At 32.5% G+C, this 72089-nt stretch overlaps 2 protein-coding genes and 2 pseudogenes across 4 annotated transcripts; 2 read left to right on the top strand and 2 right to left on the bottom strand.

Moving 5' to 3' along the window:
• The first annotated feature begins 1977 nt into the window (after positions 1 to 1977).
• On the top strand, positions 1978 to 6144 carry LOC150035752 (uncharacterized; annotated as a pseudogene).
• A 25147-nt stretch (positions 6145 to 31291) lies between these two features.
• On the bottom strand, positions 31292 to 34226 carry LOC150035751 (uncharacterized; annotated as a pseudogene).
• Positions 34227 to 40564: 6338 nt separating this feature from the next.
• GME (GDP-D-mannose 3',5'-epimerase) lies at positions 40565 to 44077 on the top strand. Of its 3 annotated transcripts, none has more exons than XM_039034422.2 (7): positions 40565 to 40825; positions 41293 to 41703; positions 41984 to 42077; positions 42167 to 42296; positions 42380 to 42512; positions 43197 to 43404; positions 43525 to 44077. In XM_039034422.2, the coding sequence occupies exons 1-7, from the start codon at positions 40809 to 40811 to the stop codon at positions 43678 to 43680; spliced, it is 1149 nt and encodes a 382-aa protein (XP_038890350.1). In that variant the 5' UTR covers positions 40565 to 40808; the 3' UTR covers positions 43681 to 44077. The 3 variants fall into 3 exon arrangements, with proteins under 3 accessions (XP_038890350.1, XP_038890351.1, XP_038890352.1); XM_039034423.2 differs by having other exon boundaries at positions 40806 to 41183; XM_039034424.2 differs by lacking the exon at positions 40565 to 40825 and adding an exon at positions 40838 to 41057.
• A 17803-nt stretch (positions 44078 to 61880) lies between these two features.
• On the bottom strand, positions 61881 to 66141 carry LOC120080587 (calcium-binding EF hand family protein). Its single transcript, XM_039035305.2, has 4 exons — positions 65662 to 66141; positions 64231 to 64425; positions 63382 to 63563; positions 61881 to 62474 (listed from the first exon to the last, which is right to left on the bottom strand). Exons 1-4 carry the CDS (start codon positions 65948 to 65950, stop codon positions 62148 to 62150), a joined length of 993 nt encoding a protein of 330 aa, XP_038891233.1. The 5' UTR covers positions 65951 to 66141; the 3' UTR covers positions 61881 to 62147.
• Positions 66142 to 72089: the final 5948 nt, after the last annotated feature.

The following is a 72089-nucleotide window of genomic DNA, read 5'->3' as shown; positions in this document are numbered from 1 at the left end:
TTTTTCAATATGCACTTTTATATTTTTAAAATTTTCTTACCTACGAAACAAATTATAATTTTACATTAATATAAATTTTGTTTAAGATATTCATTTAGTTTTATTTTAATATTTTTACAACCACGACATTTACATGATAATATAATTGAGTTAGATTGGAGTCTGCATCATTTAAAATTTAAAACAAATGACTTGAGTATTCATTTAGTTTCATTTTAATATTTTTACAACCACGACATTTACATGATAATATAATTGAGTTAGATTTGAGTATGCATCATTTAAAATTTAAAACAAATGACTTGAGTGAGAAATAATATTGTAAATCAAATTTTAGCAAAATATGAATGATAGAAATAATTATATTATCAATATTAATTTTACATCGGACTTATGTGTATTCGATAGTTTAAATATTTGATAATTATTTTTTATATTTTAATGCATGTTATATGTCTTTTTATTTTATATAATTAGATTATTTAAATTACTATAACCTATAGAAAAAATATAAGAAAAAAACGAGAAACAAGAAATAGTTATCAAACAACTTTATATTCTTGTTTCTTTTTTCCAAAAAACAAGAAACAAGAATAGTTATCAAATATATTCCTGTTTCTTGTTCTAAAAAAAGAGGAAAGAAGAAACAAGAAATAGATAATGAGAAAAGAAACAAGAAACAGATAATGAGAAACAAGAAACAAGAATGTTATCAAACGGACCCTAATGACAATGGGCTAGCCCAATGGTCAAGTCAACAATAACAAGTAAAAATTGGATATTGTAAGTAAGACTTAGAAATCTTCTAGACTTCCACTCTTAAGTTTTCTGTCCTCAGTGGAGGAGAAAAAATAGGGATCCTCTTTCAGACAAAGTAGCTAATGATTATCTAAATAAAATATAATAATATTACAAATTGGGTGAAACATTAAGTCTTCATATATTATATTGTTAGATTTGAATTGACATAACTAAATATTTTATTCTTCCCAATATTTATCAAATTTTAATTGCATAATTTAATATTTTTAATGTTTAATTTTGTTTTTATAGGCAACAAAACTTCTAGAACCTTTTGCTAAATATATAATAGAGTAACAATTCAAATAATTTACATATACATATGTATGCTAAATATATTATGGTAGAGATGTTTCATATCTCATTCGATTAAGAATTAAAAAAAAAAAAAAAAAATCATTTTAGATTTTCAATCGACTTTCTTTACCAACTTTCTCTTTTACATACAATTTTCTTCTTTTTTCTTTTTTAGTTGCAAGAAAAGGAAAAAGAAAAAAAGATATTTGTGATAGGTGCTTTTTTTTTTTTTTAATATTTATATCATTTTCTAAAACTAATTGCATATATAGAATATTTGAGAAGATCCAATTGACTTTTTTCCCCTCAAATAACCTCCTCTTATACGCGTCTTCTTCATGCTCGCATCTTTCTAATTTTTTTCGTCTCTGCCATCTTCTTCATGTGCGATTTTTAGGTAGTCTTCTTCATTCTCCCACTCACTTCTCTTTTCTTTTTCCTCAAGCTCATGTGCGATTTTCAGGTACGTCTTCTTCATTCTTTTCCGTGCGATTCTGACAGGAACAATTAATTAGTTTTCTGCTCGCGATTTGATATTTCTACTCACGATTTGCTATTTTTACTTGTGATTTGGTATTTTCTCATCCTCTCAGTTTTTTAATCTAAATTCATTTCATCCTTTGCTCGTGGTATTCTTTTTCCCAAGTCTAGTCGCAATTCTTCCTCAGTTTTTGGATTTGGTTTCATGTAGGTTTAATTAAAGTATGTTGATGTTATTAGTCGATTTGATTACTTCTACAAGTTTTCATCTACTTTAATTTTTCCTTTTGAGGCTTCATGAGTTAACTTCTGTTTTGGTTTATATTTATATATTTTTTTTTCAATTAGTCATGAACTTCCTATCATTGATATTAGTCTACTAATATGGGTCTACTACTGATAGATACATATCATAGTCTATCATTGATAGATATTGTTTTGTATTTATTATACAAGTTTATCAATGTTATGAGTTTAATTTTTATTTCTTACAGTGATTTGAAAATATGATTAAGCTTGCAATAGTGGTGTTTCAAAGTGGGTAGTGGGATGATAAACATAATTACTTAAATTACAAGACTAATGGCATATTGGTCGATGAGATTATGTGTTTTGAGAATTTTGTGAGTTTGATATTAAAGGAAATTCAATTGGATGCATCTATTTCTTCAATACAATTATTAGATCTTGGTATCAATGGCATTCAAACTATGATTGAAATTCATGAAGATAATGATGCTGCTTGGTTTTTGAATTTAGTTAAAGAACAAAGTACAAGACATCCATTAATTGTTCATGCCACTGATATGCTTTTAGAAGGGGTTTCCAATAGTGGATTTGATAATTTTCTATGTGTTGTGTCTTCTTATTCTCCAATTAATGATAATTTCAACATTCTAATAGATGTTCATATTAGTAATTTGTCTTCTACATTTGATTTCAAAGAGAAGGATATGTTTGTTAGTAAGGAAATAGTATCAAAGTCTTGTTACTACATAGTTATAAAGAACAATTTTGAGTTCAAGATTGTGAGGTCAAATTTTAAATCAATTGTCTTGAAGTGCTCACAAGATGATTGTCAATGGTACGTTCGTGCATCTCGTTATAGTGGTGAACTATGGAAACTTAGGAAGTATTTCGCTAATCACAATTGTTCTATAATACTATTCAAAGTTCTCATAGACAAACTTCTTCATCATTGATTGGTGATTGTATGATAAAAGATTTTAGCCCTTGTGACCATTTGACTCCGAATGATATTATGATTCACATGCTATTAAACTTAGGGTAAATGTTAGCTACTATAAGCTTGAAGGGTGAAAGAATATATTATGAAGTTATTGAATGGTGATGCAAAGGAATCTTATGCCTTGATCCCATAATTTTTTACGAAGCTGAAAGAAATGATTCCAGGTTTATTTTTCTTCTCATATCCTTTATATATCATTAATCAAGCTTTCAATGAGTATGTAATCAGTATTTGATAGACTTGTTTAACTGATATGACCTATCACTAATATTAGTCTATCATGTTGGGTTGTATGTCCTAAAACTCGTAGTTTGTAAAGCTAAACATTTTCTATTATCAATAACGATGTTATTCAACATTTCTTCAATAAAGTTATTGAATTTAAATTGCACTTGTAAAAACTAAATCCAATAAACTAAGATCCATGGCTATTATATGAATACTTGAACTTTATGTGGAGACATAAAAATGGATAAGATTCGAGTAAATAGTCAAAATGATCTATAGTATACGAGTAAGGTTGGGTGCCTTATTCCGGTAACACTCGGATGCGGCCCACTCCATAGTTGTTACAATTTGTTGTAAGGTGCTACAAACGAAGTGATCCTGATTCGTTTATGTATTGACATGAGGAGTGGGGGTGTCCTATGCAATGAGTTTGTGTAAGATTGGACCAAAAAATAAATCACTCTTACTTTATAACGTTGTGTACTGTTTAAGACTGATTATTTCGCTTAGATGACCTAGGTAACTCGATCTTAATCCTAAGCTAACTATGAACTCATGTTTATTTGGGATTATACTTAGATTTGCATAGGTGAGAGTTAGCTTAATAAGCCTCCCATTTTAGGGGTAAGACTGGGTAGATAGCTGGGGACATAGGGTGCAAGATGGAATTCACGCCTACCCGATTTAGGGATAGGAGGAAAGTTGTTCTCTTAAGTGCTGAATCCAGGTCTTGAACAAGGGACCCCACCATCTCATTGGCCCAAGATGGATCCGTTTTAGTGATCTGATCACAAACCAATTGTTCATTAAAGGATCAATGGAACTTAAAGAGCAAGACGTAATTTTGGGGGTAAAACAACATTTGACCTAGCTGTTATTATGAACAACCTATGAAGGGTCGACTTACTAATTATGGTTAAATCAAGTGGACACAAATATATCTATAGTGAGGAGAGTGCAACTATTGAGCTATAGTGGTGTGACTCGGTAGTTAACGAATATTGATTAATTCGGTCTAAAGAGTTTTAGCCAATTAATCTCAAATCGTTGGTGCTCATGATCTGTAGGTCCATAAGGTCCCTCTACTAGCTTGTAAAACATGAACACCTTGAGTTAGTAAATTAAGTGAATTTGGAATGATATCAATTTGAAGTGTTCAAATTGAATTTCAATTTGAAATGTAAAAATTGAATTTAGGGTTGAATTTGAATAGTTCAAATTCAAATTAGGATTTGCATAATTATATTCGATATAATTAATTAACGTTTAATTTATCAAAATTAAATGAAATTGGAGAGTTTATAATATTTAAATGTTGATTTAAATATTAATTACATGAATAAAATTCATGTTTAAAATTAAGTGTGTGATTTAATTTAATATTTGATATTAAATTGTTATTTAATTAATTAAAATCAAATTAATTTTGAATTTAATTCAATTTGAGAAATTGGATTTTGAAATTTTGAATTTAATTAATTTAGAATTAATTAAATTAGATTTTAGTTAATTTTGGAATTAATTAAAATTGAAAATTAAGTTGTTAGTGAAAATATCCCAACCTCTCTTAGTAGGAGGTGGATTATTCCAGTTCACACATATTGCCCATTAATTCCATGTATTTGAAGTGGCATCGGCTAGTCTCTTGAGTGTCTGCATGAAAGAGAATGATAAAACTCTTCAATTTTGAGATTGAAAGAGAAAGAAGGCTGCTGAAAACTTATTATGCAGAAACTGTTTTTTCCTCTCTTCAAACCCACACCAAAACCTTCACAAATTCAGCCTAATTGTGAGTTCCACCACTCAAATTCAAGGCTAAAAATAGTAGAAAAGATCTCTTGGTGGTCCACGACTTCAATTAGAGAAATTGCAACTCAAATTCGTGTTTGAAGAGGATCTTCAAAGGTATATGTTGAAACCCTCTTAATACCCTATGAACATGCTTATTTTTTTATGTCAAAATTAAGGAATTAGAATGCTTAATGATCTTGTTTTCTTTCGCTGCATGTTTCTCTGAACCAACATATCAATGATAGGTCTTATAGTAAATGGCCATATCATTGGTCTATCACTGTTATTTGGTCTATCAGTGATAGATTTATTGTAAAACATGTAATTATTCTTTGATATATATATATATATATATATATATATATATATATATATATTGCAGGTTCATTCACTGCGTATGAAGCTAATTCTGAGGAACATTTTAAGTATTGTCTTATGGCAATTGGATTGTATATTGAGGGGTGAAAATATTGTAGACCAAACATATCAGTTGACGACACCTTTTTGAAATGTAAATATAATGGAACTCTCTTATTATTATTTTTATGTAGACACCTTTTTGATAAATATGTAGATATATATTATTTGTTTTATTGCAGGTTCATTTACTGCATATGAAGCTAATTAGGGACATTTTAAGTATTGTCTTATGGCAATTGGATCGTGCATTGAGGGATGAAAATATTGTAGATCAAACATATCAGTTGATGACACCTTTTTGAAATGTAAATATGGTGAAACTCTTTTGACAGCATCAACAATTGATGGTAACAATAAGATATTTCCTCTTCCTTTAGTATTTTAGACTTTGAGAATGATACATCATGAAAATGGTTTTTTTAGAAGAGAAATTTAGGAGATCGAGAAGATTTAGTTATTATATTTGATCGACATTTAAGTATTCTAAAAGGTGTTCAAAACGTTTTTCCAACTGTTGAATATTGTGTTTGTTTGCAACACCTTTTAAGAAGTTTGAGGTTGACATATAATGACTCTTCTATTGATAATATGTTTATTATATGTGAAAAAACATATATTGTTACTGATTTTGAGTTGAGATGAATGAAGGTTATATATCCTAGCGTACAAGACTATCTTAGTAAGGGTTGGTTTCGAGAAGTGGGCTCGTGCATATTATAGAAGGAGAAGATATCAGATGATGACTACAAACATTTTAGAATGCTTAAACGTGGTTCTAAAAGAGCTTAGAGATTTACTTGTGGCATCACTACTCGATTCAATCAGACAATTACTTCAAAAATGGTTTTATGATAAAAGTAAAGCTGCATATTGTATGAAAACTATTTTGACTAGCTGGATTGTAGGAAAGTTACAAACACAACATCAAATATCGAGAAGCTTCACGATAAGAGTTACTTGTTTTTGTAGGTAATATTGCAAAATCTATCAGTCCTATCATTGATAGACTCAGATAGTTGGATCTTAGTTAATTTGTTGTCTATGTTGCAATTAATGATATTGAATTTCAAGTGATTGATGGAATAAATCTATTTATGGTACATTTAGATTCCAAATCATGTACCTATTGTGTTTGCGATCTTCATAAAATTCCATGTGCCTACACACTTGTTGTTCTTCGTGGGCACAATATGGATACTTACTCTTTTGTTCCTAAGTATTTCTTGTCAAGTACCTTGATTTCATGTTATGCTGGTTTTGTTCGTCTAGTTGGGAACCATGCTAATTGGAAGCCAACAGGGATTGACATGAGTATATTACTTCCAATTGTTAAGCGTTCAGCAGGCCGACCTCGAAAACAAAGAATATTATCAATTGGCGAGCAAAAAAGTTAGACAAAGTGGACTCGTTGTCATCGTATTGGTCACAATCGTAGAATGTGTAAGTTTTCACCAATTATACAATGATATAGCATTTACTATTAATGTGATTTTTATAGATGTGAACGTGTATATTGCCACCATTTTTACAATGTCGTAGGATTTACTATTTTTACCATGGGTGTGATTGTTATATTGTTCATAAGAACATAACATTCTGCTCGAGAAATACAGAGTTTTTCCCCATTTTTGTCAATAGTATATATATTCAATTTGCTTCTAATTCAATGTGAAGTAATATCACTGAATGCTATCACTGATAGACTTCAAGACCCATTAAAGAATACCACTTGTTTTAGTCCTTCAAAAATTTTTCTAATAGAAAGTACAAATTTTTTCAACATGTTTTTATAGAATAAAAACACAAAATCTTTCACATGAAAGAAAGTAACAATTTCAATTATTGTCACCGATATTGTTTTATCACTAACATTGATTTATCATTGATTGACTTCAAAACCCATTACATAATAACAATTGTTTAGTCCTTAGAACTTTTAAATAGAAAACACAAATGGACATAATTTGCAATGATTCAACTAACGATCCAACATTTTTCTATATTTATATGACAAAATCAAATGTTGGCTTTTTGGCCCTAAACCCCAAATTAATTAATTTTAATTAATTCATTCATTCATGTTGTGATGATAACAACCTTTTTTATTTATTAATAATTTCAATATTTTGAAGTATCTATTATGTAGAGCTCGGAACAACAGTTTCAACGTAATTTGAATATCTAAATCGGACCTCAAATGAAGAAGATATGGCTGAAATAAATATAACGAAAAAATCTCGAGTTGATTACGTGGCATAATTTTTCTCCTCAAAATGAACCAATTGAAAGGTATCACTTGGAGCAATGGAGAAGTGACATATGGTGGGCTTTTGATTTTTGGATTGGTTTTAAAAAGAAAATAAATTTATATTATTTTATGTTTGTGTTTAACGGCTAGTTATGAACACATAGTGGACATTTGCTTTTTGTTGGTTTTTAAAAGATATATTATTATATTATTTTTTGTATGTCTAACTGCTGGTTGAATTTAAATCTCCACCATTGATTTTTTTTTTTCAAGATCCATTGGCCCATATTAAATGTGGTTTTCAACAATTTTTACTCTTTATCTTTAAACAATTTTCTTCTCCAAATGTTTTAAACAATTTTTCATAATTTTTAATCCTCTCCAAAAATACAAAGCTTCCATTGTTATTCTCCCTCTAAGCTTCAATTTTCTTTTTTTCATCTAATTCTTGAGAGAGATATCTTATGTATTGTGAGGATTAATTTGTTGTGAGCTAAAATTTGTAAATCCACTATTGTAGAGATTTTGTCAAGTGTACTCTTTATTTTTAAAAATATTTTATAATGGTTGCTTTTGATCCTGGAAAAAGAGTTATTGTAATGATTTGATCCTCAACCGTGGAAATGACCAAGTTTGTTCTTGCACACAAAAAAAAGAACGTTATGAAGGATCTCTTATCGAAGAGTTTCATGAGCGCGTTTGGATCGCTTCGATCTCACAGTGACCGAAATACAATAATATACATTTAACCGTACAGTTATGTAAACAAATCTTAATTAATGGCATGCTATGAACAACAAAATAACAAGGGAATGAGTTGCCATACCAGTTGAACACAGTCTTCAAACTTTGGAACTCAACACAGCGGAAGCCTCTACCCAATCGTCAACGTACAGCACGCACAACCGCAAACTCACGACCACAACCGGGACGACACCACCAGAAAAGAGCCCCAGGTATTCTCGGAGTGAAAACCCAAAGATTGGTCTTTGATGAATTTGGTAGAGGAAGGAGAAAGCACGGATCGTATAGGTGATAAGCAAGTGGGAGGGGAAAAGGCGCTAACACATAGCACGATGCTTATCGTTTTGGAGACACTACACGATCGTGTAAGTTTTACTGAACAATCATTTAGGAAATGGTATATGATTGTTTAGCAAACTTAGCACACACTACGATCATGTAGAGAAGCTATGCAATCGTGTAGGAACTAGTGTGCGATCGTTTAGGCACGAGGTGGACAATCGTCTAGACGAAGAGCGACTATCGTATAGGCTCTCGATTTACTTAAGCGATCGTTTTTCTTTTCACCAGCGAGCTCTCTTCTATATCTTTTGGACGACGATTCAAAATGAAACAATTTCATTTTTATTTCATCGGTTACAATAACCGACGTTTCCCCACTAACCCACGTCCAAACGTGATTTTTTGGGTTAATTATCATATAATTAACCAACTAAAATATTAATAAATATAATCATATGATATTTTTATCCTATAGTTTGATATCACATATCTACTATAATATTTTCTCTCTACTTGATATAAATCCTATTTATATCTAATTTCCTCCAAAATAATGTATCTTATACATTTAGCCAATTATATGATATATAATTAACCAGTCCAATTATACCATATATAATCGAACTTCCTCTTGTCAATTTGAACATTTCAAATTAACCCAAACACTGGTTCTCGACTTTATCCAAGCTATCCAGGGGACCCAATGGACCTATGGCTTGAAGCTCCAACGGTTCGTGAATAGCTGACTAAACTCTTTAGCTACAAGATTCACCATCCGTTAACTATCAGGCATTCCACTAAAGACCAACAACTGAACTCTTCTTACCATAAATATATTTCTGTGTCCATCGGATATAACCAATCATGAGTACGATGACCCTTCCCAGATGCTCGTAAGTACAGCTGGAACAAATTACCGTTTTGCCCCTGTAGTTACATCTCACTCCTTAAGTACCACTGATTCCTCTAATGAACAATACAACATAGTCCAACTATGTGTAAACACCTCTCAAGCCAAGAGAAGGTGTGTGGCGCCACGCCGTTCACACCCCGGAATCAACCCTTAAGGGAGCTATCTATCTACTTACCCCTGCCTCGAGGAAAGAGTGAATTCCATCTTGTGTAGCTGAGTTCCCTGCTCCCAAATCAGACGAATTCCCAAAATGGTAGGTTTGAATTGGCGACCTGGCTACTCGCACCCATACAAAACAAAGGACCACCTTTAATGGTAGGAGTTCCCAACTTACTCAGGATTGAGGTCATGTTACTTATGGTAATTCTAGTGAAGTGAAGTCTCTGTCATGAGCGGTGTTATATAACGAGATGTTAACACTTCGTGGTCAGGTCTTATACAAACTCTTTGTATAGGATGCCCCCGCTCGCATGTCCCTAACACAAATGATCCGGATTAGACTATCTGTGACAAGTCACAACACTTGTGACCATTCCATAAAACGGGCCACATCCGTAGCGTTACCAAGATAAGGTTTCCCTTCTATATCTATATACTACAGACCATTTTGGTTATCACTCAAGACATGATCCACTTGTATGTCACCACATACATGCTTGAGTCACATACAGATAACTAGGGATTTTATGTTTATTGGTTTATGATAAAGCAAATAAAACAAGCAAATGAGCAAAAATACAAGATGTGAAGTAAATATCATATATTAACAGCACAAGTGTTCATACAAACTGTTTATAAACTATAGGACATGAGACTTTAGGGCATCAACCCTAACAATCTCCCACATGTCCTAAAGCGAAGTGAGGTGTACAAAAAACTAGTACAAAACAATAAACTAGGGCATAAAAGCCCAGTACAAGAAAATCTCCCACTTGCCCAAGTCCAACTGTGGGCGATCCTGTAGACCCATGCTCCGTAGGTGACACTCAAACACTGTAACTGTAAGAGCCTTCGTAAACGGGTCAGCAACATTGTGCTCCGAAGTGATCTTTGTGACGATCACGTCTGCTCAATGCACTATCTCGCGGATCAGATGATACTTCCGCTCTATGTTTTTGCCGCGCCTGTGACTCCTCGACTCCTTGAAGTTCGCCACTGCCTCACTATTATCACAATAGAGGGTAATGAGCCTAGATATATCCGGAATAACTTCCAGCTCTGTCAAGAACTTCTTGAGCCAGACGATCTTCATAGCAGCTTCGCAAGCCGCTACGTACTCCGCCTCCATAGTGGAGTCGGCGATGCACCCCTGCTTAGTGCTTCGCCACATTACAGATCTTCCGTTAAGAGTAAAGATTGACCTTGATGTGGACTTGCGAGAGTCCTTATTAGTCTAAAAGTCAGAATCCATGTATTCTGTAAGGATTAAACCCCTAGAACCATACATGAGCATGTAGTCCCTCGTTCTCTGAAGATACTTGAGGATGTTCTTCACTGCGGTCTAGTAACCCTGGCCTGGGTTGGACTGATACCTACTGACTATGCCCACAGCGTAGCAGATGTCTAGACGAGTACAGAGCATCGCATACATCAAACTGCCAACGATAAACGCATATGGGACCCATCTCATCTCCTCAACCTCTTGAGGCGTCTTAGGACACATGTCATTAGACAAAGTGACTCCATGCCTAAACGGAAGTAGGCCCCTCTTGGAGTCCTGCATCGAGTACATAAGCAACATCTTGTCAATGTACGATGCCTGAGACAGTGCTAGCACTTTGTTCTTACGATCTCGAAAGATTTGTATACCTAGAACAAACTAAGCCTCTCCCAAATCTTTCATTTAGAATTGGGTCGCTAACCAGTTCTTAACTGCAGTCAGTAGACCTACATCATTACTAATGAGTAGGATATCGTCTATGTATAACATTAAGAAGACTACTGAAGCATTGATGATCTTCTTATAGACACAAGGTTTATCAACGTTTTGGTCAAAGCCATACGACTTGATCGCAGTATCAAACCGTATGTTCCAAAATCGAAACGCCTGTTTCAGTCCATAAATGGACCGATTCAGTTTGCAAACCTTTTGCTTTTAACTTTGGGCTATGAATCCTTTGGGATGCACCATATAAATGGTCTCTTCAAGATTTCCATTCAGAAAGGCCGTCTTGACGTCCATTTTCCAGATCTCATAATTGTAATAAGTTGTAATGGACAGGAGGATGCGGATCGACTTTAACATAGCAACAGGCGAGAAAGTCTCCTCATACTCGACTCCCTCTACCTAGGTATAACCCTTTGCCACAAATCGAGCCTTGAAGGTCTGTACCTTCACATCAGCACCCCGTTTGCACTTGTACAACCATTTACAACCTATAGAGCGAACCCCATCAGGCAGATCTACAAGATCCCATACTGAGTTGAAGTACATCGACTCCATCTCGAGATCCATGGCCTTGACCCATTCATCTCGATCAACATCCTCCATTGCCTTCTTATAAGACAATAAATCCTCAACGTCACCATCTGCTACCATAGGAAGGATTTCCATGAAACCCAGATAGCGAACGGGCGGGTTCGCAACCCTCCCACTACGTCGAGATTCCCTCAACTCTTGAGGTGGAACCGACCTACTGGATGAACTCTCATCAACAACTCTTGCTGATGTAGCAGGCTCTTCAACAACTCTTGTTGAAGTTTTAGTAGTTTCATTGGAAAGCTCACGCAACATGACTTTGCTTCGTGGGCTGTGCTCCCTTATATGATCCTCCTCTAGGAAAGTAGCATTTGTTGAAACAAACACCCTATTTTTCATCGGATCATAAAAATAACCCCCTCATGTACCTTTGGGGTAGCCTACATTGAGGCATAACCTCGACCGTGGTTCCAATTTCTTGGGATTAGCCTTAAGCACATGTGCAGGGCAACCCCAAATGCGGAAGTGACGTAAACTAGCTTTACGCCCATTCCACAACTCCAGAGGTGTTCTTGCAACACTTTTGGAGGGAACACAGTTGAGTATATATACCGTAGTCTTCACTGCGAAACCCCAAAATGAGTCCGATAAGGAAACGTAACTCATCATCGAGCAAACCATGTCTAACAAGGTCTTATTTCTCCTCTCTGCTACACCATTATGCTAAGGTGTACCTGGCGCTAAGAGTTGGGAAACGATTCCATGTTCTATCAAATAGTCCTGGAATGTCGAGTCCAAAAACTCTCCACCTCGATCCGATCGAAGTGTTTTAGTTCATCTATCTAATGCGTTTTCAACTTCAGCCTTGAACTCTTTGAACTTTTCAAAGGATTCAAACTTTCGTTGCATAAGATAAACATACCCATACCTTGAGTAATCATCAGTGAAACTGATAAAATACTTATAGCCTCCTCGGGCTCACACATTCATAGGACCTCAAAGGTCAGAATGTACTAACTCAAGAGGCCTTGACTCTATAACCTTTTCCAGTAAAAGGTCGTTTAGTCATCTTACCCTCAAGGCAAGATTCGCACATTGGTAAAGAATTTTCTTCTAACTCACTTAAAAATCCATTCTTCACCAATCTCTCAATCCTATTGAGTTTGATGTGCCTTAAACGTAGATGCCAAAGTTGGGCATTTTCTTTTGGAGAAATTCGTCAACGTTTTGATTGAGTTACGACAGTTTTGAACAATTCAGTATTATAGAGGGAATTAATGGCTAATGGCCTTAGCACATATAAATTCGATTCTAGATTTGTTGTGCAAATAAAAACACCATCTTTATGAATAAACGCTTTATCCACATTAAACAAGATAGTATATTTGCATTGCAATAAACACTTTACAAAAATAAGGTTCCTCTTTAGTTCAGGAACAATATATACATCATTTAAAATAAGAATCCTATTCTATAAAGCTAATTGGAGTCCTCTCGCTGCCACAGCTGAGACGACGTGCCTGGTGCTTACTTGCATCATCATCTCACCAGCCTCCAGCTGTTGCCAAGATTTAATCCCCTGAAAACAAGAACAAATATGGTTAGTGGCGCCTGAATCAATTATCTAGGCAGAATCATCATTCTCCACTAAATAAGTTTCAAGTACAAGTAAATCACATTTACCTTTATCAACCTTGGGCTTAGCCTTGGCTGCTTTCTTCTCTTTTAGATACTGAGGACAGTTCCTCTTCCAATGTCTATCTTGGTTGTAGTGGAAACACTTTTCCTTAGCAACCTGTGGACGCCTCCTTAGGGCGATAGGCGGTGGGTTAGCAGGTGCCTTCCCTTTTCCCTTACCACTCTTCTTCTTCTTCCCCTTTGCAGAGTTAGAAGCAGAAGGTGCAGACTTCGTTCCTGAGATCGAACCTCTATGGAACGTCCTGGAGGATAAAGTAACATTTGCCTCACCCTTCTGCCTCTCCTTACTTTTCAGTAAAGATTGGTATGTCTGCAACTCCTTGAGGAGAGTTGTAAGGTTATATTTCACTTTGTTAAGAATCACATTGCTAACAAAGTGCAGGAAGCTCTCCGGCAAAGAATGCAGAATTATGCTAACTTGGTTGCCCTCATCGATAGTAGACCCATTCAACTCTGCCACATTAATGTAGATCATCATGTTTAGCATATGTTCACGAATAGAGGTGCCTTCTTCCATTTTGGAGTTGAATATGTATTCAAGAGCCTCATGCATAAGCTGTTCAAATGGTTGTCCAAACATCCCCTGCAGAGACTCCATGATCTCACGCGCTGAGAGCATAGGCTCATGTTTCTTGGCCAAGACTTCAGAAAGGCTTGCCAAGATGTAGGCTTGAGCCTTCTCATTTGCCCTTGTCCATCACTCGTATGCCTCCCGAACATTTCAAGCGGCATTCAGAGCTAGAATAAGAGGACAAGCCTCTGTGAGAGCGAACATGAGATCCTCGATGATCAGGATCGTCGTGATCATGTGTTTTCATGTTGCGAAATTATCGCCAATAAGTTTTTCGACGCTTAACAATGCTAACGTGGTTGTTGCCATTTTGAAAAAGTTGCTGAAAATACGAATAAAACTTTGTTAGATTTTGCTAAACCACTTTTAAACCAATAAATTTTGCAAAACAGTTTCAAGTACCCTAAGAATAGACTTCTATTTTGCAATGATGCTCCAGTGAGGCAGGACAATGTCACCGGTGGGGTGATCAGTTGCCTCTTCACTAGGATGAGACATTCTCAACCATTAGGCAGAACCAACTCTTGGAACTGAACCTAACAACCACCATTTTTCAGTCCATAATCGTTAACCTTTAACTATTCCATGTAAGTGTAACCCCTCGCTTTCGGTGCTAGAGTCCTGCCCTAATGAGCCCACCATAGGGAAGAAGCATATTAGGACAAGAGACTAAGTTACTTTATCCTCTTATAGGAGATCAAATAAAGAAACGCGCAAAACTGTCATTCTTTAGGGGGACACTCCCAGAGTGCCTCGAGGTGATGCGCAGTAACTTTATTCAACCTAACAAGGGAGACCAAGGGATATGCTATCGCACTTCCCGCTCCCACTTACTGTGAACACTCTCTCCATCCACCTTGATATTGACCTACCCAAACACCATCCATTAGGGGGATACGCCAAAGGTGCCGCGAGGCTGAGGGCAGATCTCACGATGTGGACTATTTAGAAGAAATGTGAAAGGTTTAAGTGAAGCATATTATGCCCCAAGTACCTCCCACTGAATGTTCTACCTAGGGTTTATTAACCTAGACAATCCGGCTACTGATTTTAGTCTAAATCGTCTTTTTAAACTCTGTTGATAAACAACGTTTGTCTATGAAATATGAACAAGTTCAAGTAGTCACATTTAAACACTTTAATGGACTGTCCTTAACTTACATGCATGCATCAACTCTATCTAATTCACCTTTCTAGGTAAGTTCCCAGGTAGGAGTGTTACGTTTCCGGCAACTTAAATACCCCAGCCTAGATAGAACCTACCTTAGACAAAAGGTCCCTTATAGATAGATTTGCTACACTTTAACCTTTTATTAGCCAATTTAATCCTATTAAACTGATTAAAAGATTAAGCTTTAGGGTTGCTAATCGTATTAGAACCGTGATCTTAGGTCTATGTGATCCAAGTTTTAAACACTTTAAAACCATGAATTAAACCTAAGTGAGCCTGCATGTCTTTCTTATTTCTTTTTAGTTCTAATTTCTCTTTAACTTTTAAAAAGAAACAACTAAAATCATTGCGCACAACGAGGTGTTTGTAACAATTATAAAGTAACCTATGTGTCATACTTCATGCAATTTTCGATTATTACTATATATAACTTTTATATAATGCGTAACAACCAAGCAAACATGCTATCATTCACCCTTATACTATAACAATTATAATATAAAGATGATGCATGTCAATGCTTTTTATGCATGCATATATATAACTCTTATATTATATGATGCATGAGCATGCTCTTACACAATTAAATCATGCTTCGATAAATTATAACAATTATAATAAAGAGATGATGCATAACCATTGCATAACCTAAGGTGGGATTTACTATATGTGCATACCATATGATATATAAAAAACATACATCGCATGTAATAAATAAAGGATTAATGGACCGGGACGAGCCTTTACAAAAAAATCGGAATGAAAAAACCCTATCTATTACATTTTCCATCGAGCAAACCGATTCACAGGTGAATCGGGTCTTGAACCGCCAGAGGACTCCATCGTGTAGTAAACTCCATAAGTAGACGATCGTTCAGCATGCACTAGACGATAGGAGTATTAGTAAACGATCGCGTAGACGACGACGAGGCTGCAAAGCCTGATCGTCTATGCGACTGCATGGTGCGACGACAGGTAAACGATTTACCGTGCGTTACTAAGCAATCATTTAGTCAGTTACTAAGTGATGAAGCTTGCTGACCTAAACGATCGTCTAGTGCGGCGCTTTAAACAATACGTGAGCATCTCATCGTCTACACGACTCGATACTCTGCGATCGTGTACCTGATCGTCAAAATGATACGATCAACTCTTGATCGCATACCCCATCGTTTAACCGATGCGTTCAATAGCAATCGCGTACTCCATCGTCTTTACGATGCGATCAACCCATGATCGCCTTATTCTTCGAAGAACCACAACGCTTGCCCAGATCTCCTTCTTCGAATGACTCAAAACTTCAAACAAACTTTGAATACAAACTCGATAACGATTATTAATGCCCAAAAATGCATGGGCCTTTACAAAGAACTACAAATGTAAAAGGATTTAAATCAAACTGAGGCTAATCATCCCGAAAACATCCATTAGTCCACATATCCACAGGAAATTTAACCATTAAACAGTGTAGAAATGCAACCACCATGAATATAAATGTCATTTTGTTGCAACATATGAAATCGGAGTATCAGAACCTGGCTCTGATACCAATTGAAGGATCTCTTACAGAAGAGTCTCATGAGCACGCTTGGATCGCTCTGATCTCATAGTGACCGAAATACAACAATATACATTCAACCATATAGTCATGCAAACAAATCTTAATTAACGGCATGCTATGAACAACAGAATAAAAAGGGAATGAGTTGCCATACCAGTTGAAAACAGTCTTCAAACTTTGGAACTCAACACAGCAGAAGCCTCTACCCAATCGTCAACGTAGCAGCACGCACAACTGCAAACTCATGACCGTAACGGGGGCGACATCACCAGAAAAGAGCCCCGGGTATTCTCGGAGTGCAAACCCAAAGCATGGTCTTTGGTGAATTTGGTAGAGGAAGGAGGAAGCACGAATCGTGTAGGCGATAAGCAAGTGGGAGGGAAAAAGGCGCTATCGCATAGCACGATGCTTATCATTTAGGAGACACTACACGATCGTGTAGGTTTTACTGAACAATCGTTTAGGAAATGGTATACGATCGTTTAGCAAACTCGGCACACACTACGATCATTTAGAGAAGTTATGCGATCGTGTAGGAACTAGTGTGCGAACGTTTAGGCGCGAGGTGGACGATCGTCTAGACGAAGAGCGACTATCGTATAGGCTCTCGATTTACTTAAGTGATCGTTTTTCTTTTCACCAGCGCGCTCTCTTCTATATCTTTTAGACGACGATTCAAAATGAAACAATTTCATTTTTATTTCATCAGTTACAATAACCGACACTGTCCCACTAACCCACGTCCAAACGTGATTTTTTGTTAATTATCATATAATTAACCAACTAAAATATTAATAAATATAATCATATTATATTTTTATCCTATAATTTGATATCACATATCTACTATAGTATTTTCTCCTCTACTCGATATAAATCATATTTATATCTAATTTCCTCCAAAATAATATATCTCATACATTTAGCCAATTATATGATATATAATTAACCAGTCCACTTATACCATATATAATCGAACTTCCTTTTGTCAATTTGAACATTTCAAATTAACCCAAACACTGGTTCTCGACTTTATCCAAGCTATCCAGGGGACTTAATGGACCTGTGGCTCGAAGCTCCAATGGTTCATGAATAGCTAACTAAACTCTTTAGCCACAAGATCCACCATCCATTAACTGTCAGGCATTCCACTAAAGACCAACAACTGAACTCTTCTTACCACAGATATATTTCTGTGTCCATCGGATATAATCAATCATGAGTACATGACTCTTCACAAATGCTCGTAAGTACAGTTGGGCCAAATTACCGTTTTGCCCCTGTAATTACATCTCACTCCTTAAGTACCACTGATTCCTCTAATGAACAATACAACATAGTCCAACTATGTGTGAACACCTCTCGGGCCAAGAGAAGGTGTGTGGCGCCACATCGTTCAAGCCCCGGAATCAACCCTTAAAGGTGCTATCTTTCTACTTACCTCTACCTCGGGGAAGGCGTGAATTCCATCTTGTGTAGCTGAGTTCCCAGCTCCCAAATCAGACGAATCCCCAAAATTGTAGGTTTGAATCGGCGATCTGGCCACTCGCACTCGTACAAATCAAAGGATCGCCCTCAATGGTAGGAGTTCCCAACTCACTTAGGATTGAGGTCATGTTACATATGGTCATCCTAGTGAAGTGAAGTCTCTGTCATGAACAGTGTTATATAACGAGATATTAACACTTTGTGGTCAGGTCTTATACAAACTCTTTGTATAGGACGTCCCCGCTCGCATGTCCCCAACACGAATGATTCGGATCAGACCATCTGTGACAAGTCACAACACTTATGACCATTCCACAAAGCGGGTCTGCCCATAGTGTTACCAGGATAAGGTTTCCCTCCTATATCCATATACTGCAGACCATTTTGGTTATCACTCAAGACATGATCTACTTATATGTCACCACATACATGCTTGAGTCACATACAGATAACCAGGGATTTTATGTTTATTGGTTTGTGGTAAAGCAAATAAAACAAGCAAATGAGCAAAAATACAAGATGTGAAGTAAATATCATATAATAACAACACAAGCATTCTTACAAACTATTTACAAACTATATGACACAAGACTTTAGGGCATCAACCCTAACATGTTATAGCGCTTCAACTCTAAGCTGTGGAAAGAGTAAAAAACTTATAGTGAAGTACCCAAAAGGAGCTTAGAAAGTGGGCGTAGGCTGATTGTGCCGAACCACTATACAATTCCTGGTGTTAATTTCTCTATCCTTCTCCTACTTTAATTTTGTAATTAATTTGTTGTTATATTTACTGCATGAAATTAATTGCGATATTTGTTCGTTAAATTAATTGCTTAATGTTGATTTATGTTAGTTGAATTGATCTTTACATATTTCATACCAATATTTTTATTAAAATCAAATTGGGTGCTTAAAAGTGTTAGTTTTAATTACTTGGATATTTTGGGTTGTATTTATTTACATGAATTTATTGTTCAAATTATTTAATAGTGAAAAGTTTGTTAATTTCGTAAATTTTTTTGTGCGGGCAGTCTTTGTGGGTTGTTCGATGTGAGGTTGGGAGGTCTTGGGGCTTGAGGGCTATCTTAGTTGTAGGGATAGATTCAAATATCTAATTCGTTTGATGGTGGGTGATTGAAGGTCATGTTTTGTTTGGTGGGATCCTTGGTTGTCGAGGGGTACGATTATGGATTCATATGGGGCCTACGGTAGTCTATGATGCAGAGAGTAGTATGAAGGCACGGTTGTCGGAGTTTATGGATGGTGAGGGAGGTTGGAGGTGGTCTACAATGTCATGGGAGTTATTTGAGATCTGGGGTCTTATTCAAGCAGTGGGGCCTAGGGTGAGGGGGGAGGATTATTAGGTTTGGGTGCCAGGTGCTAGTGGTCAGTTTTCTATCGCTAGTGCGCGGGAAAGTTTGTGCCCTCGTCGTCCTAGGGTGTCTTGGCAGGTCTTTTGTGGTCTGGGGGTAGTATTCCATGTCACTCTTTCCGTGTGTGGTTAGTTGTGAGGAACAGGTTGGGTACAGGGGATTGGTTGAGGAGTTGGGGTGTGTTGTCAGAGGGGGGTGTCTTCTGTATGTGGGAGGTATGGAGTCGCGGGATCATCTATTTTTTTAGTGTAGGTTTGGGAGAGAGGTGTGGTCAAGTGTGCTGCATCAGTTGGGTTCGTCTCATCGGGTGGCGGGTTAGAATGTTGAGTTGTCTTGGGTTGCTGAGTGGGGTCGGGTAAGGGGGTACATAGTAAGTTGTTTCGTGTCTTCTGGTGTGCTTCCATCTACTACATTTGGCAGAAGCGTAATCAGCGATTTCATGGGGGTAATCCAAGGATGGTGTCTGCTCTGTTTCACATTATGGTCTCTACGATTCGTGCTCGTACTGCTTCCTGGTAGGTTGATCTTTTTGGTCTTATCTAGTGCGTTTAATGATGTTTTTTCCTATTTTTGTTCTTGTCTTTGTTCTTTGTTTTGTTGTTGGCCCCAGGTTGTGGGGTTTTGTTTCCTTTTCTTTGTTTTTCTCCCAGGGGGATGGTGTTGTTTGTAGTTATTTCGGCTTTGTTTCGGTAAAGTCCTGTTTTTTTTCTTGTGCTTTGTTGCTTTGATGCCTTGATCCTAGGCTATAGGATCTCCTTGTTGTTGTAATATCACCTATTCTAAAAAAAAAAGTTTGTTAATTGATTTAATTGGGCCCACATTAGAAAAAAAAGTTTTCTTTAGTTTTAATTAATTTGTTTAAACTCTATTCACTCCCATTTATATATATTACTTATTATTTGGCTTTTTCGTCAATTAGATGTTTGCTCTATCCTTGTGCTTTTCTTGGAAATATTGAGGAAAATGATGTTGAGTTTTTCAAAAAATTGTCTTTGTTTTAATAATTAATATATGTTGCTTATACTATTGGATGAAATTAATAATTGAGCATGTTGTTTAGAAAAGTTGTTAATTTCTTTTCAATATGGGGAATATTTATAAAATTGATATATTCTTGAATCCCTTGAATTTTTATTTTTTTTTTATTTAAATTGGTGTAATGCTTTATTGTGTTGCTACCATGCATATATTTGATTGATAATATATTCTCTCTTTTGGTAGTATTGAATTTTCTAAGATAGATTTGTCATTATTTGGTATCATTATTTGTTCTTCAACAATTGATGTTTTATTTTCTAATATTTAATATTTTGGTATCTTAATTGTTTGAATTACTTTAATGATTTTATCTCCTTGGTATCTATCCTTTCTTTCTTATTAGAAGGAGAGTGTTTGGTCTTTAGGGGAGTTATATACTTTTATATATGAATTTCATATTTGAATGAAACTGGTTTTTCCATATTGCTATATTCTTTTGTGTCCCTCTTATGCATATTATTCATTCTTTTAGGGGAATTATTGTATTTTGAGTAAAAAAAAATTTGAAAATTTATTTGATATTTCTACCCTTAAGTTGACTTATATGCTAACTATCTTTGTCCCTAATTAAGAGGGGTGACCAATTGATTTCAAAAGGGGGGAGAAATTTGTGAAATTGATTAAAATAATATTAGCTTGAGCTTGATTGATCCTGTGATGCCTCTTAAATTTACGGGTTGTTTGCTATGTTTTTTTAGAAGGCATGTTGATAGGAGAAGAAATATGCAAAATTATGTGTTCATATTTTTCTAAGAACTCTCATGTCTTTATGTTATTTTTTATAATTGTCTTTTTTTTATTGATTCTAAAAGAGAGAGAAGTAATTAGAAAAATGAAAGCATGTTATTATTGAATATATTCTGTGTTCAAGTGAATTGAAATTATATGTGTGTTGATTGTGATTCTTGTTCATATTTTATATTACACACTACTTTGGATTTCATGTTGTTTGTCATCATAAAAAAGGAGAGATTGTTGGCTTTTTTGCCCTACATCCCAAATTAATTAATTTTAATTAATCCATTCATTCATGTTTTGATGATAACAAATATATTTTTATTTATTAATTTGAGTATTTTTGAAGTGTTCATTGCGTAGAGCTCGGAAAAACGGTTCCAAAACAATTTGAATCACCTAATTAGACCTCAAATGAAGAAGATATGGCCGAAACAAGCTTAACGGACAAATCTCGACTGGATGATAGGGTAGAATTTTTCTCATCAAAATGGACCAATTTAAAAGTACCACTTGGAGCAATGGAAGAGTGACACATGGTGGTCTCTTGATTTTTGGATTAGTTTTAAAAAGAAAATGAATTTAATATTATTATATTTTGTGTCTAACAACTAGTTTTGGACACATGGTGGATATTTGCTTTTTGTTGGTTTTTAAAAGAAATGATTTAAAAAATATATTATTATATTATTTTTTTTTGTATGTGTCTAACGGCTAGTTTAGTTTAAATGTTCACCATTGATTTTTGTTTTTCAATATCTAATAACCCAAATTAAATGGGGTTTTCAACAATTTTTACTATTTATTTGAACTTATATTCTTCTCCAAATGTTTACAACAATTTTTCATAATTTTCAATCCTCTCCAAGAATACAAAACTTCCATTGTTATTCTCTCTCTAAACTTCAATTTTCTTCTTTTCATCTAATTCTTGAGAGAGATATTTATGTATTGTGAGGATTAATTTGTTGTGAGCTAAAATTTGTAAATCCACTATTGTAGAGAATTTGTCAAGTGTGCTCTTTTTTACAAGCATTTAAGTGTGCTCTTTTTTACAAACATTTTTTAAGGGTTGGTCTTGATCCCAGAAAAAGAGTCATTGTAATGGTTTAATCCTCAACCGTGGAAAGGATCGGGTTTGTTCTTTTGCCTAGAAAAAGAATGATGTAACGGTTTGACTCTAAGCTGTGGAAAGAGTAAAAAACTTCCAATGAAGTATCTAAGAAGAGCTTGGGGAGTGAACGTAGGCCAGTTGTGTCGAACCACTATAAAATTTTCGGTGTTAATTTTTCTATCCCTCTCCTACTTTAATTTTTCAATTAATTTGTTGTTATATTTTATTGCATGAAATGAGTTGCAATATTTGTTTCTTAAATTAATTGCTTAATATTGATTTAGGTTGGTTGAATTGATCTTTATATATCTCATACCAATCTTTTTACTAAAATAAAATTGGGTGTTTAAAAGTGTTAGTTTTAATTACTTGGCTATTTTGAGTTGTATTTATTTGCATGAATTTTTTGTTCAATTATTTGTAAGTGAAAAGTTTGTTAATTTATTTAATTGGGCCCACATTTGAAGAAAAGTTTTCATCCGTTTTAATTAATTTGTTTAAACCCTAATCACCTCCCTCTAGGGTTACCATACCGATCTTACATCAACAACATATAAAGATAATTTACTATGAAGTCTATCATCGATCTTTTCTTGTTGGAATAAGCATGCAATTAGCGGAAGAAATTTGGATCTTAAGCACTCTAATTCCATCAATTTTAGCAAAGAAACATGCATGTTCAAGAATAAGAAATATGGTTTCTGAAAACTAACCTTTGAAGAACTCTCCAATCTTCAGTTCCAGCTTGAATCTTCATACCAAAACCTTATAGACCACCACTTGATCTTCCCTATCATCCTCTAGGACCTTAGATTGGAAAGTGGATTCCAAAAGTTGAAATTGAAGGAAATTTTAGATGAAGTTCTCTGGTTTTGGATTTTGAGAATATTGAAGAACAATTTCTCCAAATTTCAAATTTTTCATTATCATCCTCTACCCAAATTTAGCTGAATAATATTCATGTTATTCAGATCAAGCATGCAATCTCATTGCATTGAGGCTTGACACCAAAACAAGTAGAAATTGGGTGGGACAATAGTGTCAAATGTAGGAGAAACCCACTATATTCAATTTTGGATTAAATTTTTTTATTGAGTTTTTAATAAAATTTAATTTTTAATCTAATTTTCAAAAATCAAATTAAAACCAAATTTTTTTAAATGTTTGAATTTTCACAAAATTCAAGTATCCAATTTTTAAATAAAATTAGTTCAAATAAATAATTTTAAATAAAATTTATTTAATTAATTAAAATAATTTAATATCCAATATTAAATATTAAAACACCAATTCCACAATCATGAATCCCTCATGTAATTAATATTTAAATCAAATTTAAATATTATCCAATTCTCCAATTTCGTTTAATTCGATAATTAAACGGTATCGTATATTATAAATTCCCTTAATTTGTATTTGAATACTTCAAATTTCCTCATCACTCTATTCTAAGGTTTCAGATCATGGGCTTCAACAATCCAAGATTCATTGGCTAAACTCTTTAAATCGAATTTATCAACATTCGTTAACTACCAAGTCACTCCACTAAAGCTCAGTAGTTGCACTACCCTCACTGTAGATATATTTTTGTCCACTCGATATACCATAATCAATAATGATTGTTCATAATAACAGCTGTATTACTCCATTAAAGTTAACCCTTCACAGGTTGTTCAAATGGTTGGGTCAAAAGTTGTTTTACCCCCGAGATTACATCTTATTCCTTAAGCCCCAATGATCCTCTAGTGACAATTGGTTTGTGATCCAATCATCAAACCTGGTCTCTCTCGAGCCAATGAGAGCATGAGGTCCCTTGTTCAAGACCCGAAGTCAACACTTAAAGGAACAACCTCTTTGCTATCCCTAAAAGTAGGTATGAGTGAATTTCGTCTTGCACCTTATGTCCTCAGCTATCTACCCGATCTTACCCTTGAAATGGGAGGCTTATTGAGACGACGCTGTTGAGTCAACCTTCACCCATGCAAATCTAAGGATAATCCCGAATGAATTTCATAGTTAGATCAGGATTAAGGTCAAGTTACCTAGGTCATCGCTTTGAAATAGTCAGTCTTAAACAATAAACAACATTATAAAGTAAGAGTGACTTTATTTCTTGGTTCGGTCTTATACAAACTATTTGCATAGGATGCCTCCACTCGCATGTCGCCACATGAACGATTCAGGATAACATAGTTTGTACTAAATACAAAGTGGACCGCATCCGATGGTATTTCCAGAATAAGGTACCTAACCTTATCCGTATACTATAGACCGTTTTAGGTATCTACTCGAACTTGATCCACTTTTATGTCTCTACATAAAGTTCAAGTACTCATATAATAGTCATGGATCTTAGTTTGTTGGATTTAGTGCTATTTACACATTCAATAGCAGTTTTATTGAACAAAATCTCAATAACTTCTTTATTGCAAATAAAATATGTTTAAATTTACAAACTGCGAGTTTTAAGACATATAACCCAACATTTCTATCACTGATACTAGTATTGTATCCAGAAAAACTGAGGTAAAGTAGACCATAAAAGTATTGTAATATCCACAAAAACCAAGGTATAATAGCCACAATATTAAACTAAGTCACAACTTCATTATTACATCTGAGAGATTTTTAAGTTAAAACTAGGGGCGCAGTCCTTGATTCTAGGAGAATGTCTTTTGTTTTAGAGAAGCTTTCTTCTAGTCTTTTGCATCCTTTTATTCTCTTACAATCTTCTGGTTATTTGTATTCTCCAACATCTTCTTTGATGGTTTAGGCTGTCTTTTCAGTCTAACATTTTCAATATTCATTGTTGTATTTGTCTTTTCTTGAATAGACTAAAATGTCAATACTTAATTATAAGTTTATAAATATATATTGAGTCTTTATGTCATAAAGCAATATAGGAAATGTAACCATTGTCATACCTTCACTTTTTTTGCTCTGTATGCACCATTTTTTTACCTTTTTTCATGTCCATTGTCTTCTTCCTAATTGTCTTCAATATTTTGTAAATATTATATAAGTGTATCAATGAAAAAATTGTAGAAGCTGTCAATATACTTTTTCCATGATATAGTCTATCATTGAAAAGAAAAATTAAAAGAACTAGATGTTGTTTATAAACCCCTGAACTTAGTTTTACTAGTAAATCAAGTTTAAGACCTCTTAATTATGAGTTAAGATGTGAATTAACGTCAATGAAAAAGTAGTTATGTATAGCGAATGATGTGTATGAAATATAAGAAAAGGAAAATTTGCTAAGTGTTATGATTATATGCGTTCAGCTTGTAACACGGTGGATGCATAGAGAGTTGGAGAAGTCTATTAATGGTAAGCCAGAAAAGGGCAATAAAATATGTTAAGTATGGAACGCTAGGTTCTCAAGGGAAGTAGGAACAAGTTAATGCCTAGAGAGAGGAGAGGGTTCCATTTTTGGAACTGGTAGGCGCCATGCGACCAGCTTAGTTGAATGATGCGGCTAGAGGCCCAAAGAGGGAGGCATTGTGGCTAAGTATAACAAGTGGTATGTAAGGTTTATGTGACCAACTTTGTATACCGTTGTTGAGGGCTGAGCTGACGAAGGATGTGGTAGATGATCATGCGTTGAAGGGAGAGGTCTTGGGTGGCCGCAAGGCCATGTGACCAGGATAAGAAATTCAACTTAATTAACAAATAAGTCAGCCATGTGGCAACCTTGTAGAAGTGAATAAAGGGATAAGTTTTCCAGGTGGAAATTAATTAAGCAAACTCTTCATGCAAACCCAAGTATAAATTGAAAGAACCATTGAAAGTCCTTGAGAGGAAATGAGATCGGACCCAAATCCCAAAATTTACAGAATATTTAATTTTATAGAACCCTTCTGTAACAATCTCCAAAAGGACGAAATGATGAAGAACTAAAATTAACTGCTTACCACTCTCATGTTGTAGAGAGAAAAAGAGAGAGGGAGTTACAACTAGAAGATGATGAAGAACTAAAATGAACTGCTTACCGCTCTCACGTTGTAGAGAGAAAAAGGGAGAGGGAGTCAACTCCCTCCCTAAAATTATTTTAAAAAATAAAAATAATAAATAAAATAATTTTAATAAAAAAATATTAATATATATTTATATGATAACTACTTTATCATATAATATATATTAAATAATGTATTATATCAAATATAATACATAACCTATAGTTTAATTTTCTCAACAACGATATTTAATATAAATCTCATTTATATTAAATTTAATTATATGAATCCAATTCACATAATTAATATTTGAATCATATTCAAATATTTATTCCTCTCAAATAAACTTTATATTATAATGTATCAAATACATTATAGTAATTATATCATATATAATCAAATTAAAATAATTATGTCACATATAATTAATTCCCTCAATTAATTTGAACAATTCAAATTAATCTAAAATTGATTCTCATTAAATCCTTGTCGAGCTACAGAGGGGACCTCATGAACCTGTAACTTGAAGCTCCAACGGTGTTTTAATAATTAACTAAACTCTTTAATTAAATTATTCAACATCTGTTAACTGTCGGACACTCCACTAAAGACCGACAACTGTACTCTTCACACTATAGATATATTTTTGTGACTATTAAATATAACCAGTCAACAGTGTGATGACCCTTCACAAATTGCTCGTAAGTACAATTGGGCCAAAATTACTATTTTGCCCCTATAGTTACATCTATCTCCTTAAGTACCACTGATCCTTCTAATGAACAATAAATCATAGTCCAACTATGACCAAACCCCTTTCGAGCCAAGAGAAGGTGTGGCGCCACATTATTCAAGCCCCAGAATAAGCCCTTAAGAGAGCAATTTATTTACTTTCCCCTACTTTGGGGAAGAAGTAAATTCCGTCTTGTGTAGTTATGGTCCCAGCTCCCCAATAGATGAATCCCCAAAATGGTAGGCTTGTTGAGTCGACAATATGTTCACTCTCACCCATACAAATCAAAGGACTGCCTTCATAGGCAGGAGTTCACAACTCACTCACGATTTAGGTCATGTCACCTATGGTCATCCTGGTGAAATGCAACTTTTTTATTATAAACGACATTATATAATGAGACTAGTCATGGTCTTATACAAAATTCTTTGTATAGAATATCCCGCTCATATGTCTCCACATGAATGATCAGGATCAAATTAGTTGTAGCACTTTACAATGATTGTAACATCTACAAAGTGGGTCAGACTCCTAGTGTCACCAGGATAAGATGTCCAACCTTATCCATCTACTACAAACCATTTAGGTTATCACTTAAACATGATCCACATGTATGTCTCTACATACATATTTAAGTTACAGAAGATAGCCTTGGATGTTAGTTTATTGATTTGTGGATTAATGCAACTAAATGTCAAATAAAACATCACATATTTTAATAGATAAATAAAATGTTTGTACAATACAATTACAAACTATAAGACTCTACGAGATTTAAGGCATCAACCCCAACATAAACAGGCTTAACCAAGAAAGAGACTATTTTGTCAAAAAATTTCTAATGCCTAAGTGAGGAGTGTTGTTGCCATCTAAAGACTTTGGAAGTTGAAGAAATTTCAACCAACTAAAGGAGAATTTGAGGGATTTCTAATCGATTCTGGAGGAAATAATGCTCAAATTCTAAGGTAAGCAAAAATTAAGATGCTTAGGAGAATTTTTCTTTGAAAGGAGTTTAGTTAAACAAATGTAGGAATTAAAATTATGAAGTCTGGGAATTTGAATTTGGAATGATGTTGTGGATGAATAAGTAGGCAGCTACATACGAAGAACAAGCAAGCAGTTGACCCAGTGATGTTATGCGTTAACGCGTACAACATAGCCAATCCACAACGAAGGTAATCTGAGTACATCACATAGTGGATTTACGTCACATAGACTGAGAAGTGTTTCAGCACTTAACCAAGCATCTTGGGAAAAGAGTCCCAAGGCCAAGGACAATCGATGCATTAAGGATGGTTTAAATGCATCAAACTTAGCTATGATGCAATGACTATTACTATGCAGTAAAGATAAGCGATGCACTAAGCTCAAAAGGAGCTAAGTATACTGACCAAGGGACCTTTCATTTTCAAGGAAAACACAAATAGGAGAGGTGCACAACCCCTTGGATAAGTAGCTTAAGACAGTGAGTGACAAACTTTAACAAATGTTTTTTAACACAAGTTTTATAAATGATTCTCATCGCATAGGCATTTCATATGAAGTTATTATATCATGATTTTCTCCCACTCATGCCTTAAAATGAATTTTGATACATGATCTATGTTTTTAAATGATGAAGTTATTTAAGGGTTTAGCATGTGTTTTCCAGTAAGCCTATGTCATGTTTTATTGCATGATGAAATTAATCAAGTACATTCCATGTTTTGCAAGGCACTATACGTTGATATAAAACCATGAGGTATGATTATTTCAAATATGCATATTCTGTATATGTTCTTAATGTTTAAATGTTTGTGCCTTGTACAAACCCTACTTCAATGTTGGTGCTGAAGATATAGTAAGGTACCTAGATTACAATGATGTTAAGGATCCTTGACACCGAAGGTATGGTAAGATGGTCAGGACACAATCCAGCTCTACGTGCATGTATGATTATATTATCGACGTTAATGAGATCGAGCAAAAGGAAAATCTCTCAACTAAGGTTAGTAGGGATTGAGTAAAAAAGATCTCCCTCATATTCAGGCAGTGGAGTAATGGAGTTTTAGAAAGATGTTAATAAATTGTTTTAGGGTTTTTATATGATGTATTTTTATGATTTCAGTTCCCTTTTAAAAACCCTAACTATGATTTTATAAATGTTTCTTGATAAGCATGTTTATGTTAAATAGGATTTAAAGTATGTTTTACTTAAGATAGTCACTCACTGGGCTTTCCCAACTCACTCTTTTAAATGTTTTCCTCCCCAGGTAGCGGTCGACGTCCGAAGGCCTAGTAATTCTGCCAATTAGTTACTTCTCAGACCCTCCAGAAGATTGCAGTCTAGATGACTTACAATGTTTTGTTATTGGTTCTTATGTCCATGTCAGGGGGTGAAAAAACAAGGTTGAGTTTATGTTGTCTTTAAGTTCGGTTCCTGCATTTGTTGCATATGTTGATGTTGATATTTCTGGTTAGTAGTAAATTATATATTTAAAGTTGCTGAATTTATGTGTTGAGCTCTAAAGAATTATAAACTGTTACTCGGGTTTAACAGGTGCTAAAATTACAGGTTTCCAGGAGTGTGTTGGATAATAGTTATCATAAGAGGGTTGGTAATTGTTGTCTTCACATCTTTTCTTGAATTAAGAGGCTAATTTAGGGAAGGGTGTGACGCTGTTACTGTTGGACTCCAATAAAAAATGACAATATTCTATCAGTGATAGAAATCTATCACTGGTAGACTTTAATGACCAACACACTTGAAGTCTAAAAAAACACACTAGCAATAACCTACTATTGAGCTAGATGGGTGCCTATTTTTTCTTAGCAAGTGATTTCTTCTATTGCATTTTCTTTATCACAATTTTTTTCATGTTTCTGTAGATATTAGTATACCAATAAAAAATAAAAAAATAAATAAAAATGTTGTCAATAAACTTTATATAGTTTATCATTGGAAAAAAAAAAAAGTAAAAGAACTAGAACTTTAATACTTTTACCTTTTTCTCCTTGGCATAAGTAGTTGCATATTCAACTACTTTATCAATATTAACGTCAACATCAATATCTATCATTTCTAGACTCAATGATGGAAGATGATTCTTTTCCAAGGACTCTTGAGATTGTCTTTCACTTTGACATTTGTGTGAGATCTTTTGCTTTACAATTTCTGTTAGAGAATATACTAAACTGAGAATCTCCTTTTGTCCCTTTTTAAGATCTTCAAAATATTCTTTGTGTTGCATTTTTAGACCTTCAATATCTACTTGTAAAGAAGATATTCTTTCTCCAATATTTTTATCTTTTTCTGCAACATATTCTCCTTCTTCCAATCTTTTCTTCTCCATCTCCAAAATTTTTTTGAAGTACTCTGATGACATTTCTTCTTCTGATGCAACAATAGGAACTATATAGAGTTGAAAACATAATTAGTACTTTATATAGAATACCTTATTTTTATGAGATTTGAAATACTCAGATAATCATAGGTAAGAGTTATTAGTGACATAGTTTACTGAGATCATATCAGTGGTATGAGCTTATCACTAATAGATCACATTACTGATAGACCAATATCACTGGTATGATCTATCTATCTATGATATATATTGTAATATTCCTATATCATTGATAAACTACGTCACTGATAGACTCCTTCCTTATAGTTATTTGAGTGTTTCAATAGATATAATATTTCTATCACTAATATTTGTCTATCACTTATAGACCAATATCATTGATAGACTTGTATCACAATTACTAATGAAAAAATTAGAAACTTACATTTTGTTCCGAGAAGATGTGATCATTAAGATCTTGCCAATCTGATTGTTTTGTTGTTTCCTAATTCCAGATTCTTGTGAAACCATTTCCTATTCTTTTTACAAACCTTTCAGAAAGTTTAGGAAGTATTTCATATGCTCAATAAGCTAAAACTATGGGAAAGCCTTGCAGATAGGCAGTTGGTTTTTTTTTTTTTAACTCTTAATAGATTTCTTAAAAAAACTCTATGGTAAGACTATAAGACAGTCTTCTCTATGGATAATTTCTAAACTTCTCCCCATCAGTCAACATCTTAACATGCTTCCAATTCACACAATTATGATGTTGTTTTGGAATCAACAAGTTTACCAGCAAATAAAGATTAGCAAGTTTTGTCATTTTTCTTTCATCACTACAGTGACTAGTAAAATAGTTAAATGCACCCTTAGGGGTGTTTGACAACCCAAGGAGAGTTGAGTTGAGTTGGTATTTTTTACCAACTCACCCTAACTCTTCCCAGTTCTTTCTTTCTCTCTAATATTCTTACATTTCACCCTTCAGTCTCCGTTGGCGATTATCACTATCACACTCCGGCGACATACTCCAATGACCACCTTCGATGGCCATCTTCGACGACCAACTTCGAGCTCTGGTAACCACCTTCGACGACACTTCGACAACCAATTTTGACAACCACCTTGGTACAAAACAAATTTGATTTCTACATTTGCACGACCAACTTTGACGAAGAACTCTGGGCTCCACCAACCACCTTCGATGACAACTCTAATGACTAACTCCAACGACTACCTTCACACAAGCAACTTCAGTGAAATACTCTGACTATCACCTTCGTGTGCCCAACTTCGACGACCACTGATAAAAAAAAAACGGTGGGTTTAATTATCCACCATTTTATCACTCTCACTCTTACCCATTTTCCCACGCATTTTCACTACTCTCCTAACTCCCTCAATTACTTTGTCATTTCTCTCTCTTATGTGTCTCTTCACATTTACTCCCTTCCTCTCATCTTCTCTCTACTTTTGCCTTCTGGTTTGTCTTTCTCATTTTCTCTCTTCTTTCTCTGTCTGGCTCATATGAAGTTTTATTTTCCCTTTTCTTTCTCAACTCCTCCTTTCTCTCTTTTTTTTTTCTTTCTTTCTATGTTGTTCTTTTAGATCTAATTATCTTCTTCTATTTCATTTTTTTCTTAGATCTAAAAAATATTACATATGACGTCCTATTTTTGTTTCACTAAACAAAAGTTCAACGATATATTTTAAACAAATATCCCTTGATGTTTTCATATGTTACATAATTCTAATCAAATAGTAAAATATAAAATTATGGCTCAAGTTTTTTTTTTTTAAAAAAAAAACTTTGTACACTAATGCAATATAATAGTACAAAAAATAGACTTCAAGATTTCTAAAATCATTCTGTCGGTTTTAGAAAAAGGTAAATCCATATTCCACAAATTGGTCAAAAAGGACTATCTAATAGTTGGTTTTATGATTTAAATTGTAAGATTTTGATTTTTTTAGGATTAACATTTAAGTGTTACCCCTTCTATCTAAAAACAATGCTAATAATTTCATTTAATGACACTAATCCTTTCAGTGCTTTTTAACTTTTACGGTAATTAATGATTAAGTTGGGTTTTTGAACGGAATAATCACATCTCTTTGAGTGTTTAAATAATTGAATTCAAAATTTGTGTTCTATATATGAATATTTTGTAGAGAATGTATTATGTTTTGAGAATGAAAAAAAGTTCGAATTCTTTTGTTTTTATCTTAGAAAAGTTAGAAAAATACATGTATAGTTGAAAATTAAAATCAACAATAAAAAAAAAAAAAGACAAAATCAATTTCATTTACAAAAACAACATCAGATACCTCAACTCAATTCAACTCAACCCCCAAACACAGACAATAATTACCAACTCAATCAACTTTGCACACCAAATATAAACAATGTAACTCTCCATATAATAATTACCAACTCAACTTAACTCTGTACTTTTATCGCACGCCAAACGCCCCCTTAAGATTTTCTCTAGTGATGCTAGTATCATTTCTTAAAAAAGTTTGTCTAATTTTTTAATCATTTTCTTTAATTTCATTTAAAACATCCTTAACAGGATATTCATCATAATTTAGTCATGTAATCAAACAAAAATTCCTCAACCTAAACTCTACAATGTTACCTTCAATGTTGAAAAGAAGAACATTATTATCAGCAGAGACACTTTCTCTTCTAATCAAATATGCTAGAAGTTGTAAAGGTACTTTGGACATTTTTAAACATAGCAAATGCCCAAACGATCCTTCCTTAAATAAAGATAAACACGTAGTATCTAAGTCCTTAATAATATGGTCTATCACTTCTAGCTTGACATAAACTGTGAATTTCAAAATGGAATTTTAACTTTCTTTAGGAATGTTTTTTGCCTATTTAAATAAAAAAGAAAATATATGTTATAAATATTCTAAAGTACAACTTATAAATAAATACATACTAAATATATAGTGAAAACCTTCTCATTTTCACCTTTTTTTGCTTGATGATTCTTCAAGTTCTAAGGTCCTTTTTGCCCCTTTTTTGTCGTTCGTTTTCCATAATTGTTTTTCATTTATTAGTTTGTTAAAATAGTAATAAACACTTCAAGTTTATCAGTGATAAAGCTGATAATTGATAGACTTGAAGTAGTAAAGTTTATCAATGATAGAAACTTATCATAAATAGACTCTAATCGACAACATATTTGAAGTCTAAAAGCACACTACCAATAGTCTATCAACTAAACAAAAATGAAACTAAACTTTTTCTTACTTTTCATGAAAAATAAATCCAACATGTTTCAAGTCTATCAATGATAGAAACCAATCAATAGCAGACTCTAATCAACAAAAATAATAATAATAATAATAATAAATAAATAAATAATAGTGAAATTATGCATTTACTTTATAGCATGCTCTAATCAACAATAAAAAAAATAATAATAATAAATAGTTGTGAAAATTATGCATTTACTTACATTGCATGAAAATAAATTCAACACCCATTAAGTATATCAGTGATAAAAACTTATCACTGATTGACTCTAATCAACAACACTAAAGAAAAAAATAGTGAAACTATGCATTTACTTACCTTTCATGGAAAACAAAAAACAAATTCAACATTCTTCAAGTTTATTGGTGACAGAAATCTATCACCAATAGACCCCAAACAAAAACACATCTGAAGTTTATAGTACACAAACAATAATCAATCAACTAAAAAAAAACAGTCATGAAACTATGCTTTTTCTTACCTTCTAATGTGATTCTACAGTGATTTCGGTGTTATTTTACAAGTATCGATGATTCTCCCCTTCGATATTTGATGGATGAATGGAAACGGAAATAGATACATGGAAGAAGATTTTCGTTGATGACGGATGTTAAAGGGAGACGTTAGGTTTTTTTTCTGTTGGTAGATGTTAGAGTTTTGGCATCATCGTTTGAAGAAGATCGATGGAGTTTGAAGAAGATCAATGGGGTTAGGGACTTTCGAATAAAAAAAAGAAGAAACTAAACGACTATTGATGGATGGAAAGTTGAATCATTGATGGATGAAAACTTACTACTAATGGATGCAAATCGTCGATCATTTTTGGAAGAATAGCGTGGAATCCGAATCGTACAGGATTTGATCGTGGATCGTGGGCTTATTACATTTCCATGAACTTTTTAGTCTTTTTATATGGGTTGGACTCAAATTTGGCCATATTTGTTTTTTTTTTTTTTTTTTTTTTTTTTTGAAATGCTATATTTACAATTAGTTTAGCTCAAAGGGTTATGTTTGCAGATAAAAAAATGTTCTTAAATTTACAAATTTAGTAATAATTTTTTATAATTTGCAAATATAGAAAAAAATATTAAAGCTAATTTTTGTTTTTTATTATTCTAAATTTACTTCTATTGGTGTATCAATAGTATATCTAATGTACTTTACAACTAGTATATTAGTCCACCGATATACTTTATATTTATTTATAACTAGTATATTAGTCAACTGATATACTTTCTAAATTTTCTTCTATTTGTGGACTTTGACTCATATAACAAATATATCTAAAGTATATAAGTTATACAATTGATATAACAAATCTATCATTCATAAGTCATATTTATTAGTCAACAAGTGCTTGTGTATTTACTATTATTTGTGGACTTAATTTGAATCCTTATTCATTTTTTATATAATATTATCTTTTTAGTACATTATGATCAACTTACAATTTTTCAATCTGTTCTATCGGCAAACCATTCTAAATGAATGTTGATAAACTATTGATACATTAGTGTTACACTTCAAATTGAAATTTAAATAGATGTTGATAAACTACTAATATACTTGAACAAATGTATTCTTAAGGAGTAATGATATACAAATGATACACAAACATTATACTTAACATGAATTTTGGGTTAATGTTGATACAATATTAATAAACTAATGTTATACTTAAAATTTTATTAAACTAGAATAAATGTTGATACACTACTTACACTAATGATATATTTGAAATTTGTTTATAATGAGTATTGATACAATATTGATACACTAATTTATACTTTTAAATGAATTTTTCATGAATGTCTATAAATTATTAATGTACGAATAATATATAGACTTGAAATTGAATTTTAAATGAGTGCTAATATATTACTGATACACTAATAATCTAATTAAGATTCATTGTGAATTAGTACTAGTATACGATTGAAATACCATTTTAAATACCATTTTGAATGATATACTTTATATTTTATATATCAACATTATCATTGATATACAAATTACGAAATATCCGTTTTAAAATTGATATACCAAATTAAAGGTAATGTTTGTACCATTGAAATCATATCAAAATTTTAAACATAGAATAGATTAACTGACGGGAGGAAGTGAGCGTAGTTTTATCTGTTGATAAAATTGAAACATTTAAGATATACCACTAAAATGAATTTTGAAAATATAACACAACTAATACCAAGACCTAAATCAAACCATCAAAATTGGACTAATTGAATTAAATTAACTCTATATCAAAACGAAACAAAAAATAATATTTATAATAGCCGGATAAACAATATTGACCATAACACAATTAAAGTCAAATATATAACTAATATTATTTAAATAAATTAAAGTATATCAATTAAAGTACATCATTTAACTGATATATCAAAATATAAACTATATCATATATATGCATTAATCCATAAGTAAGGATAAAATTAGAATGATAAAGAAACCAAAGTTCAAGAACTTTAGAAAAATGATAAGTTTTATCTCTTAAAAATGAAATAAAAATAAAAATGAAGGAGCAAGATGATTATTTTTTCTAGGTACGAGAATCAAAATGAATCAAAATTGAAAATACATAATCAAAATCAACATTAAAAAAATATAAGGACAAAATAGAATTTAAACCTATATTATATTTGTTGAATAATTTTGAACCAGAATATAATATTATTTTTAAACATTAGAAAAAAAACGTGCGCACGTGAAGCTAAGCTAACTAATCAAAAGTAAATTTAATAGATGCAATTTAATTTTGTCAATTCATTGATATGATTTCTTTTTAAGGAAAAAAAGTCATTGATATGATGGTATAGTAATGCAATTAATTTGAGGTGTATTTAAATCCTTAAACTCTAGGGAACTATATAATCTTCTATTATCAAAATTAATCACGTTAAATTAAAGTTTTTTTAAGTCCATTAAATTATAGAATGAAAAAAAAAACATATATTTTATTCTTTTTTCATCGTCTAAAATTTGTATCTTACCCAAATGTGTTGTAGTTGCGATACAGGTAAAAAAAAATAAAAAATAAAAATTATAGGGCTTTCAAAGTTTTCATTGTCTCATAGTTATATTATGATTAAAGTTTACAAAACATCTATTTTATGAGTGAAAAATAATATAAATTAATATAATAAATTATATGAACCAACACATCTTTAGTTGTATATTCAAGACAATACGAGTTGTAACATATACTATATTTTTAAAACAAAAAATAATACTTTAAACCATAAGTTAGGTTCATATTTTCTATTAAGGCATTCATGTGATGTACTTTTAAGACTCCCACAACTACTTAACATCGTAAAATTTATTTGTATCACTTCAAAATAAAGCTTTATTTATCTTTTCGAAGAAATTTTGAACCTTCAGTATAAAAAAAAGTTTGATATTTTTTCTTATTAAAATTAAATTATACTCATATCAATGAAGAATTCAAATTGAAACCAACGTTTAGAGCATAACAAAAGCAATAGAATTTTATGACTTTCATATATTTAGAATAAATATGAAAAAAAAGTCAAAGATTATTATTATTATTATCATATATTATATTCGTTTCCTGTGTTTTACGCGATTTGTACTAAAAGGAACAAAAAACAATACAATTATTTTCTTTCGGTCAAAGTTCAAACATATTATAATGTTTTTTTTATCTAAAAAGAAAAGGAAAGATGAGAAAAATAAAATAACATATATTATAATGCTCCATGAAGCGTATTAGAGCTTCCTTCTATTTAAATCTTATTATAACATGTCATACAATTCCTTTCCTTCATATATTAAACCCTGGTATTAAGTTAATTTTAAAAACATATTTCTTCTATTACGAAATAAAAAGATGTATTTAATTTGAATATAGACCAACAACTATAGTTAAGACGTATATTTTTGACTAAAAAGTCAATAAATACCTCATATTGAAATTTAAAAAAAAAAAAAACATGTAATAAATGTCTCATTTGACAATAAAAAAAAAATAATTTAAAAATTAAACCTTAAAAACTAAAAATGTAACTATTATTAAATAAGACATAAATATCTCGTTTTCATTTTTAAAATTTTTATAGTACAATGATTACAAAAATGAGGAAATGAATACCAAATATAATCTTATCTCAATAGAGAAAATGCATGTCAATTAAACTTAAGTTAATTTTACTTTAACTTGTTTTTTGTTAAATTATAAAAAAATAAAACTTAAGTATAGCATGTAACCCTTGTTGCATCTAATGAAATTTTGTTAAGTGACAATTAATTTTTTAAAAAATATATTACTATTTTTTTACGTGTAGAGAAAGGAGAAGTATAGACCGATCGCACTTAAATATTGTTCTTACGTTATTAGTTAGTTATGAATCAACCTTTTATATTGAAATTTTAATAAAAAAAATTTAATTAATATGTTGTTTTATTGATATATATATATATACTTTTTTATTTTATTGTTTCGAATGCTTGTGTACTTATATAATTAGTAAAAATTTTGAAATATTTTCTAAACTACAAAGCAACTTTTATTCTTATTATTATTTTAAATTTAAATTATTTTCCCTTTAAAAATAATCCCTCCAAATGGGGTTGTTTTATATTATAGTAACATTATACATCCACTTTATAATGGCTTAAATATTAGAACAAAATTGGAATAAAATGTCGATGGTAATCTTGTTTTTCATCTTTATTATGAGTTCAAAGGGAATAAATATAAAAAGAATGTTTAAATCTTATTTTGGTGCCTGAATTTTGAATATTGTTTTATTTTAGTCTTTAAATTTTTGAAAACGTTTGTTTTAGTCCCTGAATGTTTTAAAAAGTGTTTATTTTAATTCCAGTTAAATTTTGTTAAAACTTAAACGGAAATGTGAGGTGACATGTATTTTTGGGCTTTTGATATATTGAGTAAGATGAATGAAGTAAAATGTCGATTACCAACACGTCAAAATAGCGAGTTACCAAAATTTGAACGAAAAATAACTTTCAAGTTATCTCATACAAAATCACTTTACCACCTTATTTAAGATTGAAATCGTAGATTTTTTAGTGTGGTTAATTGGTAGTTTAGTTATTAAAAAATACAAGCCATCTCGCCAATTTATTAAGAAGTTAACAAATTTTAATATCATGAACTAAAATAAGTATTTTTTAAAAGTTCAAAGACTTATATTTTTAAAAATTTAAGTATTAAAAGAGAATAATATTTATAAAATCAGGAACGATTTAAACTTAAAAAGAATTATAGTTACTGAAGGACATATTTCTATAACATTATAGAAATAAAATAAATAATACAAAAACTATTTAAATAAATAGAAAAGTTATCACTCCTCAATAAGTAATTAAATAGCCATAATTATACTAACAATCTTTTTTCAATGCTTCTCTCTCTATATTTTTGACATTTACAATATTTCATGGATTTTTTTTAACAAAATTAAAATTAACAGAACTACGAGAATTAAATTGGAACTTTTGGACAAAGTTGCTTAAGCCAATCTATTAAAATTAAAATGACATTTCATATACTTTTACCATTTTGGGCAATAATGTCATAATTTAAAAATCTGTTGAATTGATTTCTAAATATTATATTATATTATGTCTAATGGATTTTCTAATATAATCGAGTTGGGGATTTGAACATGAACCTCAGGGTTGTTGACACATATTAGATGCAAGTTGAACTATACTCGCTTTGACATTTAGTAGATTTATTTGAATTTCGATTTGTGTTTAATGTATTTTTGTAGGATAGGATCTAATTTATGACTAATGAGATTTTCTTTTAATGGATATTGACATGATCTTCCCCCTAAAAGTCAAATGTTTAATCTTCATCCCTACAATTGTTGTATTGAAAAAAAAAAAACATTAATTAAGGGCTCATATGATAATCACGTGGATTTTAACGGATAACAATTTTGTTTGTGTTGTTTTGTTTTTCTGTTTGTTTTTGTTTTTTGTTTTTTTTTAAATTGATGTTGGCTTATTCACTATTTTTTTTAGTATAGTTTTCACCTTTCTTTAAAAGAGGTTTAAATCTTAACCAAATTAAAAAACCAAAAACAAGTTTTTAGAAACTAAAAAAAAATAGTTTAAAAAGCTTTTTTAAAATTTATTTTAAATTTATAATTGGTTAAAAATTCAAATATTTTCTTAACAAAGATGAAAACTATTTGTAAAGAGAAATGTGAGAGAACACTCAAAACCAAATGGTAATCAAATTAGACCTTCGTTTTTTTTTCTTTCTTTAAAAATTAAACTTAGAAACACTAATTCCATATCAAGTTTTTAGTTTCTTATTTATTTTCAATTTTTTTTTAAAAAAAAAAATCAAGTCAAGTTTCGAAAACTTAAAGAAAAAAAAAAACAAATATGCATATTTATTTTGACGAGAAACTCAAAAAATTATATATAAAAAAAAACTGAAGACCAGATAAAAAGTTTATGAAAAAATAAGCATAAATTTTAAAAATAAAAAAACGAAATCAGATTTATTATTGTTATATAGTTATTATTTTGTCTCCTTAAAATGAAGTCTCTCTTAAATTCATGATTAGATTGGAGTCTACTAATTGAATTGTAGTCATGTTGACAAATATTAAAAGACGTTTCGAGACCCATCAAAAATTTATTGACATAATATTAAAAATACAAAGATTTATTTTACGAAATAATTATTTAATAAAATTGAGTTGCTCAAATTGCTATGGTTTCTTCTGTTTTCAATCCAAATTCAACCATTTAACAATTCACCTAACCCAAACCCCAAAGCAAAATTTCGTCAAAAATAGTAAGAAAGTAACAAAATTTTTGCCTGAATCCATCGGAACGGCCGGTTTGGAAATTGGAAGTGCCGTTATCGAGCCAGAGTGAGATGGGGCCATTGGGAAGGTAAGAGAAAACATAAATGAATGGTCTTCTTTTCTCCTTCACTTCAACCTTCTCCTCTATTAATAGGGACCAGAACCTGCAAGCTCTGCGCCACGCCATTCGATTCAACCCCTTTTCCCTTTCTCACCGTTCATCACTACCCATTTCGTCTTCTTCCCTCATTGTATCTATCACAACCGTGAATTTCCGCCATTTTTTTGTGATAAAAACACCCAACTCCCAACTCCATTTTGTGGGTTTCCTCTAGAATTTCTTCTTGTTGATTTTTTTTTTTTTTTTTGGAAATTTGCTGTGTTTTTCCTTCAGATTTAGGGTTTGGATTTCTGGGTTGTTCTTGATTTCGTGTTATCTTAATTGGGTATGTTGTGTTTTGCTTTGATTTGTTTGAAATTGTATGGACTCTTATCTCTCTGCCTATGTTTTGTGAAATTCACTTTCCCTTCTGATGAATCTTCTTGTCGGTGCAGAATGGGAAGCACAGGGGAAACCAATTATGGCTCTTACACTTATGAGGAGCTTGAAAGAGAGCCTTATTGGCCATCGGAGAAACTGAGAATCTCCATTACTGGTGCTGGTGGGTTTATAGCTTCCCACATTGCTAGGCGTTTGAAGAGCGAAGGGCATTACATCATTGCTTCTGACTGGAAGAAGAATGAACACATGACAGAGGATATGTTCTGCCATGAGTTCCATCTTGTTGATCTCAGAGTTATGGATAATTGCATGAAGGTGACTGAGAAAGTTGACCATGTCTTCAATCTGGCTGCTGATATGGGTGGTATGGGCTTCATCCAGTCCAATCACTCTGTTATTATGTATAATAACACCATGATCAGCTTCAATATGCTTGAAGCTGCAAGAATTAATGGAGTTAAGAGGTTAGTTTTCAAGGAAAATTTTCTCAATTCATGGTGTTTAGGCATGCTTTGAAACTTTAATGGTACAAGGTTGGTTGGTCAATATTTTTATGCTTTAGAGTTATGGCTTGTCGGTGGGGGGTGGGGTCAGTATGAGCTAAAAATTTTTTAAAGGGGAACATTTTGCATTCTAAATCTTTTTAATCTGAGATTATTCCCTCCTTTGTTGTTGGTTTTGTTCCTACCAATGAGAAAGGAAGTACCCAACAGATAATTCTGATCTTCTATCATGTGAGTGCAGGTTTTTCTATGCTTCTAGTGCTTGCATCTACCCTGAATTTAAGCAATTGGAAACTAATGTGAGCTTGAAAGAGTCAGATGCTTGGCCTGCTGAGGTTCATATTTACTTATGTGTTAATGATTTGGAAACGAAACAACGGTTAGATATGTGCTTATTAAAACTGTGTGAACTTTTGTTTCGTAGCCCCAAGATGCTTATGGTTTGGAGAAGCTTGCTACAGAGGAGTTGTGCAAACACTATACTAAGGATTTCGGTATTGAGTGCCGAATTGGGAGGTTCCACAACATTTATGGTCCATTTGGAACATGGAAAGGTTGATCCAAATGCAAGAAATGGTTATGTTATCTCTAGACAATTCATAATGTAAGATCTAATGCTATCGGTTTATTCATATAGGTGGAAGGGAAAAGGCTCCTGCTGCATTTTGCAGAAAGGCCCTCACTTCTGTAGACAAGTTTGAGATGTGGGGAGATGGTCTTCAAACAAGATCTTTCACTTTCATTGATGAATGTGTTGAAGGTGTCCTGAGGTAAGAAAGCTCAATTGCTGAATTCCAGGTTTAAAATTTGTTCTTTCTTGGATTTGGTATAATCTTAAGCACCTCAAGAGTGTTCAAAGGTGGAAAGAGTTTGAGATGTTTGGAGATACCCTTCAAGGACTTTGGGAGTAGTTGGGGTGGGCTATGAACATAATGCAAAGGGAAGGGAAAATAACCTTAGTTTAAGTAGTTTTTGGCTTATTGGTTTCAGCTCAACTCTAGCTAAGGGAAAATAATTAGTGTATTTTTTGTGTTATGAGCAACTTCTGTTATGAGTCAAAAAAACAAGAAAACAAAGCATATAATATTAGGTTAATTACTTTTTGGCTTGTTAGTTTCAGCTCAACTCTAGCTAAGGGATGATAAGTAGTGTATGTTATGTGTGAAATCTGTATTTTGATCTGTTTTGTTGTGAACTTTTTGATCCATGAATTCAGATGAGTGCTTAATGATTGACATCTTTGTGAACGAAGTAATGGATGCGGTTGCTTGCCGCCTCTCTTCTGAGTTGTTTTCTTTTGAAATCGTGTTACGAAATGCTGTCGAATGTTTATATTTTACCCTGGCTGCTGTGGCTACCATTATCTTTTCCCACCTTTTCAATTTTTACAAACAACAAAACATTGGCTCGCTCTGCATGAGATGGAAGTTGTCAAATTAATCATCTGTTTGCAGATTGACTAAGTCAGACTTCCGTGAGCCAGTGAACATTGGAAGCGATGAGATGGTTAGCATGAATGAAATGGCTGAAATCGTTCTTAGCTTTGACAACAAAAAGCTTCCAATTCACCATATCCCTGGTCCCGAGGGTGTCCGTGGTCGTAACTCAGACAACACACTCATTAAAGAGAAACTTGGGTGGGCTCCCACAATGAAGTTGAAGGTAAATTTAGATAAAGTAGCCGTTTGTTATCAAGTCGACGATCAAAATTTCTCTGGAACTTTCGTCACCTATGCCTTCCTTTGACTCTCTTGCTCATCATTTGTTTCATATTGTATGTAGGATGGATTGAGAATTACCTACTTCTGGATCAAGGAGCAGATTGAAAAAGAGAAGTCTCAAGGCATTGACCTGACAGTTTATGGATCATCAAAGGTTGTTGGTACCCAAGCTCCGGTTCAACTTGGGTCACTCCGTGCTGCTGATGGTAAAGAGTAATTAGTTAACACCCGGATAATCTGATCGGGCTGCGTCGGTACAACCTGAGCTATATACTAGTTATCAAAAGTTGTTATTACCCACTACATTCTCTGTAGTATTCTGATGTTCCTGGATACAGTTGATATGTCTACTATTCTATTCAATTCTATATTGCCCTTTCATCCCCATCCCCTTTCCTTAGAAAGGAAATATTGTAGTTTTCTTTTAGCAGGTTCGTATTCTTATCTACTTTGTATGAGGAGGTGTCTGGGCCAACTTAAAGTGGGCAGAGAGTGTGCTATAATAGTTCTCCATGTCTATGGACTCCGATTATAATAGTTGATATTTTCAATTATTATAACCTAGTATTACTAGTTTTCTTTATTATAGTATTTGTTGTTTGTTATCGTGTTTACCATTTTCTACTCATTCTCTCTTTATTATTTTCTACCCAAATTAAAATAGTTTATATTCCTAAACACAAACTATTATAACTTAGACTAAAATAGTTTGTATTCTAAATATAAACTATTATAGTCTACATATTATTATAACTTACACTGATTATAATAACCAACTTTGTCTCCAAACATTTCCTAATAGATTTTTCAATTTGATTTTGTGGTTCTTGTTTGGTTGGTCTCTAAAATATATGCTTCAGTGAACAGGGTGGAGCTCTGAACTTTATTGTGTATGATTTTGTTGGTCCTTATGATAGCAAATTGTTTGGTATTGTAGGAATGTTAGATTTATGAGAGAAAAAAATAAAATTAAAAATCAATATGTCAAAAGTGCATGAAGGCCATAGTACGAGGACGACCACACATTTATTTATACTTTTGAGAAACTTTACCTTCAACTTGAAAATGTATTTTTTATTTATTTCAACTTTTTAATTTATTGAATTGTACCTTTTAACTAGGACAAATATTAGAAACTTGAATAAGTGTTGCATGTTTTATGGATAGGTTTTATTCTAATAATAATTAACAAAAAAAAAAAGGTATTCTCAATGTGGGATCGATTAATTCTAATATATAATATGAATATACAAAAATTGATAGGATTTTGATGATTGGGTTTGTGTATTTATCGAATTGAATTGTACAAAGTTTGATTTTCATTGAGAATATTGAGATCTTGAAGATTTTTAAATACTTACCAAAATTTTGAGTCTAATTTGATGAGGTTGAAAGTTCAGGGCGAAGATTAAAATCAAAATTTTTTCTCGAAAGAAGTTAATATTTTTCTTTAAAAAGAAAAAGAAAGAGATTAGTTTAGGTATTTGAGTAGGCTTTGACTCAATTGTGTTGAGTATTTGGATTCTTAACCAAATTTAAAAAATTAAACCATTTTAAAGACTATATTTTTATTTCCAAAGTAAACTTGATACGACTTCTAATAACATTAACAGAAAGTAAAGATAATAAAACTAAGTAAGAAAAAAAAAACTCATATATTCAAGTAATTTTTATGAACTTAAATTTAAAATCAAATAATTATCAAACAATCTGAAACTTTTTCCTCGGTTTAGAAAAGAGTGGCTTACAATACTCATCAAATGTAATAGGGCAGTAACAATCAAATACATTATCACATATTACATTTTGCAAGTTTAAAAAAGAAAAAAAAAACTAGGAGAAAAAATGTAAAAATTTAGAGAAGGTAACACGAATGAAATAAGTTTAAAAAAATTGAGAAATTCTTATAAATACAAAAATCCCAAAAATATTTATATTTTATAGTAAAAAGTTAAAAAAAAAAAATATGTTTTTTAAATGTTTTACTATAAAATGTAAATAATTTTAAATAATTTTTTATATTTAAAAAGAAGCCTTTAAAATTTATTGTTTTATTACTTGACAAGTGAAAATGAGAATGGACATAGATTTAAAGAAAATAATAGAAATGATAAGGTTGAATATTAATTGAACCAATCAGAAAGAAGGCAATATGTGATGGTTCAAAGAAAGGACAGGGAATTCGCAAGGTGCCAATGAGGCCACCTTCCCATCTGCATCAGCTTTTTGCTTTGTGGTCCTTATGAAGGACATGTACGTCTCATAATTCACATCACAACATCATATTTTAAACGTGGAATATTCGAATCCTTCTAGAATGTATCTGCATCTCACTCTTAATATAAATAATAATAATAATAATTTGTTATGTGTCAAATTATAGTTAGATAATTTAATACGATGTACAAAGATAAATGTAGTCTGAAATGTACTTAAATATTTTTCATTTTCGAAATTTGAAAATTCAAAAGAAAAATGTCCCTTTTCCTTCGACCTAAAAATCTGACATTCTTTCTCGAGTAATTAGTAATGATAAAAATTGATATCGTTTTTACATAGAAATTAAATAGAACCAGTTAATGCATTGCAACCAAATTTCCTTTGCGTATTTTAGCACTTTAAGTCCATAAAAAACCTAGTAAAAATAAATAAATATTCATTTTAGGGTTCCACACGATACATCAATAGTATTGATGATAATAACAATATTCATAAGACGATTTACTATAGATCAATCCATTATAAAGAAGATAATTAATGTTGGATTTTTGGCAAAGTATTAGAAGTGCACTTATTTCACATCGAAAAAGTTTAAAAAAGTCATGAGTTCCATACACTATAAAAAGAGTCTATACATTTGGTTTCAAATTGTTCTAAAATACTTTAAGTTTAGGTATGCTAACTCCGGTTAAATTCTCTTTATGTATTCTCTAACTCCGGTTCAATGAAACTTTTGAGTTTTGGAGGATTATAAAATGTAAAATTTTGTTTCTTTAAAATTTGGAGAGGAAGATGGTTTATATAGAGATGGAAAAAAATTTTTAGAAACCACAATTAATTTGGACCATTAGATTTTGGAAACAAACAAAATATAATATTAAATTCATTTTCTTTTGAAATTCATTTTCTTTTTAAATTCATTATTTTTAAAGTCAATCCAAAAATAAAAAACATACCATGTGTAAAAAACTAGCCATTAGACACAAACATAAAATAATATTAAATTTATTTTTCCTTTTAAATTTCTTTTAAATTTTATTTTTTTAAATCAATCCAAAAATCAAAAGTCCATCATATGTTAATCTCTTAATGATCCACCATTCAACCAATATGTTGCCACATGTCTACATGCAAATGGTCTGGTTATGCCACGTCATCCACCACGATATTTTCTCTATAGACTTGTTTCAGTCATATCGTCTTCGTTTTAGCTTTGATTTGAGTCATTCAAGAGGTGTTGGAATCGTTGTTCCGAGCTCTATGCTATGGACATCTTAAAACACTAAAATTTTCAGTAATTAGAAATTGAGTTTGTTATCATTAAAACATTGATTAATTAATTAATTTGAGATTAAGGGCCAAAAAGCCAACATAGTCTCTACTGCGAAACCCCAAAACGAGTCTAGAAGATGAGCATAACTCATCATAAACCGAACCATGTCCAACAAGGTTATGTTTCTTCTTTCAGATATGCCATTCTGTTGAGGTGTACCAGGGGCCGAGAGTTGGGACGCAATTCTATGTTCTAGAATTAGAGGTCCATATACTCTTCACCATGATCATATCGCAGTGTTTTTATCTTCTTACCTAATAAGTTTTCAACTTCAGCCTTATACTCTTTGAATTTGTCAAGAGCTTCAGACTTACATTGCATTAGGTAGAGATACCTGAACCTTGAATAATCATCTATGAAAGAGATGGAATATTCATACCCACCTCGAGCTCTAACATTCATCGAACCATAGAGGTCTTAATGTACAAGCTCCAAGGCTTCCTTGGCTCTGTAACCTTTTCCAGTAAACGGTCGTTTGGTCATCTTCCCTTCGAGGCATGATTCACATACCGATAAGGAGTTTTCTTCTAAACTCTTTAGAAGTCCACTTTTCACCAACTTCTCAATCCTATTGAGGTTGATGTGACCTAACCTAAGATACCAAAGATGGGCGTTTTTCTTAAAAAAAAACCTTTGGTCTTTTAGTTGTTGTTGTCGTACTGAATATTTCAGTGTTAAACAAGGCTTTTATGATTAATGGCCTTAGTACATATAAATTACTTTCCATTGAACCATAACCAATCTCCATTCTATTCTTAAAAATAAACACTTTATTCTAAAAAAAAAGGAGACGGTATAGTCTTGTTCAATGAGATAAGAAACCGAGATTAAGTTCCTCTTAATATGAGGAACTACAAAAACATTATCCAATAACAGATAACGTTTCTTGTCAACAAATAACTTCAGCCTACCTATAGCAATAGTTGAAACAACCTCACCAGTACCGACTCGAAGAGTCATCTCTCCTTGTAGCAATGTTTGCCAAGAACTGAATCCTTGGTAAGAGAAACTGGCATGATTGGTAGCACTTGAATAAGGATCCAGGCAGAATCATCAGTTTCTGCCAGACACGTGTCCAAGACCAATAAATAAGATTTACTGTCTTGTCTCCTCTTTTGGAGAGTAGTGGGATCAGTGTCAGAATAACTGACACTACTGGTTTTATCATCCATCCCTTTATACTCGAAAAGTAAGAACTGACGTTCAAACAAATCTTGCAGTGAGTCCATGATCTCGCGTGCAATGACCATGTTCTCACCCATTTGGCCAAAACATTAGGTATGTTAGCCAAAATGTGAAGTCGGGCCAATGAATTAGCCTTCATCCACACTTCATATGCATTGCGAACACTTCGTGGTGCATCAAGGGTCGGGACTTGAAGACACTCCTCAACCATGACAAATACGAGGTCTTTTGCCATGGAATACGTTTCACACGATTCTTTCCACTATATGTAGTCGGTCATATTAAAAACACTAAATAGAAATACTAACGAGTTGCTGAAAAGAAAAACACATGACCTACGTTAGGTTTTAAGCAAATACCCGTTGTAAAACTAAACAACATCCAATAAGGTTTTAGCAAAACTAACATGAACCCCGTGTGACATCTATTTTCACGATGACGCTTCAAAGGTTTAGAACAAAAGCTGCTGAAGGGAGGTTAGTTATCCCTCCTCTGAATTGAGAAGTTCTCAACCAGTCATTAATACCAGAACAACTCTTGCTCCTATAACAACTAGCCATCATTGATTTGGTCAAGAGATCATTAACTTACTTAACAATCTCCCGTAAGTGTGACTCGCCATTTTAGGCCCTAGAGGTCCATCCCAAAAAGCCAATCCGAAGGAAAAAAATCCTATTGGGGAAAAACCTAAAGTGAACCTATTCATTTTTGGAGTTCACCTTTATCTTGACCAACTGCACAAAACCCATCTGAAGAGGGACGCTCCCAGGGTGCCACGAGGTAATATAGAATGATCTCATAGTGTGAACATGACAGAGACCATAGAACATGTTGATACACACCCTTCACCCACTTATTATAAACACTCTCTCCGTCCCCTTAAGGGACCATAGGACATCTTAAGTACCACTGATCCCTCTAATGAATAATAAATCATAGTCCAAATATGACTAAACCCTTCTCGAGCCAGAAGAGGTTGTGGTGCCACATTATTCAAGCCCTGGAATCAGCCCTTAAAGGAGCAATTTATCTACTTACCCTGACATTGGGAAATGAGTGAATTTCATCTTGTGTAGCTGTATTCTCAACTCCTTAATCAGAAGAATCTCCAAAATGATAGGCTTATTGAGTTGGCGATCTAGTTACTCTCACCCATACAAATCAAAGGATTATCTTCATAGGCAAGATTTCACAACTAACTTAGGATTCAGGTCATGTCATCTATAGTCATCCTGGTGAAATGTAAGTCTCTATTATGAACGACGTTTATGAGACTAGTCATTTCGTGGTCCTTAAAACTCCTTTTGTATAGAATACCCCAACTCACATGTCTTCACATGAATGATCAGGATCAGATCATCTGTAGTACTTTACAACAATTGTAACATCTACAAAGCGGGCAGTATTCATAGTGTCATCAGGATAAGATATCCAACGTTATTCATCTACTACAAGCCATTTAGGTTATCACTTAAACATGATCCACCCATATGTCTCTACATACATGTTTAAGCTACAGATGATAACCTTGAGTGTTAGTTTATTGGTTTGTGGGTTTAATACAACTAAATGTCAAATAAAATATCTCATATTTTATATTTTATTAAAAAAAATAAAATGTTTGTACAATACAATTACAAACTACAGAACCCTACAAGATTTAGGGCATCAACCCTAACACTGACTAATTTGCTCAACGAGCTACAGACCTTCCAATCCTTGATGAAAACCAAGGAACAAAAGAGTGAGGAAAATGTTATTTCATCCTTAATACAGAGGATATTTCTCTGGAACTAAGTTTGTGCTTTTTTCTCACGGCACCAAAAAGTGGAAGAAAAAGAAAAGTAGAAAGGGAAAAGCTAACCCTCCAGCTGCTGCCTAGAGGGCAAAAAGGCAAAGGCTGCAAAGGGAATTTTTTTCCATTGCAACTATGAGCGACATTGGAAAATAAACTATCCTAAATACTTGGCAGAAAAGAAGAAGGTCAAGCAAGGTAAATATGATTTACTTATTGAAGACTTGTTTAGAAGAGAATGATGATTTTGCTTGGATAATTGATTCATGCGCCACTAATCATGTTTGTTCTTCATTTTAGGGAATTAGTTCCTAACGACAACTGGATGTTGGGAAAATGACGATACGTGTTAGAACTGGACATGTTGTGTCAGCTGTGGCAGTGGGAGGACTCTAGCTAGTAGAATAGATATATTGTACTTGAAAATGTATTTGTTGTTCCTGGTTTGAAGAGGTACTTAACGTCTGTAAAGTGTTTAATAGAACAATACTACTCTATACAGTTCTATGTAAATAAAACGTTTAAGAATGGTATTAATATTTGTTCTTCTATGCTGGAAAATAATTTATATGTGCTAAGACCGTTAGCAACTAAAGCCCTCATTAATACTGAAATATTTAAAACTGCGATAACTTAGAATAAAAGACTTAAAATTTCTCCTAAAGAAAATTCTTTGACACCTAAGGTTAGGACATATCAATCTCAATAGAATTGAGAGATTGGTTAAGAATGGACTTCTAAGTGAGTTAGAAGAAAATTCTTTGACTATGTGTGAGTCATGCCTTGAAGACAAAATGACTAAAAGATCTTTTACTGGAAAAGGTCATAAGGCCAAAGAACCCTTAGAGCTTATACATTTAGACCTCTATGGTCCGATGAATGTTAAGGCAAGAGGAGGGTTTAAATATTTCATCATTTTTACTGATGATTATTCAAGATATGGGTATGTTTATTTAATACAACAGAAGTCAGAAGTCTTTGAAAAGTTCAAAGAGTTTAAGACTGAAGAAATAAAACAATTAAAACATTTCAATCTAATCGAAGTGGAGAGTTTTTGGATCTTACATTTCAAAACTATTTGATAGAGCATGGAATAGTATCTCAACTCTCAACACTTAGTACACCTCAGTAGAATGGTGTATCAGAAAGGAGAAATTGAACCTTATTAAACGTGGTTCAGTCTATGATGAATTATGCTTCCTTACCTGACTCATTTTGGGGTTATGCAGTACACTGCAATTTATATCTTGAATTGTGTTTCATCCAAGAGTGTTACTAGAATACCTTTGGAATTATGGAATGGTCCTTGGATTCTCATTCCAGAGAATACAGAGGACTCTAATTGGTGGTGTCCTATTGGTTAGATTTTGTTCGTGATTTTGATTCGAGGGATTTTGAAGAAAAGTTCTTCAAAGGTAAGAGTTTTTTCAATCCATTTTTTCTCTATTTTTTATTTTAAAAGGCATGTTGTAATTTTTGTATTGCATGATCTAGTTTCTGTAAAAATTGATTTATGTGAAAATTGAAAATTGGGACGATCCCCTTCTGCTACGAACTTTCACTGGTTCCTTCCGTCTAACTTATATACTCATGAAAAGTCCTTATAAAATATCTATATATTTTATAGCTTAGACAATATCTCAAATTACCATCAATTCTACAAGCTTCCACAAAAAATATGGAATTTACATATTTTCATGCCACAAACAAACTAGGTGATAATCAAAATAATGTTATAGGACCAAATTCAATTTAAAAGTAATAATAATACTTTTCAACTTCATGAAAATTAATGGTCAAACATGACAATTTAATCACATAGACTTTATCAAATATAACATGGAATATTATTTCCAGTCATGCTAACATGCTAATAGACGTGCTCATTAAGATTATTGTTTACTACTCATGAAATGTTCAAATATGTACTAATCAAGTATATATTAAATATCATGATATAAAATAGCAATAAAATAAAATTGCTAAATTTTCATACCATATGTAAAAATTAAATTTGTGGAACAAACTGACAAACCACATGAGCTAACCATGTTAGCACATGCGACAACAATCTTATTAATCAAGAGCAAACTCAACCCAATAGTTCAACAAAGAGATTGCAATCTAGACTAACTGTCAACACCTCAAATAATGGAATGATGCATAATTTCTTGCCAAATTTCCATTGACTATAATATCTAGTGTTGCAAATGTTATTTTCCTTGTTTGGATACACCATGAGCATATTTCTCTACTTTATATTTCCTTCTTTTTGAGAAAATAGGCCCTAATACATTTTCCAACTAATGTACCGTTGGCCATTTTTCAAAGCCAATAGTGAATCAATTGTTAGAAAGATTATTATAATTCTTTCCTTGTAAACATGAGCTCTCCTTTGAGCATTATGGTTTGTGTATTTCGGGAGGTTTGTAGACAACTAGTTACATTAAAAAAAAAAAAAAAAAAAAGAGAGAGAGAGAGAGAGAGAATTCTTATAAATAGAAAAATTCCAAAAATATTTACATTTTATAGCAAAAAGTTAAAAAAGAAAGTACTTTTGGAACTTTTTGCTATAAAGTGTAAATATTGTTGGAATTTTTTTTTATATTTAAAAAGGACCAAAAAAAATTCTTTGGTTATTGTAATTGTATGTCAAGATTGCCTAAGTAGAGTTCAAGAAGTCTCTATCACGTTTAACCCAAATTTTAACCAATCAAAATATCTTCAACATATGTGAAAGTTAATCAAATCAAGAAAAAGATCACTAGCATCATCATCCAAATTGACAATGATGGTTAACCACAAAATTCAAGATCATGCTACAAAACCCACATATTCCAAAAACTCTATCACAAGAACATAATCAACATAACTTAATCACTAATTTGTTCATCACAAAGTGGAAACTATATATGTTGAGTTGTCTCTCCAAGTTCCTCAAATCATGTATCTAGTGAAATGATTTTGTCAATAAATTATTATTATTTAAAATTATTAATAATAAGTGCACATATTTCCTTAATTTAGTTTACCAAAATGAATACTTTCTATCTTTTCTTAATTTTCCTTCTTAATTTGGAATGAAAGTCTCTCTTAATCTTGGATCATCCCTTATTAATCTCAAAACAAGAATCAAAGTATAATATCACTAAAAAATTTTATCCCAATACAATTAATTCATAAAGAATAAAAATTTTAGTCGTCATCAATTCTGGATCTCAATCATTGTTGAGTTGTGGAAGATCCACTACCTTCAAAGCAAATCAGCGCGACCTCGTTGCTAAATCACCAGAAGCTAGTTGTTTCCCAAAGTTAACATAGCACCCTTCTCAAACGTGCACTCGTCGAAGAAGGATTAGAATTGAATGAAAATTTTACTGATAATTAAATCATTTTTAATAGAAAGAAATATCATGTAAAACTCAAATCTTGCCTTTTAGAGCTAAAACAACCATTTTTCCTTTTTATAAGAATCCAACAAAAGCATTTTTCTAAATGAAATGTAGAAAACGTTTCAGATCTTAATTAAATAAAAAAACATTTCATATCTAAATTAAATAGAAAAACAATTCATATCTAAATTAAATACAGAAAATCATTTTCAAATTTAAATTAAATATGAAAATACATTTACAAATTTTTAGCTAATTTTATGATAAGTCAATTGAACAATTGACTAATTGATTAGTCATTTCCAACTATTGAAAGTTCATGGAGGCTGCCAATGATGGAAATAAAAAACAGATGAATTGTTAGATTTTTAAAGGGTGGAACATAGTTTATGGATAATTTCTAAATTTAAACTACATGTCATCTCAATGATAATACATGAAAATTAAAAATCATGAAACTAATTAGAGTTTCCTTGACATGAAAATCATTCGCATTATATTTTTGGTGCCTCGTTTTCTTTATACAGATGTAATTGTTTGTATATGATGTTGTCAAGTCGAGGGTTTTGATTTGTTCTTCTATCATTCTCAATGCTTGTAAGTTTCTTTCATATTATTGTATTTATATTTCAATGATATTTTATGTTGCATTCTTATTTATATATATATAATTTTAAATCCTACACACAATTACTACAACAATTTTAAACTTTAATGTCGGTTGAAAAAAGTTCTCTCAAATGTATAATGTCGGTTTAAAAAAACGGATCTTTAATGTCGGTTTTAAACCGAGATTGAAGATGGGCTACAATATCGGTTTAAAACCGAAATTAAAGTCCTCTTATTTATTTTTATTTTTTGAACTTTATTAAAAATCTATTTCAAATTAAATGATCTTCTCTCTCCTTTCACTTCACTCTTACCAAATCCTCTCTTACGCCAAACCCTCTCCTCTCTCAGCTTGGTCGTGCACATCAGTTCATGGGTTGTCGTCACTGGTGTTGGTTGGATCTCCGTTGTCGTGGGCTTCTTCTGGTGGTGGGTCATCGTCGTGGGTGTTCTCTGGTTTATTTTCGGTTGGTTTTCATCGGCGCATGGGTGTTCTCGAGGTGTTCCCATGGGTTGTGGTCACCGATTTTGCTTGGATCTCCGCCGTCGTGGGCTTCTTCCGGTGATGAGTCATCGTCGTGGGTGTTCTCCGGTCATTTTTTGATTGGTTTCCGTCAGTGCATGGGTGTTCTCAGGCTGTTCTTCGCTGGCGCGTGGGTTCTCTATTGTTCTTTGCATGTTTCGGTGGTTCTTCGCGGGGTTTCTTCGTCGTTCTTTAAGTGTCGTGTTCTGTAAGTGGTGTGTTTTTTAAGTGGGGTTTTGGTCCAGTTGGTTCCGGTCGTAGAGGTGGATAACCGGCGTCGTGGTCAGCTCGCCGTTTGTCAAATCTGCTGTCTCAACTCTGTTCTCAAAGGTCTGGTGCTCACCAGCGTTCCAATCTTCGAGCTCCGATTTGGATCTCTTCAAGTTTGTGGCTTGTTTAAGTTGTTTGTTGGAAAGGTATAATGGAAACACATTTGTTTTGTGAAATGATCATACACTCAAAGATCTCGACGCTCATTATTAATTTGACACTACGTGCATTACACGTGATTTGTAAAAGTTTAAAATGTAACTTAGATACAAAAAATTTTAAAATAGAAATTAAGTGTAAGAGTAAATCAAACTAATTGAAGAGAATAAGTTTGGATTAAATTTTAGTTTATCAGTAACTAAAACATTGTCATTATAAATTAAACCATTAATAACTAAGACATATTATATTATTAAAACAATATAAATAAAAAATATCAAAAGGGACAAACCCAGACCATCAAATTATTAATTTTTATTTGGGACACTTCCAAAAAGGGCAAAAACAAGTTACACTAATTAGATCCATAGTCCACATATTTGTTGTTTATAAAAGGGGCTGACAAGACAAATAACAAATTTAAGGTTTCCTTTGTAAGAATAGCAAAAAAAAAAAAAAAAAAAAAAAAAAAATTAAATCGTAAAAATAGCAAAACGATTTTTAAAATAAGAAAAATACTAATTAGCAAATATCTAAACTACCCCTACACACAAATTGATAAAACCAAACATTGCAAACTAAAACAAATCCAAAAAAGCGCAAATATGCTTTATTATGTAAATACTATTGGGGTTGATGCCCTAAATCTCGTGGGTTTTGTAGTCATAATTGTATTGCACAAACAATTTATTTATCTAATAAAATAAAGAGGTATTTTATTTATCATTTGGATGCATTTATCAACAAAAACCAATAAACGAAGATTCAAGGTTATTTTCTGAAACTTAAACATGTATGTAGAGACATATAGGTGGATCATGTTTAAGTGATAATCTAAACGATATGTAGTAGATGGATAAAGTTGGGTACCTTATCCTGGTGACCCTACGAATACAGTCTGCTTTGTAGTTGTTACAATTGTTGTAAAGTGCTATAAATGATTTAATCCTGATCATTCATGTGTAAACATGTGAGTAGGGGTGTTCTTTCTAAAGAGTTTGTATAAGACCAGACTACGAAATGATAGTTTTTCTATATAACACTGTCGATCGATGAGGCTTGTATTTCATCAGAATGACCATAGGTGACTTGACTTGAATCTTGAGTGAGTTATGAACTTTCGCCGACTCAATATGCCCACCATTTTAAGGATTCATCTGGTTAGGGAGCTGAGAACACAGCTATACGAGAAGAAACTACGAGAAGAAACTTACTCCTTCTCTATAGTTAGAGACTAACTGTAGATAAATTGCTCTCTTAAGGTTGATTTCGAGGTTTGAACAATGTGGTGCCACATTTTCTCTTGGCTTAAGAGGGGTTTGATCATTATTGGATTATGACTTATTGTTCATTAGAGGAATCAATATTATTTAACTAGGGGGCAAAATGGTAATATTAGCCCTATTATACTTACAATTGATTGATTATATCTAATGATTATATCTATAGTGCGTAGATGTTATGATTAATTTAATCAAAGAGTTTGATTAATTAATCGAGTACAATTGTGACTTCAAACTATAGATCTATAAGGTCCCTTGTTAGATCAATTGGGATAAAAATGAAAAACGAATTAAATTGGATTAATTTGAATTGTTCAAATTAATAAAGGAGATTATTGATATAATTTATATGAGATATAATTTGAGAGAAAATATCAGACTTAATATGAATTTGATTAATATTAAATAATTGAGAGAATTTATTTTTAAAAAGTATATATATATAAATTAAATAAAAATTAGTTTTATTTAATTACATGTATATTTTTTAATTACATAAAATAGGTTATTAATTAAAGTACATATTAATTAAATGAAAATTAGTTTTATTTAATTATATATATTTTTAATTACATAAACCTTTCATTTTCTTCAATAAATTCTCTCATTATTATGTGAAAGATGAAAAGAAAAGTTCTTTCATCTTCTACTTGTACTATTATAAATACTCCAAAATTTGTTGGAATTGTAAGGTATTGAAAATATTTAAGTTATTAAAAGTTTTGGAAAAGTGTTTTTTCTCTCCAAACAAAATCATTCCCTCCTCAAATTATTCAAAGAAGCATACAAACTCCATGTGGTAGTGTATATTGGTTTTGAACACTTATTGTTTGTTTTTTTTGTTCTGGTTCGAAGTTTTTGGAGAGAAAATTTTGAAAAGACTAGTCTTCAAGTATATGCTTTCAGAATCTTTTCTTCTTCTTAATTTCTATATATATATATATACTTAATTGATCATGTGTATTTTATTTCCATCACAAATATTCTTTGCAAGTTATGTAAAATTAAAATTAGCACATAATCTTTTCTGCAATGGGTACTCGCCTATCCTTTCAAATACATTATATTAAATCGAATGTCGTCAAACACCCCTTTCTTGATAGCAACTAAGACTTCCATCAAACTCCAAAACAATCTTTAATTTAATTGAAGTCAACCATATCACAAAAGACTAAAACTTCAACAAAAAACTCACAAAACAACCCTCATACTCACCTAAATACTGCTGGCCAATTACTCTTAGATCACACAACGACATTAGCGATGCTATATGGTAAATAGCAGCAAAAAAGATATCAAGAAAAAAAAGGAAGGAAGGGAAGGAAGATTCATGACACTTATCTATGCTACTCTCTACCATGGAAGCAGTCTCGACACAAATGGTAGTGTGAGGCAGTTGATAGGTGTGGCGAAATAGCTCTTGGTAGATTGCAGTTGAACGGAATGACACATACGATGGCGTTGCTCTTCACACGAAGGAGGAAGCTCACGAAAGAAGAGAAGGGGCCGCTTTGTGCAGCGCCGTTGAAACTTAGGGTTTCTTTATTTTTCTTTAATTTCTTTTTTCAAAATGTTATTTTAACTTACGAAATCTTAATTAATACTTTTTTAAATATATATATTGGAGGCAGTAACCTAAAACTTAGGTTTTTTTTTTTTTCTATTTATATGTTATTTTAACTGAGTCTTTTATATATATATAAAGAAACCCTATATATAAAAGTGAACATTTTCTTTTCCATCCTAAATTCCAAACATCTAGATATATTTTTTATATCTTTTATAAAATAATTATCGCCCCCAATAAATTTAAGTTTCACTCTAAAAATTCGAAAACAAAAAGAAATACATTAAACTACCAAAATTACGAAACTTACCTTCAAAATCTCTAATTCAAAATTTTAAAAATAAAATATTTTAATTTAGTCTATTATAGATTTAATTTTTTAGATTGCAGATATTCATTAAATCCAAATTTGGTTTTATCCAATCCATGACTTACAAACAAGTTACAAAGACAAAAATCCATAATTAAAATTTGAATGGATGGAAAATAAATATCTAACTTAAGAGATTGGTTTATTTTAAATCAATCAAAATTTAATTGAACTATTAAAAATAAATTCAAATTCCAAAAGAGGGCAAAAATTATGGAGTGACGTTCATTTTCAGTTTTGAAATTGGATCTGTTAGATTATAATATGATTAATTTGATTACTAATCAAACTTTCCAATTACATTGTATTTTTATCTCGATTATTAATCAAGCTCTCCACTTACACTGTATTTATATATTGTTTATTAATAAAGCTCTATACTTATTAATAAAGTTCTACACTTACACTATATTTAATATTTCGGACATATGAACCAACTAAGGGCAAGTCAAATATTATCAAAATTTTAGCTAAATTAGTGACTGAATATGAAATATGTACAATTTAATCTAATAAAATAAAACAATTTAAACCTTCAAAAATATGGAAAACGTCCAGTTAATTTATTAAGAATATGCATAAAATAATAAAATAATTCAAACACTTGAATAAATTTAAAATTTAATAATCTATGGATATTTAAAATATAAATTTGGTAGAAAATTTTGGATATTTAATTTAAGTGAGAATAATTCGAAAAGTGGTTAAACAAAATCTAAATTAGTAATAAAATCTGCATTGAGTTATTTTGAGGAAGATAGTTATTTTTAATTTTTCAAATGAATTGATTAAAGGGAAAGTGGAGAATAAGACATCAACAATTATCCTACATAACTTTTATGATTCTATACTTAGACTTGAAAATCCTACATAACATTTGTTGTTTCATCAATAACAAAAGCTAAGAACTAGACAAAGGTAAAATAGAGATTTGAAAATCCACAGCTATGTGCATGTCATGTGAGTTGCCATAAATCTTATTATTTGCAGATTTTGCCATTTTTTAAAACCAAGCCCTAAAATCTGTCATACGCTCCAATTCCCCTTATATGGTGAAAATGAAACCCAACCCATATATAAAAGATGTAAAATGTCACAAATGTCTTCATTACTAATATACATTTGGTACACTTGCTATACTTGAGAATGATGCACTTGAATAATATATTTAACAATCATACACTACCTTGATAATGATGTACTTGACTAATAATCTACTGATAAATTAGTCAATCATTCATTCCTTTATACGGTTGATAAATTTGATACACTTGATTGATATACTTGATACTGATACATTTGACTGATATATTGCAGATAAACTTGATAATTATGCACTCTTTTATAATGTTGATATACTCGACTGATATACTTTATAATGCTATACTTAGATTTTTTTTTTTTTTTTTTTTAAGAAAAAAAACTTGCACTTCTTCTTCACAGCAACAAACCTTACTTTTTAGTGTTTGGTTTGTAAAATTTAGGCCTTGTTTGGTAATCATTTCATTTTTTTTTGTTGACTTTTTAAAATTAAGCATATATTCTCTCATTTTATTACTATGATTGGCATTTTTTTTTTGAATCTTAGCCAAAATCTAAAAATAGAAACAAGTTTTCTAAAACTACTTTTTTAAATTTTAAAATTTGACTTGATTTTTTAAAACATAGATAGAAAGTAGATAATAAAACAAGAAACCTAGAGGTGGAAAGAGTGTTTGTAAGTTTAATTTTCAAAAACTAAAAACAAAAAATCAAATGGTTATTGAACGGACTTTAGTTGAAGATTGATTACATTTCCCAAAATATGATGTATCACCATACACGAGACTTTAATAGAAAATTTAAACTTGGGAAATCAAACATTGAGTTGATAATTTTTACCAACTCGACACAATTCATGTTACCAACATCCCCTTAAAAGTTCCTATTGCATCCCTATTCTCTCCCATCTTTTCATACTTACATTTGAAAAGTTAGATGCTAAACACTAACTTGATGGAAAATTTGATTTATGAGAAGTTAGAAGACCTGACCACTCTATCAAATTTAGTTTTGATTTTATGTAATTCAAATAGATTTTTTTTAAAATTTATTTTAGGTTTTAAGAAAAATATCAAATTATATCCATATAATTTGGGTTGTATCAATTAAAATCCCAAATAGTTATATCAGCTTCTTAACCTTAAACGTTTATAAGTAGACAAATTTAGACGTTTTGTTAGTAATTTGTAGATATTCATTTGATTCTATTGAAAATCAATTCAAAATCATCTGAATATTCGCTTCTCCAAAAATTCCACCAAAGTAGGAAGAAAAATTATCACCTGTTGTTTTCTAAATTAGTAGATAAAGATAGAAGACAATGAGAACCTCTATTATCAATTTGATTCTTGCATCTATCTAATTTCGATTAATCAATGCATTTACAAAAGTCTTATACAAGTGCGAATATTATGGATTAGCTGTTTTAAAAAAAATATATAATGAAAGTCTCAATTGATTCAATTACGAAAGTGTATTTAAATTAATACTATTATTTGTTATGTTTTAATTGATACAACCGCAATAATTTTAGAAAGAAAAATTCAAACTTATAATCTCTTTGTGGTGAATATATGCTCTAATCAATTGAGCGACAATCTATTCTTAATCTGCACACATTTTTATCAATTATTTCCTTAAGTATACGAATCCAAGTTTTTGAAACTCCTAATCTAAGACCCCGTTTGGTAATCATTTTATTTTATTTTATTTTATTTTTTTTTTTTTTTGAAATTAAACCTATAGACACTACTTTTACCTCCAAATTTCTCTTTATTATCCACTTTTCACCAATGGTTTAAAAAATCAAACCAAATTTTGGAAACTAAAAAAAGTAACTTTCAAAAAGTTGTTTTTGTTTTTAGAATTTGATTAAAAATTCAACCATTGTACTTAAAAGTAATATGCAAATCATGGTAAGAATATGAATGATATAGACTTAATTTTTAAAAATAAAAATAAAAACAAAATGATTACCAAACGAGGTCTAACTAACCAAAATGCAAGCCATCCAAATTCAAATTTTCTTTAACACTAGAATCTTGTTTGATAACCATATAATTTTTAGTTTTAAGAACTTGTGTTTATAAATACTACTTTCATTTATTGATTTCTTTATTTTACTATATCTACTTGTTATTAGTGTTTTTAAAATTCAAACTAAGTTCTTTTTTTTAAAGAAAAACAAAATACAAAAAATGTAGACCCCATTTGATAATCATATTTGGTTTTTTGTTTTAGTTATTGAAAATTAAGTTATAAACACTCATTCCACTTCTAAATTAGTTGCTTTGTCATCTGCATTATCAGTGTTTTCAAAAACCAAGCCAAGTTTTGAAACTAAAAAAAAGTAGATTTTCAAAACTTGTTTTTGTTTTTTTAGAATTTAGTTAGGAATTCAATATTATTACTTAAGAAAGATGCAATCCATGGTAAAAAAATTGGAAAAGAAATAGACTTGATTTTAAAAACCAAAATCCAAAAACAAAAAATCAAATGGTTACTAAACAGTCACGATTTTTAGAAACTTGTTTTTATTTATGGAATTGGAATTGGAATTCAAATTTTTAATCCCATCAGACAAAAGCTGTACTTGGGAGTCAAGAAAATTTTGCCAGTACAAATTGTTCCTCACAAAAAAAATATACAGAGAAGAAACACAACCAAATCTCATCTGAATGATGTATTTTTATGCTTCTGATTTTGTATGTCATGGTATAGAATCTATTGGCCACATCAAGGGCCTTCAAATTCAGTATGGTATAATAATGAAAATGACTATGATTTCATGATTAACATCCTAGCTCCACTCTAGTTTGATATTATAATTACTTTACCCTTAAATGCTCGTACCTGATCATAAGAGAATGATGATTGCAGAAACGACCAATCCTTTAAGTGACAATACGAGCTCCGGATTTAACACGGTCGCCTTGCTCATTTGCAGTCACAATCATAATACACAGGACTGACTTCAAGCTGCTCCACAAATATCTCCAAAATCTCCTGTGCAAGTTTTTCAAATTGATTTTTGTCAGATATTGAACCACATTTCTCTTTCGCTATATCAGCAAATATTGCATCATAGAGAAGAACCACGGCTTCATTGGCTTCTGTAGGTGGCAAACCCAGTTCCTTCCATTCTTTTTCGAAGTAATTCCTGATTTTTTGCAAAGTTGTTACCCCATCCTCTTCTTTATGGGTTCCCTGCCACTGCCAGAGCTTTTCTATGACATCGTTGAATTGCTTCTCGTCAGCCAAAAGCTGCAACTCACATCAGAAATTACAATGTCTTCAAAATTACTCAGTTCGCAAATAAAAGTTAGAAGTTAAGCCAGGCAGGATGAAAGAAAACTTTATTGACTTCGGATACTGAAGAGGAAAGAACTACCAGATCTCATTGTGTATATGTACATTCAGTTTACGATACGTGAAGTGCAGGCTACTTAATTAAGAATGGGTAAACTTGACACGATATCATGAATCACTTGAAAAATAGAGTTGTTCAATAGCAAATCTATTACGAGATCAATTTGGATTGACTCTAGTTCATGTAGAGAATATGGTTGGAGGAGCTAAATGTGGAACAATTAGACACAAATCCATATGGACTTAGAATTTGGTAACTTCAACTCCAGTGAACTAGGTCACTGCACCCAGTAGTAGCTATCTTATCATAAGACTAAAAGAAAGGAAAATTTCCTCCGAGTATAAAATAACAACTGCAACTTTACATGGTATTAAGAGCAATGGATAGTGTTTTAACATCCAGGAGTTAGTCACCAAAGTGCAGAACTTGAGGAAAAAAAGAGTACACTGTAGATCGGGGCTTACCCGTTAAACTATGTGCTGTTGATATTTTCAATTCCTTTATCAGTGTCTGCTACTGATATTATGTAACACTAGATTTATCAAAATTACTAAACTGAGTTCATCAATTACATCCCCTAAAAACGAATCCACAATCTGATTGGGTGGAATCCTTTTAGTACGTAAGATGTAGGATGCAGATAAGTCAGGCCAGTAAAACTATCGAAGAAGAGGGTTTACTACTCTACCATAGCTTCTCATAAAAATGGGTTTACTACACTTCTCATTTCCAACGTCAAGGAAAAGATATCATTGAAAGGTATGTCTCCAAGGTAAGAAAAGGAATGGCAACATGATTTACCTTTTTAATCTGAGCTCCATTAGTGATCTTGATATTTTGAATGAAAACATAGGGTTTTTTTGCTAGTGTATCTGCTAACTCTTGAAGGACAGCCTGAAGCACTTCTGCAAATTGAGCTTGACCCAATTCATTGCTACTCTCCACTTCGTGTTTTTGCAAAATGTCGCTCAGCAAAGGATATTCTGTTTCATTGCAAATATGTTACATGGAGAAGTTCGTTGAGAATGCACACAGGTAATCACTTCAAACGTGAAGTAAACTGCCTTTTACTAATCAGCTAAAAGTAGAAGAAATGCTCAAAACTAAAGTTCTCGAGTCATATTAGAGAGTTGCTTGAAAGCCATTCCCAACATAGGAAAATCAATAAAGAATGTTTTAAACAAAAATTTCCCATTGATGAGTCTTACCTATATCTCCTTAATGATACTAAAATATTTTAGAAATTCTTGCACATATTTAGCATTGAGAGTATTTGAAGTAGTAATAATAATAATGAGAAGCAATATGGTTTTTCTGCAAATACTTGGAGACTTGTACTAGCATGATAGCTCTATGTGACTCCTGTACCTCTAAGAGGAGGTTCAAAATATCCTCGTAGAAGCTTATGTAAGGGAGTTTTAAGCATGATATGTTGAACACATGAAACAGTGGATATAATTGAGCAAAAAATTTTGAAATTCTTCACAAGCAAGGGCAAGAAGACCAACTTACAAATAAATTCATTGTAGAAGTGTGTACAATACAATTCTGTCCATTGACACCAAGTAATGATGGGAAGTACATTACCGATAATTAAATAATTACAAAAAGGGGAAAAATGAGAGAGAGGAAAGTAACATATGAATAAACCTGAAAGAGGTGGTACACCCGTTTCAACCCCCATGTGGATAAGAGCATTTTTAATCTCACTCTTCTTGATCTTTCCTTTATCTTCTGTATCTAAATCAGTGAACAGGGTCTCGGCTAGCATTGCAAAATCATCTTCATCATCTAGGAAAATATGCAGAGTGTTCCCATCCAAAATTGACACTAAAAGAGGATCATCTGGAAACACAAAAAGTACATTAGTAATGTTCTTCCGCTATACAAATAAATTAGAGAAAAATATCCAACAAATCAATTACCTAATAAACAATGACAAACAGCAGGACCTTAATAGAGAAATGGATCATCTGGAACAAAAAGATGATCCACGAAAGTGAGCCTAATTTCATGAGCCCGTGCCAATTACTTACTCATACTGTTTGTGCACATACAGACACCACTATGACAAAGGGAGGTGCCAGAACATTGTTTAAGAAGAAAAATATGACCATAGCTGAAGGCACATTCCTAAAATATAAGTCTGAATTATAACCTACAAAAATGTTACGGATCATTGGTCACAAGTTAGTCTCACTGTCCATCAACATTTGAACCTACAAAAAAGTTACACAAATGCTACAAACAATAACAAAATATTTAGCATTCTACTTATATTTTAATATGTTTTCATTATAATACCAACCGGAGTTGCACACTTCCATATATTTTATCTGAATATAACACTGCGCCTGCGTCTAGAAGTATTCATATCAATTATGAGATGGTCTTACATCTTATTGTCTTAAATTTGGCTAAAATGGCCATATTATTCAAATGTCTCAAAGGAAATCCTTAGGAATTTATCACTTTTCGGCTACAAATTCGCACACTAGGATTCCTTGACTCCCTCCTCTATTCAAATCCCTGGTTGCCGTAAGATTTCACACTAAACTCCAAGCCTTCCAACCCCTGCTCTGTCAAACATATTGCAAGTCCATAGCAGGAAGCTAAAGCTATGCAGACCCAAATTATAGCAGTTGTCCACAATACCAATTCAAGAAGTATCCTCGTTCTCACCACACAAGCATAATACAAAGTTATCTTGATAACCCTCAATCTCTTTACAAGACTAAAATGGTCGAACCAGACAGATATATAATATCTGTACCTAGGTGTATGTATCTAAAGTATCAGATTATTACTTTTGAGAGGATTATCTAGTTCACATTGGTAATCAACGCCCTACACCTGTTTGGAATCCAGACAAACGACCAACAGTTAAGCCATCAGTTCAACTTCAACACATTTTTTCTGTTCGTCCTTTAAAGGCTAGCTAATTCACAATTCGCAAGATCTAAAATGTAAATTTCATGAAAAAGAAAAGGAAAAAAAAAAAACTCAATCGTACTTCCTGATGAGCTGCCAAGAGCTCAAATAACGAAATTTACGAACATTACTGAATACACAACAAGATACCTCGTAAACCATCGGCGATCGCAGATACATAGTCCTTCAGAATCTCAGAGGCTCGTTCTGGAGTGAGCTGGGATTGTCGGAAAGCAACAATGTCGTGGAGACCGATGGTATTAAGAGTAGATGATCTGAGAGTCCCCGGCAAGGCGATCCCGAAGAGAGACGAGGAGACTGTGGAATCGGCGAGGTCGAGGACCTGAGCTCCGGTGACAGCGCCATCGGAGAATGGCGGAGAGAGGTCAATGTCCCTTAGCTGTGTGCCGTCTAGGACGGTTATTGCGCCTTCTGACATTCTCAGTGGGAGGAAGAAAAAAAGATCGAGAGAGAAGAGAGAGGGAAATGAATGAGTTTACTTGGAATGCGGAATTGACTCTCTGATTCTTTTGGGCTGCAAAGAATACCTTTGTCTTTTAAGAAATATCGCTTTTACTTTTCTCCACCGAAATTAAATATGGGTTCAAAATTACTTTTAATCTCAAAACTGGAAAATAATTAACAACCCAACCCATTTTTAAAACAATTCAAAGTTATTTTATCATTTTTAAAATTAATTTAAAATATAGATGTATTTCTTGAGTATTCGTATTTATTTATGACATGAAACAATTCGAAGCATGAGTCAACGTTCTCTAAAAGTCTCCTCAAATAAATTTGATTTCTTGTTTGTTAAAGCTTAGTGAGAAGCTTACTGACTTTAGAGAATAGGAAAAAAGCACAACATAACCAACAAATCTTCCAGCTATATCTAGTTTAAGAGCAAGGGAAGAGAGAACGAAACACCAGCAATTTATAGTGGTTCGATTATAAAAATCTACATCCACTTTCAGTCACTTTTATTAGGATTCAGTAGCTCATACAATACAAATATGGCAATACCAGCCCATTCAAGTGTAAATTCGTGAGAAGGAGAATAAACAGTGAACAACTCTTCACTCACCTCAACTAGTGGAATCTCCTTTCCAGCTTGCAATCTTCTATTCTCTCGGGAAGAAGATAAGACAGCTTTAGCTTGTGATTCTTCCTTCAATATTGATGAACTTCAATATTACTGAACAAATGACTCAGGCAAAATTTTCATATCTCTGTGAGCTTCAAAAAACCAGACCACCACACTCGTATTTTCCCCTCTTGTCCTCACTCTCTGCCGAAAGCTTAAATATAAAGGGTTTAAAAATGAATCACGAAAATGGCCTTGGTGAAACGCGCGCCTATCCCACCTGATGCCCAATAACCAATTTGTTATTCTTCACGTTATGTGTAACCTCTCCCTAACCTTAGTTGATGTCACCTGCTTTTAGAAGGCAAATACAAAAAAGATAATAGATATCATTTATAACAAATCTCCACCTTGATAGCTTTTGTCCTTTTTCCTTTAGCTACAAAAATACAAAACAAAAGTGACCGCTTAAGTATACTTTTTACATAGAGCATGTCTTGAGAGTTCTGAGACAACTCTTATGTTTTCCATAAGGTAATGATTTGGTCCACGCATTTGCTGCATTTTCATTTGAAGATATTTTCTCTAAGTTATATCTGCCACTTACCAATATATCCCTTAGAAAATGGTATCGAACATCAATATGCTTAGTTCTGTTGTGGAAAGTCTGGTTCTTTGACAAGTACACAACACTCTGGCTATCACAGAAAACTCTGACAATACTTTCATCATGTACTAATTCATTTGTAATTTCTTTTAGCCAAATTGCTTCCTTAAAACCATCAGTAGTAGCTATATACTCGGATTTAGTAGTTGACAAGGCTACAATTGACTATAGTGTAGTCTTCCAACTAACTAGGTTTCCTAAATACAAGAAAACATATCCAAACAACGATCTTCTTTTATCACAGTCTGCTACATAATCAACATCCATATATCCCACTAAGCTATTTTGATTTGGGTTATTTTTGGAGTATAGTAAACCAACAGACAAAGTTGATTTGATATACTTGAATATCCACTTGACACATTCCAATGTTCTTTTCCGGATTCACCATAAATCTGCTTACAACACTCATTGAATATGTTAAATTTGGTTTGGTATAGACCATTAAATACATCAAGCAACCTACAACATTTGCATAAGGGACGCTTTCCATACCTTGCTTTTCATCTTCAGTAACTAGTGATTGAAAGGCTGAGAGTTTAAAGTGTTTGGCAAATGGAGTATTAACTTCTTTACAACTTGCCATATTGAATCTAGCCAGCATTTTAGAATGGTATTGTTCTTGGGACAGAGCTAACTTCCTCTTCAACCTGTCTCTCTTTATATCAATACCTAAAATTCTTCTAGCTTGTTCAAATTCCTTCATTTCAAACTCTCATTTCAGTTGATGTTTAAGTTTTTCTATCTCTAGCTAATTTTTGCAAGCAATTAACATGTCATCAACATAAAGTAGTAAGATAATAGAGGATTTATCTTCACTATGTTTGAAGTAGACACAATGATCAAGCTTGCTCCTAGAGAATCCACAAGAAATAATAAATGAGCCAAACTTCAAGCACCATTGCCTAGGAGATTGCTTTAAACCATATAGGGATTTGCTCAAAAGAAAAACTTTGTTTTTTGATACTAAACTTTGTTTTTTGATACTCTTTCAATAAATCCTAACGGTTGTGACATATATATGGTTTCTTTTAGATCTCCATGCAAAAAGGTCGTCTTAACATCAAGTTGCTCTAGTTCTAAATCATAAGCAACAGTTAAAGACATAAGAATTCTAACGGATGTATGTCTTACCATGAGGGAAAAATATCTTCATAGTCTATTCCTTGGGTTTGTGTAAACCCTTTTGCAACTAATCTTGTTTTGAACCTAGGTGGTTCTTTATCATCAACACTTGGTTTAAGCTTGAAGATCCATTTACAACCAACTACTTTCTAATTAGCGGGCTTATTGGTGACAAGAATTTTTTGAACGCAATTATGCAATGCATGTCTTAGGTTATGTGTTGGTTCTCATGCGTCGGTGGTCATGCGTTGGAATGGAATGTATGCATTGATCTCATATGTAATGATCATGTGTTCCTGTCACAAGTTTTCTTGCTCTCTCGCCAAGTATAATGAGATCGCAAGTTTCTCAGGTGATCCGAGGTCGAACTCAGGGACTTGTAGCTAAATGTATGCGGAAAAGTGTATGCGGCGAATAAATAAAAGAATGATGAGGGTTATGGGCTAAGCACTACTCCTAATCCTAACTAACAGATTAAGTGATGGAAGTATGAATGAGAGGTAGAAACACGGAAACAGTTGACGCGTAGTAAAATGCATGGAAAAATAGATAAAATGGTGAAGATGTCTTCATCGCAAACCTAAGCTTCATCGCAAGGGCAACCCTAGCCAACGCAAGCTATGCGATCATGCTATACACACTTGACGTAGATGCATGCAATGTATATATGATAGTGTCGAGAAGCTTATTTCTAAGCCTCCATATGCCCACTCACATGCTCTCACACATAAGCGAGATGACCGCATACCACTATATCCTACTTAAAGGGTGCATGCACTGTGTATTAGCAAACGGAGCTTATTCCTAAGTTCCCCATTCTTGCTTATGCGATCCAATCCGCTCTCTCGAGACTTAGATTTAGTTTTTAGACTACTCTCCCAAGTATGCCTAAATGATGAATGATGCGCTCATAAGATAAGGACATAAACCTAATTGACGTAAGATTATTCCTATCTCTAGTGAACACTTGCTTACATTGCTTTATGCAACCAACCACTTACCCAGTTAGTTGCTGTTGATTCTACTCATAGACAAGCATTGTGTCTGCTTATAGACAAGCATTGCTACAACTTCACACTAAGCAAATAAGGTTTTCTCACAACACTCACGCAACGCACACCTCCCGGTAGTTTGCTATTTTTTTTTTATTCCTATGTCACATGATTAAGTATGCAATACTCTAACAGTCTTACTCAGTGATGCAATGAAAGTAAAGGATGCTAAGTAAATGAAGATGGAGATGAAATTGAAGGAAATATAGAAATGCATTGATCACAAAATGTATTAATTCCTTAAGCCAAAATGTATTACAATACAAAGAAAGAAGAGTAATGGAGGGCCAGTTGGAAGCAATGTCTTGCTTTCAGCAGATGTGTGTCAAGGCTGCCGGTGGTGCCATGGATGGGCGGTGAAGTAGACTCTCTCGAGCTCTAACTCCGGCAAAGGCTCCGGTCGTCACTCGGAATGATTGAAGGGGATGAAGGACTCTCAAGCTTTCTTCTCACGCTTTAGTCTGGATCATAAGGATTCGCTCTAAGGCAGGGAGCCTCAGGCAAAAAACCTTGGATAATCTAAAATTCTGCTCTACAGCTTCTATTTATAGAGCTTGATCGTCGATAGCATTAATGGACCTGCTCTAAATCTGACACTCACGGCGTGATGGTCCTTTTCTGAATCTCTGCTACTAACGACATGGTAGATGAAATGTCAACATCATCTTTTTTATAATCCCAATGTATGCGTTCATGCTTGCATTCCACCAACCTTATGTTCATCCCTTCTATTATGGTTATTATCTGAAGCCGTAATCTCCTTGCAATGACCGCATTCGCTTGACGATCGCAACTTCTATGCGATGGATGCATGTGGTTAATGGCCGCAATATCCATGCATCGAACGTATGCGCTCGCCTCTGTGATGGAGAGATTCCCTGCATGCGGTCGTATTTGCGATAGCCTGGCTTCCACGTATGCAATCACTTTCTGCAGTTGCTACAAAAATAAACAATTGAACGCATAATAACACATAATAGTGGGTTAGCTGAGATTCTTAAAGTCGATCAACGCAAACTCATTTTCTCATGAATTCCTAACATATTCGCCGCATATTCTACTTAACAGCCCTCATAATTCTAAATAAAATGCCTATAATGTCGTGCATTTCTGCCCGTCATCACTTATCAACCAAGGTCCATGTATTATTCTTATACAATTATTCTATTTCTTCTTTCATGGCCAACATCCATTTATCTTTGTTTGGTGAATTAACAACCTCTTTAAAAGTTAAGGGCTCGGTATCAACATCAATCATTTTAGCATTCAATGCATTATAAATAAGGTCAACATAGGCATACCTAGAAGGTTGCCTTATTTGTCTTCTCTGTCTATCCCTTACCAAATGATATGATTGCAGATCAACTGGTAATTGGGTAAGTGATTCATGTTGGCTGTTATCAAATAAATGTTCTAATTCAGTCTGGAAACCTTCTTTTGAAATGATTTGTTCCCCACTTGAGTCAAGGTTAGAGGCTCCTCCTTGATCAGAAATGCCATCCTCATCAACAGAATACCTTACACAACTGGTTGAATTGTTTTCAAGGTCCATTTTGACAGAAACATTCTTTTCTTTCAGGCTGGCTTCTTGTGCAGTTTCATACATTGCCATAGTTGACTCATCGAATGTGACATCTCAACTGATGATCAATTTTTCATTCCCTTTTTTAATGACCACAGCCTATACCCTTTCACACCTTATGGATAACCTAAGAAGATACACTTCTTGGCTCTATTATCCAATTTTCCTTATCTAGTATGTGCATATGCTACACAACCAAAGGTTTTAAGATTGGATAAATATGGTAGTGTCCCAGTCCACATCTCCATGGGAGTTTTGAACTTAATAGCTGGAGATGGATACCTATTAATAAGATAAGCAGTTGTAACAACTGATTCTCCCCAAAAGCTTTTATCTAACTTGGCACTAGACAAGACAACTCACACGTTCCAAGAGGGTCTGGTTTATGCGTTCGGCTAGCCCATTTTTTAGTGGTGTGCCTCTTATCATGAAGTATCTCTCTACTCGTTCTTTTTCACACATGCTCTTGAATTGTTGATTCACAAATTTAATTCCATTGTCTGTGCAGATATATTTCAGCTTTCTATTAACCTTGTTTTCTGTAAGAGTTTTCCATTGATGAAATTTCTGAAATGTTTCATCTTTGGACTTAAGGGATAGACCTATACTCTTCTTGAGTTATCATTTACTTTCGATAGGAAATATCTAGCACCTTCAAATGATGGTGTCTTCTCCAAACCCCACAAATCAGCATGAATATATTCCATGATACCTGGTGAAGTGTGTTTTCTTTTGCCAAAAGATACCCAAGTTGTTTTACTGTAGATGTAGTGTTTGCACAGTCCAATTAAACCAATGGTGGAAGATCCAAGTAGCCCCTGACTTTCTAATTCTGATAGCCCTTTTCTCACTTATGTGCCCAAGTCTAGTATGCGACAATTCAACATGTTTTTTTTTTTTTTTTTTTTTATCATTATGCTGGGCAACAACTGCTCTTCCTAGGATGGTAGAACCCTCAAGGATGTACAAACCATTAATTAGCTTCCTTTTCAATTTTACCATAACTCCTTTAATGATCTCCCCATTCTATGTTTTGCATATGTATCCAACCTTATCAAACACCCTAAG

Source organism: Benincasa hispida, chromosome 6 (assembly GCF_027475165.1).
Source record: "Benincasa hispida cultivar pf3 chromosome 6, pf3_genome.v1.1, whole genome shotgun sequence".
NCBI classification, from domain to species: Eukaryota; Viridiplantae; Streptophyta; class Magnoliopsida; order Cucurbitales; family Cucurbitaceae; genus Benincasa; species Benincasa hispida.
This window is presented reverse-complemented; position numbering and strand designations above follow the sequence as displayed.

Excerpts from the sequence above, each read along its gene's own strand:
- GME (XM_039034422.2), top strand. Across the intron at positions 41,704-41,983 it reads AGAATTAATGGAGTTAAGAG|GTTTTTCTATGCTTCTAGTG; the intron begins GTTAGTTTTCAA and ends ATGTGAGTGCAG. Across the intron at positions 42,297-42,379 it reads TCCATTTGGAACATGGAAAG|GTGGAAGGGAAAAGGCTCCT; the intron begins GTTGATCCAAAT and ends TTATTCATATAG.
- LOC120080587 (XM_039035305.2), bottom strand. The coding sequence starts at position 65,950 with ATGTCAGAAGGCGCAATAACCGTCCTAGACGGCACACAGCTAAGGGAC. Across the intron at positions 64,426-65,661 it reads GATCGCCGATGGTTTACGAG|ATGATCCTCTTTTAGTGTCA; the intron begins GTATCTTGTTGT and ends TTGTGTTTCCAG. Across the intron at positions 63,564-64,230 it reads GGGTGTACCACCTCTTTCAG|AATATCCTTTGCTGAGCGAC; the intron begins GTTTATTCATAT and ends GCAATGAAACAG.